Here is a 72,089-nt window from a genome sequence, read left to right as displayed (position 1 = left end):
ATTTAGGCCCTTTGTTGTTTTTTCATTAGAAGTTGAAACACATTTAGTTCTTAAGTTGTCCGAAGTAGGTAGGCCCCATTTAGGCCCCATTTAGGTTCATTCAACACATAAGTCCCTACATCACTAGATTTCACCAGTTATCACTAGAAGTTGAGGCACATTTAGTTTGAGGATGCTTTGGTTAGTTTCTGTTGTTGTCAGTTCACATCTTAGATATGTTTCAGCATTCAAGTCAAGGGTGCTTTGATTTGTTTTCAGTTGGTTGTTAGATTTGTATTCCCTACATTAAGTTTCAGGTAGAATTTCCTTAAGTTGTCATTCATTTTAGAGAGTTTTTTGGTTTTTGATTTGTTGTTAGATTGTGTTGATGTTTGTTTATATGGATGTTGTTGTTTATAGATGTTCGCAAAATAAAGTCTAAGGGTGGAATGTCTTGACAGGGTTTTTGGCTCTATTTAGCAGTGATATAGACTTTAATCTTGCTCACATCTAGGATATGTATTCTTAGCTTGTGTTGGCCCTTTTAAGCCCTTTCTTCCAGACCTAGAAGAGGCCATCTATTGCCTATTGGCTTTGGCCTGTTATTTTTGCTTATAGTAGAGGTTGGATCCTGTGGTCCTGACTTTATATTACACATTGGTATGGTTTATGTAGGTATTCTGACAGAGCTAAGGAGTATTTCATCCTTTTCAGGCCTACAGGCCTAGAACTAGAGGGACTCCATCTTGATGGAGCTGAGAGGCTTCAAGGGTAAATGTAAAGTTTATAGTTAAAGCTGTTGTTCACTTGGAGAGAACCGGTCTGGGCCAGCCCTTATCGGTAGGCTGTATTATTCTCTGTGTCGAAGACACCACAAAAGGCTGGCCAGCTTGGTGTGTGTCCTTGATACATAGTGGTGCAGAGATCTGGTGGGCGGCAGGCTGATGGCTGGAACTTTCCATGAGGAAACAGCATTCTATATTAGTGAAGTGCAGAGGCGGAGTCAGTCAGTCGAGTTGAGTTGGAGGAGCGGTGAAGAGTCGAGCTGGAGTGGTAGAAGAGTGAGGAGCTGTTGGAGTAGGAGAGAGAGAGGGTTCAAGCTAGAGAGAGCTGAGATGAATTGGAGGAGCAGAGAGTGTTGGTAGAGTTGGAGGAGTGGAATTGCAAGAGGAGAAGAGACAGAAAATGCTTGGAACAGAGAGAAGACAAACAGACAGTCAGTGAGCTGGAACTGAAGGAAGCAGTCAGAAGCAGTTACTTATCAGGAGGAGGTGTGAATAGCTGGAGTCTGAAGTAATGCCTTTTAGAAGAGACTGAAGTTATCGTGGATTAACCTGTGGGAGCAGCTGGAGTTAATTGGACATTGGCACAGAGATCGTATCCAGAAGGAACAAGCTAGTGGAATGAACGAGTATCAGAGCGGCAGAAACCATTAGACTGAAGCTGGAAGGTGGAGACAGTCCGTGGGGGAGAGAAATCCAGTGCAAAGTGATCAGCGCAGAGGTGTATCCAAGAGTGCAGAAGAGAGAGAGAGTCTGAGATGAGCTAAGGCACAGACGAGAGAGGAACCCAGATGACAGCTAGAACAAGACTTCACACTAATCAGGTGATATGGGTCCTGTCATATTAGTTTACTTTACACTTACATCTTAATCTTGTCATTATTCCCTAGGCTATTGTATTGCTAATCCTTTTCCTTGCAGCGGTGTGTTCTATCTATAGTCTTTGTCAGTCACATGTGGATGTGTCCATTATAATACAGATCTGTGTATGTGTCTATATTGTTGAAATAAAAATAACCCCAGTTCTTAGTGAACTGACATGTGCCTTGTATTCTTGTTCAATCATGGTAACTTTTTTCTTCTAGTTGAGCATTGTTTGCATGAACGGATGTGAAATCCCGATCAGGTAAGGAGTGACCAAACAAATAGGAAGCAAGGGGACCTTTGATGCCAGGAGCAGAAGGCACATATTATTAATTGGCTAACTCCTAATATTGTAGTAGCAAGCCCTTAGCGAATAGGGAGAGAGACTTCCCAACATATAGAGAGAAAACTGAAGGTGTCCATAGGAAAGTGGTCGTCGTTGATATGCGGTGTTAATGAGAGCGCTGGGGAGGATACCAGCGTGGAGGTCTGCCGGATTGCGGGCCGTGTGTAAGTGAGAGCGCTGGGGGGGATACCAGCGTGGAGGTCTGCCGGATTGTAGACCGTGTGTAAATGAGAGCACTGGGGCTGCAGACTAAGCATGGGCGGAAAATCCGTTATGCTCGCGGATTTTGCGGATTTTCGGGAAATCCGCAAACCGCGAGATTTGCGGATTTCCCGCAAAATCCGCAAATTCGCAAACAGCGGATTTTTTTGGCGGCGCGCGGCGTTGGTGATACAATTTTTGCGGCGCGCGGCGTTTATCATCGTTTGCCGAGTTGTTATTTTCGATAGTTTGCGAGTGCTGCGCCATTTTGGATCTTGCTGTGTGATCCCGCGGGAATTGGCGAGCGCGATTACGTCATCGCGGCTTGCCAGCGATAGTTTGTCAACGCGAGTACGGCGAGATCACGTCTCGCGGTACTTCGCAATTGCGAGATTTGAGATGCGGCGAGCGAAAATATAAATTTGCAATTCTGCACAAGAAATCCACCAGCAAGCAGCATAATCCTTCTAGAAATGATGATTTTTATGTGAATAACTCCTTAGTTTGACATTTGCCTGCACTTTTTTAGCGAGGAGTCCATTTTGGGGAGGGGGGCAGGGGGGTGGGAGGAAGGAAGTGCCCCACAGTCTTCAACTTCCTGTTCCTGTTCAGCAGGCTCCTCCCAGTGCTTTGTCCATCTCCTGGTCACTTTTCATTTGGATGTGGAGCTGGAAGGATTACTTTTTGTGGATGCTGCTGGATCTTTGGATTTGAGGCCTTTTTGACTTTCTTTGGATCACTGTTGGATTAGAAATTTTACAAGTAAGTTTGTTTGGGGCATTACAGTTGCTGCAACTAAAATTTTGGAATTTTCGATTTTTGGGCTGTTTTGGGGCCTTTTGCCCAGGGGTACTCAGTGGTGGGTGGACTGAGTCTTTCTGTGGGTTGTCTTGAACTTAAACATCATGGAGGCCATAGATGAATTGGGATTGTGCAGATTTTTCTGTGTTTTTCGATTTTTGACCTGTTGTTGGGGCCTTGACCAGGGGTAGTGAGTGGTGCATGGGCCTAGTCTTTCTGTGGGCTGTCTTGAACTTAAACATCATGGAGGGCATAGATGGAATGGGATTGTGCTGATTTTTCTGTGTTTTTCGATTTTTGACCTGTTGTTGGGGCCTTGACCAGGGGTAGTGAGTGGTGCATGGGCCTAGTCTTTCTGTGGGGTGTCTTGAATTTAAACATCATGGAGGGCATGGATGGAATGGGATTGTGCTGATTTTGCAGTGTTTTTCGATTTTTGGGGGTGTTCATGGGGAGGGACATGCCATGTGGCTGGTGGCCATTTTGAGTGCAGCTACAGGCCCTGGCCATGTGCTGGCAGGCAAGTGGCCATTTTGAATGCAGGCTTTCTTGTTAGGCCTCCAACCATTTTGCCTACTTTTCAACCTTTATTTATGCCCAGGGGTAGTGAGTCTTGCATGGGCCTAGTCTTTCTGTGGGTTGTCTTGAATTTAAACATCATGGAGGCCATGGATTGAATGGGATTGTGCTGATTTTGCAGTGTTTTTCGATTTTTGGGGGTGTTCATGGGGAGGGACATGCCATGTGGCTGGTGGCCATTTTGAGTGCAGCTACAGGCCCTGGCCATGTGCTGGCAGGCAAGTGGCCATTTTGAATGCAGGCTTTGTTGTTAGGCCTCCAACCATTTTGCCTACTTTTCAACCTTTATTTATGCCCAGGGGTAGTGAGTCTTGCATGGGCCTAGTCTTTCTGTGGGTTGTCTTGAATTTAAACATCATGGAGGCCATGGATGGAATGGGATTGTGCAGATTTTTCAGTGATTTTCGTTTTTTGGGCCTGTACTTGTGGCCTTTTCACCAGGGGTATTTGAGTCTAGCATGGGCCTAGTCTTTATGTGGGCTGTCTTGAATTTAAACATCATGGAGGCCATGGATGGAATGGGATTGTGCTGATTTTGCAGTGTTTTTCGATTTTTGGGGGTGTTCATGGGGAGGGACATGCCATGTGGCTGGTGGCCATTTTGAGTGCAGCTACAGGCACTGGCCATGTGCTGGCAGGCAAGTGGCCATTTTGAATGCAGGCTTTGTTGTTAGGCCTCCAACCATTTTGCCTACTTTTCAACCTTTATTTATGCCCAGGGGTAGTGAGTCTTGCATGGGCCTAGTCTTTCTGTGGGTTGTCTTGAATTTAAACATCATGGAGGCCATGGATTGAATGGGATTGTGCTGATTTTGCAGTGTTTTTCGATTTTTGGGGGTGTTCATGGGGAGGGACATGCCATGTGGCTGGTGGCCATTTTGAGTGCAGCTACAGGCCCTGGCCATGTGCTGGCAGGCAAGTGGCCATTTTGAATGCAGGCTTTGTTGTTAGGCCTCCAACCATTTTGCCTACTTTTCAACCTTTATTTATGCCCAGGGGTAGTGAGTCTTGCATGGGCCTAGTCTTTCTGTGGGTTGTCTTGAATTTAAACATCATGGAGGCCATGGATGGAATGGGACTGTGCAGATTTTTCTGTGATTTTCGTTTTTTGGGCCTGTACTTGTGGCCTTTTCACCAGGGGTATTTGAGTCTAGCATGGGCCTAGTCTTTCTGTGGGCTGTCTTGAATTTAAACATCAGGGAGGCCATGGATCGAATGGGATTGTGCTGATTTTGCAGTGTTTTTCGATTTTTGGGGGTGTTCATGGGGAGGGACATGCCATGTGGCTGGTGGCCATTTTGAGTGGAGCTACAGGCACTGGCCATGTGCTGGCAGGCAAGTGGCCATTTTGAATGCAGGCTTTGTTGTTAGGCCTCCAACCATTTTGCCTACTTTTCAACCTTTATTTATGCCCAGGGGTAGTGAGTCTTGCATGGGCCTAGTCTTTCTGTGGGTTGTCTTGAATTTAAACATCATAGAGGCCATGGATGGAATGGGATTGTGCTGATTTTGCAGTGTTTTTCGATTTTTGGGGGTGTTCATGGGGAGGGACATGCCATGTGGCTGGTGGCCATTTTGAGTGCAGCTACAGGCACTGGCCATGTGCTGGCAGGCAAGTGGCCATTTTAAATGCAGGCTTTGTTGTTAGGCCTCCAACCATTTTGCCTACTTTTCAACCTTTATTTATGCCCAGGGGTAGTGAGTCTTGCATGGGCCTAGTCTTTCTGTGGGTTGTCTTGAATTTAAACATTATGGAGGGCATGGATGGATTGGGATTGTGCTGATTTTGCAGTGTTTTTCGATTTTTTTGTGCTCTATAACTGAACTGATGTTCCTCTGTCTTCCATTTTTTTTAGGTGCACAAGACTCAAGAGAACCACCAGTGCCAGGAAGAAGTCCTGCAGCGGTGTGTGTGTGCAGCATTACGTCACGCGACGTCACGTCTGGCCTCAGACAACTCTACAATTCGTGCAACTGCGGCCTGCTGTCTGACCTGCTCTGAAGAAGATGGCCCCGCCCCCAAAGAAAGTTCTCCGTAGCTCCTCTAGCAAGAAAGTTGCTAGTAAGGAGCAGAAGAAGCAAGTTACCAAGGAGGCTGGTGTGCCACCCGCCACTTTTTTTGGGAGCAAAAAAAAAAGTACGCCTGCAGCAGCAGGATCTGCTGGGGACCAAGCTGGGAGCAGCACCCCTGCTCCATTGGGTTCAGTGCCTCCACCACCACGCCAACTTAAGTCAAAGCCCTTGAGTGCTTCAGAGGCAGTCAGTGTACTTCTCCAATCACCATCGACCAGTGATGTTGGCTCATCGCAAGAAAGTAGCAGCAATGTCCCTGAATCAACACAGGTTGTTGTAACTCATCTGACAAGTGTTGAACAACCACAGCCGCAACAACAACACCATGTGCAAGTACACGCCCAAGTACATGTGGAAGGAGAGGCAGCAAAAGGAGATGCGCAAGCATAGGTGCATGGAGGTTCACAAGTGCCCACAATAGTTGTTCCTCCCGAAGTAGGGGCACATTTGGAAATCGACAATGAAGCCGAGGTATCATTGGAAGCCACTCCTCCTGATGATCATTCATTGTCTTCCACATCCCTAGCAAGGAAAAGATCAAGGGGGGTGTCTACATCTTCTTCAAGCCCACCTCGTTCTGATGCAAGTGATCCGTCTTGGGAACCACAACTGCGGTCTGACAGTGAGGCACACCATGATCTGACACCGGTACCTAAGCGTAAAAGGAAGGTCGTCCAAAAACTCAAACCTATGGAGTGTGATGAGGCTCAACAAGAAGTGACAGATACTGCTGGTGATGAAGCCTCTCACGATGACGACGAGCCAGTCATCACAAAGGTCACTGCAGCCCCACCGGGCATGCAGCAAAGAGACATTTTGACCCTATCCCGAGAAGCTGCTGAGCGTGATGATGATGTCGGCGAGGAGGCAATGGAAATGGAATCATTAGATTTGGAGTTAAGTAGTACACCAAAACCTACCGCTTCCATATTTCTTCGCAAGAAGGTACCCACCTCGTCCTCGACCTCAATTCGTGGTGGTGAAAGTGCAAAACGTACTGAAGTTCGGCAATCCACATCCTCCACTTCATCTGACATTAGCAGCAGGACCACCACCACCAGTATCGCCGCCTCCTCCGGCCCCCGAAGACATTTCAAGTCTCCAGTTTGGGACTTCTTTAGTGTTTGCCCAAAAAAGGAAAACGTAGCCATTTGTAGCCTTTGTAAGCTTCGAGTTAGTCGTGGTAAGCTTGGTTCTAACTATGGTACCGGAGGCCAGAGAGGTCATCTTGAGAGAAGGCACGCTGTCCAATGGTTTCCGCACCTAGAGGCGGTCAAGAAAGCCGGAATTGCACGTAATGAAAACGTTGATTTTTCATCTGCTGATGACGAGGAGGTAGAAGAAGACGATTCAAACACTTCACTTACACCCAGTTCCCATGTCAGCAGCACACCCCATGGGAGCCACACTAAGAGTGTGGGAGAGAGTGAGACATCAATGCGGAAAAGTTCATCAGCGAGCGTAACTGGGTCGAAGAGATCATCATCATCCCGTAAATCATTGGTCCAGGGCAACATTAAAAAGATGTTGTTTACAGAAGCGCAATATGAACGCAACCACCCAATGACCCGCCTGTATAACACTAAGCTGGCTAAAATGCTAGCTCTGGACCTTCTCCCTTTTTCTTTTGTAGAAGGGGTTGGTTTTCTAGAATTAGTGACAGCGCTCTGCCCTAAATGGAAGGTTCCTAGCCGGTTCTATTTTGCCCGAGTTGCGGTTCCAGCACTACATGAAGATGTTCTGAAGGTGATTGGGGCAGCTTTGCAGAAGAGTGCTGTTCACACTATACATCTGACAACAGACATGTGGACCAGTGGCGCAGGCGCTGATTACATGTGCATCACTGCACACTGGGTCTCTTTTTCAGGGGCTAAAGCAAAGCTAAACTCAGGTGTTGACACTAACATTGTTTTTAAAGGTGCTCGGAAACATGCAACACTAGCCATGTTTGGTTTGGAGAAACGTCACACAGCAGAAAACATTTTGGATGTCTTTAACACAAAGGTCCTTAACTGTCTGTCCCCACTAAAACGCAAGGTTGGTTATGTTTCCACGGACAATGGCGCCAATATAGTTAAGGCCATGAGGGACGGTTACTATTTCAGAGTGCCGTGTTTGGCGCACTGTATAAACCTGGTTGTCCAAAAATTCTTGGGTAATAAACGCAGTGCAGCGTACAGTGTATTGGAGACCTGCCGAAAAATTTGCAAGCATTTCAGGCATTCTTTTAAGGCCCGGAAGCAGCTGAGGAGCATGCTATATCAATGTCAAATGCCAGTGAAAGCACTCATCCAGGAGGTGGTAACACGTTGGAACTCAACCTTCTACATGCTTGAGCGTCTGTATGAGCAGTATACGGAACTCGATCAATATTTCTTGAAAGAGGGTATAGAGGAGCTGAGGATGGGTGGGCCGCAATGGAACATAGTTGAAAGCCTAACACGCATGCTTCGTCCTTTTGAGGTCTTCACGCGTGCAGTCAGCAAGGAGGACTCTAATTTGGGAAAAGCTATCCCATTGTTGTACATGCTGGAGGACCAACTGAAGGAGGTGTGTTCTGTGTTTGGAAAAGATGACAAAAAGCAAGACTCTTTGCTTCTGGCTGAGCAATTATTAGAGCTCCTACAAGGTGATGAACGTCTTAAAAAGATCCACTCAGAACAGCATTACATTTGTGCTACTATTCTGGATCCACGCTACAAAAAGGCGCTGGCAGGCAGAGCATTCTTTCCTTTTGGTGATGAAGATGTTACAAAGTACAAACGTTGGCTAGCCTTGTCAGCCAAGAAGTTTGAAACAGAACGGCTGGAAATTGAAGGAAATGGCAGTACATCAGCAGGCCATCCCCAGTCAAAACAATCCACTTCTGCACCTGTGGCTGTGGCACAAGTGACCTCTCAGCCGTTAAAGACACCGGCAACCGGATCATCTGCACGAAAGACAACAGAAACATTGGAGGCTGAAGAGGATTGGCTAGCTCTGCGTGGGTTTGGTTCTCAAAAGGTCAGAGGCACAGCAAGAGCTAAGCAAAGTGGAGGAACCTTGGAGGAGGACCTTGAGTCGATGGTGAAGGACTATCTGAATGACTCCACAGAGGTCTATGTTAATTCTGACCCATTGGCGTATTGGCATGGGAAAAAAGAATTGTGGCCACAGCTCACCAACCTGGCTTTAAACTACTTGTCTTGCCCACTCGCAAGTGTGTCTTCTGAACGGGTTTTCAGTGCGGCTGGTGGGATTGTAACTCCCAAACGGAGCCGCCTCTCGCCCAAAAATGTGGAGAGGTTAACAATGATCAAGATGAATCAGCACCTCATACCACCAGATTTCAGAGTACGAGAGAGCGTGCCGGATGAAGAGGAGGTGGCCAGCAACATAGATGAGGGAATTTCTACTCTGTCAGGTGACACTGACCTCACCCTGGCTGAATTCGCAGAGTATGATGACGAAGCCTTATTCTTATTCCTGGACCGTGATACCGACTTCGAGCCCTGAAAATGAGACAACGAATCAATAACTTTCTTTTTCATCCTTATTCACTTTTATTCCTGTGTGTCTGTCTTTCTTTGTTGTGCACAGTTAATATAATTCAAACTTTAATCAGATAATCACAAAAACAAGCCCATCAGCAGAACTGTCTTCACTTGTTTGCTAATTTATTTGAAGGTGCCGCAGTCTGCATTCCTCAGGTTCAAAAGTTCAGAAGAACATGCTCCTCTATCCTCCTCCTCCAGACTCCTATTTCCATCAAAGCAGAGGGCTGGTTTACGCCCAATGAAGAAAGACTCAGCACTTGTGGGGGTGTTGTTCTACCTCTTTGCAGGTGAGTTGACGGGTCTGGGGCCATTGCTGGGAAGCACTAAAAGTGGTTTGGACCAAATCCGAGGCGGAAATTTTTTTGTGTTTTTGATGACTTGCTTGCCTTTGAGGTGCTCTTAGGGGGGGTTCCGTCTGTTTGTGGGTGAGTTTCGTGGTCTGGGAGCATTGCTGGGACACTCTAATCTTGATTGCATTTGCTTTTCAGGAAATCCGTCGTGCCAACCCCGACTTATGGCCTAGCTACGCAGCGCGTTTGGACCGAAGGCCCAGAAATATTGCAAGTATGAGATTTTGCTTTTGGCCTGTTTGGGGGTGTTATGCTTCTTGGCGGGTGGGTTGACGGGTCTTGGGGCATTCCTGGGAAGGTCTAATACCGGGTAGAAGTGGTTGGGACAAAATCCAGGCCGATTTTTTTTTGGGCTATTTCTGACATTTTGCTCTATGTAGCGTTTTCGGGGGCCTGTTTGGGGGGCTTCCTGGTGTTTGTGGGTGAGTTTCGTGGTCTGGGAGCACTGCTGGGACACTCTAATCTTGATTGCATTTGCTTTTCAGGAAATCCGTCGTGCCAACCCCGACTTATGGCCTAGCTACGCAGCGCGTTTGGACCGAAGGCCCAGAAATATTGCAAGTATGAGATTTTGCTTTTGGCCTGTTTGGGGGTGTTATGCTTCTTGGCGGGTGGGTTGCCGGGTCTTGGGGCATTCCTGGGAAGGTCTAATACCGGGTAGAAGTGGTTGGGACAAAATCCAGGCCGATTTTTTTTTTGGGCTATTTCTGACATTTTGCTCTATGTAGCGTTTTCGGGGGCCTGTTTGGGGGGCTTCCTGGTGTTTGTGGGTGAGTTTCGTGGTCTGGGAGCACTGCTGGCTATATATACTTTACTTTGCAAGAGGTTTGAAGCAAATCCATGGTGGCAGAGGGGACTTAGGGCCTAGCTGCAGAGCGCGCGCTGAATGATTTGGGAAATTTGTGAAAAATTGACTAAGTCCCCATTTTTGTACTTTTGCTCTTTGGCTGTTTGGGGGTCTTCTACTCGTTTTCTCCTGGGTTGACGGCTCTGGGGCCATTGCTGGGAAGCTCTAATACCGGATAAAAGTGTTTTGGACCAAATCCCAGGCGGAATATTTTTTGTGTTTTTGATGACTTGCTTGCCTTTGAGGTGCTCTTAGGGGGGGTTCCGTCTGTTTGTGGGTGAGTTTCGTGGTCTGGGAGCATTGCTGGGACACTCTAATCTTGATTGCATTTGCTTTTCAGGAAATCCGTCGTGCCAACCCCGACTTATGGCCTAGCTACGCAGCGCGTTTGGACCGAAGGCCCAGAAATATTGCAAGTATGAGATTTTGCTTTTGGCCTGTTTGGGGGTGTTATGCTTCTTGGCGGGTGGGTTGCCGGGTCTTGGGGCATTCCTGGGAAGGTCTAATACCGGGTAGAAGTGGTTGGGACAAAATCCAGGCCGATTTTTTTTTTGGGCTATTTCTGACATTTTGCTCTATGTAGCGTTTTCGGGGGCCTGTTTGGGGGGCTTCCTGGTGTTTGTGGGTGAGTTTCGTGGTCTGGGAGCACTGCTGGCTATATATACTTTACTTTGCAAGAGGTTTGAAGCAAATCCATGGTGGCAGAGGGGACTTAGGGCCTAGCTGCAGAGCGCGCGCTGAATGATTTGGGAAATTTGTGAAAAATTGACTAAGTCCCCATTTTTGTACTTTTGCTCTTTGGCTGTTTGGGGGTCTTCTACTCGTTTTCTCCTGGGTTGACGGCTCTGGGGCCATTGCTGGGAAGCTCTAATACCGGATAAAAGTGTTTTGGACCAAATCCCAGGCGGAATATTTTTTGTGTTTTTGATGACTTGCTTGCCTTTGAGGTGCTCTTAGGGGGGGTTCCGTCTGTTTGTGGGTGAGTTTCGTGGTCTGGGAGCATTGCTGGGACACTCTAATCTTGATTGCATTTGCTTTTCAGGAAATCCGTCGTGCCAACCCCGACTTATGGCCTAGCTACGCAGCGCGTTTGGACCGAAGGCCCAGAAATATTGCAAGTATGAGATTTTGCTTTTGGCCTGTTTGGGGGTGTTATGCTTCTTGGCGGGTGGGTTGACGGGTCTTGGGGCATTCCTGGGAAGGTCTAATACCGGGTAGAAGTGGTTGGGACAAAATCCAGGCCGATTTTTTTTTGGCTATTTCTGACATTTTGCTCTATGTAGCGTTTTCGGGGGCCTGTTTGGGGGGCTTCCTGGTGTTTGTGGGTGAGTTTCGTGGTCTGGGAGCACTGCTGGGACACTCTAATCTTGATTGCATTTGCTTTTCAGGAAATCCGTCGTGCCAACCCCGACTTATGGCCTAGCTACGCAGCGCGTTTGGACCGAAGGCCCAGAAATATTGCAAGTATGAGATTTTGCTTTTGGCCTGTTTGGGGGTGTTATGCTTCTTGGCGGGTGGGTTGCCGGGTCTTGGGGCATTCCTGGGAAGGTCTAATACCGGGTAGAAGTGGTTGGGACAAAATCCAGGCCGATTTTTTTTTTTTGGCTATTTCTGACATTTTGCTCTATGTAGCGTTTTCGGGGGCCTGTTTGGGGGGCTTCCTGGTGTTTGTGGGTGAGTTTCGTGGTCTGGGAGCACTGCTGGCTATATATACTTTACTTTGCAAGAGGTTTGAAGCAAATCCATGGTGGCAGAGGGGACTTAGGGCCTAGCTGCAGAGCGCGCGCTGAATGATTTGGGAAATTTGTGAAAAATTGACAAAGTCCCCATTTTTGTACTTTTGCTCTTTGGCTGTTTGGGGGTCTTCTACTCGTTTTCTCCTGGGTTGACGGCTCTGGGGCCATTGCTGGGAAGCTCTAATACCGGATAAAAGTGTTTTGGACCAAATCCCAGGCGGAATTTTTTTTGTGTTTTTGATGACTTGCTTGCCTTTGAGGTGCTCTTAGGGGGGGTTCCGTCTGTTTGTGGGTGAGTTTCGTGGTCTGGGAGCATTGCTGGGACACTCTAATCTTGATTGCATTTGCTTTTCAGGAAATCCGTCGTGCCAACCCCGACTTATGGCCTAGCTACGCAGCGCGTTTGGACCGAAGGCCCAGAAATATTGCAAGTATGAGATTTTGCTTTTGGCCTGTTTGGGGGTGTTATGCTTCTTGGCGGGTGGGTTGCCGGGTCTTGGGGCATTCCTGGGAAGGTCTAATACCGGGTAGAAGTGGTTGGGACAAAATCCAGGCCGATTTTTTTTTTTGGCTATTTCTGACATTTTGCTCTATGTAGCGTTTTCGGGGGCCTGTTTGGGGGGCTTCCTAGAGTTTGTGGGTGAGTTTCGTGGTCTGGGAGCACTGCTGGGATACTCTAATCTTGATTGCATTTGCTTTTCAGGAAATCCGTCGTGCCAACCCCGACTTATGGCCTAGCTACGCAGCGCGTTTGGACCGAAGGCCCAGAAATATTGCAAGTATGAGATTTTGCTTTTGGCCTGTTTGGGGGTGTTATGCTTCTTGGCGGGTGGGTTGCCGGGTCTTGGGGCATTCCTGGGAAGGTCTAATACCGGGTAGAAGTGGTTGGGACAAAATCCAGGCCGATTTTTTTTTTTTGGCTATTTCTGACATTTTGCTCTATGTAGCGTTTTCGGGGGCCTGTTTGGGGGGCTTCCTGGTGTTTGTGGGTGAGTTTCGTGGTCTGGGAGCACTGCTGGCTATATATACTTTACTTTGCAAGAGGTTTGAAGCAAATCCATGGTGGCAGAGGGGACTTAGGGCCTAGCTGCAGAGCGCGCGCTGAATGATTTGGGAAATTTGTGAAAAATTGACTAAGTCCCCATTTTTGTACTTTTGCTCTTTGGCTGTTTGGGGGTCTTCTACTCGTTTTCTCTTGGGTTGACGGCTCTGGGGCCATTGCTGGGAAGCTCTAATACCGGATAAAAGTGTTTTGGACCAAATCCCAGGCGGAATTTTTTTTGTGTTTTTGATGACTTGCTTGCCTTTGAGGTGCTCTTAGGGGGGGTTCCGTCTGTTTGTGGGTGAGTTTCGTGGTCTGGGAGCATTGCTGGGACACTCTAATCTTGATTGCATTTGCTTTTCAGGAAATCCGTCGTGCCAACCCCGACTTATGGCCTAGCTACGCAGCGCGTTTGGACCGAAGGCCCAGAAATATTGCAAGTATGAGATTTTGCTTTTGGCCTGTTTGGGGGTGTTATGCTTCTTGGCGGGTGGGTTGACGGGTCTTGGGGCATTCCTGGGAAGGTCTAATACCGGGTAGAAGTGGTTGGGACAAAATCCAGGCCGATTTTTTTTTTGGCTATTTCTGACATTTTGCTCTATGTAGCGTTTTCGGGGGCCTGTTTGGGGGGCTTCCTGGTGTTTGTGGGTGAGTTTCGTGGTCTGGGAGCACTGCTGGGACACTCTAATCTTGATTGCATTTGCTTTTCAGGAAATCCGTCGTGCCAACCCCGACTTATGGCCTAGCTACGCAGCGCGTTTGGACCGAAGGCCCAGAAATATTGCAAGTATGAGATTTTGCTTTTGGCCTGTTTGGGGGTGTTATGCTTCTTGGCGGGTGGGTTGCCGGGTCTTGGGGCATTCCTGGGAAGGTCTAATACCGGGTAGAAGTGGTTGGGACAAAATCCAGGCCGATTTTTTTTTTGTGGCTATTTCTGACATTTTGCTCTATGTAGCGTTTTCGGGGGCCTGTTTGGGGGGCTTCCTGGTGTTTGTGGGTGAGTTTCGTGGTCTGGGAGCACTGCTGGCTATATATACTTTACTTTGCAAGAGGTTTGAAGCAAATCCATGGTGGCAGAGGGGACTTAGGGCCTAGCTGCAGAGCGCGCGCTGAATGATTTGGGAAATTTGTGAAAAATTGACTAAGTCCCCATTTTTGTACTTTTGCTCTTTGGCTGTTTGGGGGTCTTCTACTCGTTTTCTCCTGGGTTGACGGCTCTGGGGCCATTGCTGGGAAGCTCTAATACCGGATAAAAGTGTTTTGGACCAAATCCCAGGCGGAATTTTTTTTGTGTTTTTGATGACTTGCTTGCCTTTGAGGTGCTCTTAGGGGGGGTTCCGTCTGTTTGTGGGTGAGTTTCGTGGTCTGGGAGCATTGCTGGGACACTCTAATCTTGATTGCATTTGCTTTTCAGGAAATCCGTCGTGCCAACCCCGACTTATGGCCTAGCTACGCAGCGCGTTTGGACCGAAGGCCCAGAAATATTGCAAGTATGAGATTTTGCTTTTGGCCTGTTTGGGGGTGTTATGCTTCTTGGCGGGTGGGTTGCCGGGTCTTGGGGCATTCCTGGGAAGGTCTAATACCGGGTAGAAGTGGTTGGGACAAAATCCAGGCCGATTATTTTTTTTGGCTATTTCTGACATTTTGCTCTATGTAGCGTTTTCGGGGGCCTGTTTGGGGGGCTTCCTGGTGTTTGTGGGTGAGTTTCGTGGTCTGGGAGCACTGCTGGGACACTCTAATCTTGATTGCATTTGCTTTTCAGGAAATCCGTCGTGCCAACCACGACTTATGGCCTAGCTACGCAGCGCGTTTGGACCGAAGGCCCAGAAATATTGCAAGTATGAGATTTTGCTTTTGGCCTGTTTGGGGGTGTTATGCTTCTTGGCGGGTGGGTTGTGACGGGTCTTTGGGCATTCCTGGGAAGGTCTAATACCGGGTAGAAGTGGTTGGGACAAAATCCGCGCGGAAAAGCCTTTAGTTTTGGCACTTTTTGTAACTTAGGGTTCGTTAGGGTTAGCCCTAGCAGCAGGATTGCATGTGTTTCGGGGTGTTCTAGATTTTTCCAACTGAGTTCTGGGGTCTTAGAGCACTCGTGAGAATGTGTAATTTTGGTTGCAAGTCATTTGAAGAAAATCCATGGTGGGAAAGGGGGGATTTGGCATAGTTAAAGAAAGCCTTTGCCACTATTCTTAACTTAGGGTTCGTTAGGGTTAGCAGTATTTCTATTGCATGTGTTTGAGTGGGGGGGATTTCGAGTCTTGGAGCGATGCTGGCTATGGCTACTTTTGCTTGGTTGCTTGCAAGTGGTTTGAATGCAATCCACGGTGGGTAATGGGTAATTAGGAAGGGGGTACTTCGGCCTACTTTTACTTTCAAAGTAAGTTTTGTCACCAGTTTTCTGCTAGGCCTCGTTTTTTGAGATTTGATTGGGGGTCTTCTACATTTTTGCGACTGGCTTTAGTAAGGGTCTGGGTGGGAGCACTGCTAGGAAGATCTAATTTTGTTCTAAAACACAGTTTACAGTACACCTAGCTTGAGGGGCAAGATCCGCTACATAAATTTGCCCATACTTATTTATCCTTCAAAAGGTGACTCAGAGTACGCACTTTCAAAAATATTGTACTGTCTACTAGGAAAATCAAATTGTGACTTTTTGCACTCCACAGCCTACATACCTTATATTTATTTATCAGTGGTGTTGTAATATTATATCACTTCCTGTTTTTCGTTGAATAATTACAGGCCGGGTTTCAGTCTCTGCAATGGGGAAAAAAGGATGGAGTCAGGCTTCACAGTAGCGAGCCACAATTCAGCATCAGGCAGGCAGTGGACAGGGTGTCTTCTGGTGACCAACATCGATGGACGAGGCGTCGGCTGCAATGGAGGAGTGCCGCTAATAGGAGGATTTTTTTTCTGCAGGCAACTTACTTACCACTTCCAACAGGACCACTACAACCACATAGATACAGTATCCCTTGCCTTTTTCTCTGACTGTGACTGCATTTCTTGGCTCTCTCTCGGCTTCTACATTGATCCCTTAACACATCACTTAGTCCACTCCACTATCACATCTGCACCACACATAGTCATTTGTAAGTGCTCCTACGTAATTCGCAAGTCGCAGCACGCCCCAGGCCGTAGAGGACTGGGATGGCCCCAATGATGAAGCATGTCACCAAGGGGCAACCCTGGTGAGTGAGGGGACACCTAGAAAAAAAGCAATTTCTCCTTTTCTATCTACTATACCTTCCAGACCAACCCCACTGAGTGTTGTTGTGAATGGATTTATAGTGACCAGCAAGGCTCTCGGGTATCTGGCTACAGAGACCTTATGTTGAATATCGTTATCAATAATTTACACATAGGCCCTTTACTGTTGCATTCTTTCTTCCACAGTTGTCGAATGTACTACTTACTTTTCACTGACATGCATGCAGTAGTGCATGCACTTTCAAAGATTGATGGATAGGTTTGTACCCAAAGAATTGTTTATGTTCAATTGTTTGTCTATGCTGTGCTTTTTTTTACAGGGTGTCTTCTGGTGACCAACATCGATGGACGAAGCGTCGGCTGCAATGGAGGAGTGCCGCTAATAGGAGGATTTTTTTTCTGCAGGCAACTTACTTACCACTTCCAACAGGACCACTACAACCACATAGATACAGTATCCCTTGCCTTTTTCTCTGACTGTGACTGCATTTCTTGGCTCTCTCTAGGCTTCTAAATTGATCCCTTAACACATCACTTAGTCCACTCCACTATCACATCTGCACCACACATAGTCATTTGTAAGTGCTCCTACGTAATTCGCAAGTCGCAGCACGCCCCAGGCCGTAGAGGACTGGGATGGCCCCAATGATGAAGCATGTCACCAAGGGGCAACCCTGGTGAGTGAGGGGACACCTAGAAAAAAAGCAATTTCTCCTTTTCTATCTACTATACCTTCTGTCAGGTTACGCAGCCCCTAAGCGCCTACCGTACTATGAAACTACATTTCCCATGAGTAGGCGGGAGACTTGCAGGAAGTTTATCTGGGGAACAGACGCGCTTCCTGTTGCGCGTTATTCTGGTTTCTGTTCTGCACCGGCATGAGAGCGGACGCTCTGCATGCTTTTCTATCGTGTCTCCTGTGGACTATCACCTTCCCCGGTTCCCCCCCCCCCTGAGGCTCAGTGGGGAGCGCTTCCGTGTTCTGTCCTTGGCGGTAGACGGACTTCACGCGTCTTCAGGTAAAGCCGCTCTAAACTCCTCGGCCGCCGGTGCGGTCAGCTGATTACTGCCTGAACGGATTGTTAAGGGAGGTTCTGTGACTGTTTTCTAACAGAATTCTACCTTTGATGAATTCCTGTTTGGTTGAATTGTGTGTGGCGGAGCACAGTGGCGGTCTATACCACGTGTTAGCGTTCACATCGGGGATCGTTTTTGTACTATTAAAACGGAGCGCGGTAGTAAGGACAACTACGCGTCTCCGTTGTATAACTGTGTATTTCAAAGGACCTCCATAACTGGGCATGTAGTGAGGTAACTATAGGCTACCCCAGTTCTCTTTGTGTAGTGCACCGTGGGGTGTGTTGTTGGCAGAATTCAGTGGTGGTCGCAACTACGTTTTTCTGTTTGACCTTCACCAAAGATTCTCTACTGGGTCATTACTTAGAGAGCGCAGTGTTGTAGTTCTTGCTTCCTACACACTACCGTTTCCCTCTTCCTTTTTGTTGGACCATACATCTTTGCTTTGACTATTTGGAACCCCCTTTGTACATTGAGTCCTCTACCAAGTTTGTGGTATGTTGTGAGTAGTGGGTTTGATGTCTTAGTATAACGCGAGTGTGTTTGGTGCGACAGGAGTGTGTTCGTTAACTATATGTTTATGTGTTTCTTAGGCCTTCCTCACAGATTGTGGCAGAAGGGCTATAGTATTTCCTATCCAAGGTCATGTTTTCTTGGTGCTCAGGTACTTGTCTACTTCCTTGGTTATTTAGTGAGACTATATGAGAGTACCCTTGTATGTTAGGACAGCACTTCACTGATGCCTGTCTTGTCTTCTGTTACAGGTATCCTTTCCCTGCTGACCCTACCTTTACCCATCCCACATTTTTTATTTTAGTTTGTTATTTTTCTCCCCCGCCTAATGGCTCGAACACCCTGTGTTTACACTTCTGGGTGTTGGTGACATTTGGAGGTGGAACCATATTTGCATCGACTGGATCACGGGGAGTAAACCTGACACCTTCCAGACCAACCCCATTGAGTGTTGTTGTGAATGGATTTATAGTGACCAGCAAGGCTCTCGGGTATCTGGCTACAGAGACCTTATGTTGAATATCGTTATCAATAATTCCACACAGGCCCTGTACTGTCGCATTCTTTCTTTCCACAGTTGTCGAATGTACTACTTACTTTTCACTGACATGCATGCAGTAGTGCATGCACTTTCAAAGATTGATGGATAGGTTTGTACCCAAAGATTTGTTTATGTTCACAATAGTTTGTCTATGCTGTGCTATTTTTTCTTGTCTCCCAAAACCTTTCCCAAAAACCCCCGTACCCATCCATTTTTCAAACCCTAACCCTCTTCCCCCGGGCTGTGTGGTTTTGATTGATGTGTGACTAAATTATTATTACAGCAATAAATCCACACACTTGCTGGGTGGGGAGGATAAGGTGATAGCAACAGGCTGGTGAAGAAATCCGAGGATATATTCTTACTCTGCTTGACAAAGAACCATTGCTAATGTGAAAGAACTTCAACCGAATTAGTAGTTATACTTTACCATTTGTTAGGCTACAATGTGGCACTGCTCTACTGTACTTCTGTCACCTGCTATATTCTCAGTTGTACCGTTGAATTGCTCAGGAGGACAAACCAGATTTCATTTTCTTTTTTTTCATAGGCATGCAACTGCCACTGTGTCACACCACTAGTACCACCGCTATGAGGAAATTTTATCCGACCAAGATTGCCAACGTTATTCGGTGTTTCCCGTGGAGCCAGCCCTGGGTCTAGCCCTACTTTCAAACACAAATTACAGGTAAGATAAGCGTTTGGTGGTTTGGGGGTATAATGGAGTATTAGTACGAGAGACGAGAGACTGAAGGTAGTACTACTAAAGTCCTAGGACTCTTGGATTCACTTCACTTAGTCTGTGAGAGGCACTTAGTGTTGAAAACATTTGGGCATTTACACTTAAAGGAAGAAAATGGAACTAAACTTTCAGGAAAACAGTCAACGTTAAACCCCCACCCACCAGGCAAGCAGTAAAAAACAGGTATGCTCAGATAAAGTTTGAAAAAGTATATTTATATCCCTAACAAAATAATCTCCCGCAAGACCCTCCCTAACCCCAACGATTGTCCTTCAAAAGTCCCCAAAAACCCAACTCCCAATTCCCACCCCCCAAAAGTCTCTAAAAAAGGGGCAAGGGACACTATGGGTGGATGCTGTTAACTTTTTGGGCCAGGGCATCATGCTCCTCGCGGAGCAAGGCGAGCTCCTGCTGAAGGCGGGACACCATCAGGGTAGTGCGGCGCAGGCGTGCCTTCACTGCCTTGCAGGTGCAATGCCTGTGAGAGGCAGCTGTTGGCCTTGCTGCTCGGCGGTGGCGTTTGCCTTTGGCAGCCCGGCTCAGTCTGGGTGGACCACTGTGCTGGGTGGCAGCCCGTGGGGCCACGGAGGCCGATGCAGACGACGTTGTTGTAGTTGTCGACTGCACACTTTCCACGTCCTCCAGGGCCACCAGCCGCCGATATTCCGCAACAGTGGCCTCGATCCTCCGTTGCCGGGCCGCTCTAGCCAGCTCCTTCCTCCTTGTTCGTTTGGAAGGAGAACCTATATGAAGAAAGAAAGACATAGTCTGTAACCAATGCTCTTTAAGATTAACTCAATCATTCAGCAGAAATTTGTGCTGCAGTACAACTAGCAACTTGCAAGCGCATTACATAACTATTGAGGCCAGTATCTATCTAACCCCACACTTCTTCATCCTTGCTCTAACATTAGTGGGAGTTTAAGGAACAAATTCTACGAGCACTGTGGACTTCCATTGGAGTCGACTATGAAAGTACACCAGTCTTATTCTTCTTCTTATCTCTTGTTTTGGAAAATTGGTACGTTATTTTCTGCAAGCCGGCATAATGCCAGCGCGGTAAACTTGCACCCGAGAAAAAGAGACGCACGCCATGAGGAGTGACCTAGACTTGCGTTGCCGTTGCGTTACTGTACCCGTCCAGTACATGCAGGTGGTGAAGCTCTTACTTTTCTATTACGGGTGGCACTGAGAATACTCTGTTACAACTCAAGGGCTACTGCTTAATTAATTTAACTTTCACCCTACAGTGGAAATGAGTACTAGAAATGGAAAATTGAAGAAGATAAATAATCTGATTATCTATCACTTCACATGGGATGTTTTTGCTTATATATGGGATGACTTTAGGTGCTTTGCTTTTTATTGAGTGACCAGTGATACATCCACACATGAATTACTGAGTACTACTAAACTTATTAAGAGAGGTAGGGAGTGGCCACCATAATAACCGGATCTATGCAGTGCTTGCAATACAAACTACTGCTACTATTTATGGTAGTATTTGGACAAAATTAAAAGTTCTTTTCCTTGCCTTTCCTACACTGGAACGGACGTGCGGGTGCAGTGTTACATGCTCTTCAAAGTTACACTTAGTTCATCCACTGACCGTCTACTCTCTCTAGATCATGGGTACTCACAAACTTTCTCTCAGGGGCTACATTTACAGTGTAGTTTGGGGCCGAGGGCCGCACTGGTGGGGGCGGAGTCAGAGGGGGCGGGGCTAAAGCAAAACGATAACTTGTGACCATGAGGTTGCACACAGGTCCCTGCAGCAGATGCCCTCATCCACTGAGCCACCAGACCCAGCATTTACATACATCTCTCTCCCTCCTGCTCTCCCTCCTGCCCTCCCTCCATCTCTCTCTCCCTCCTGCCCTCCCTCTCCCTCCCCCTCTGTCATCTCACTGTGTGTGTGTCTATCTGTGTCAGCCTTCAGCCCGGGTTGAGACCGCTTCCTCAACGCGCACACACAGACAACAACACCAAAGTACTTAACAGGTCTTTAAAAGACCATTAACATATTATTGAGGCTTTGTTTGTTTTAGCGCCCCTGCTTCTCCACCCTGACAATCACTGCTTGCCCGGCCCCACAGAGCAGAGGCTTTGTTCTATTTCACCTCTTTGTGGCCTTGCATCTCCACTCTGCTCTGTGGGGGCCGGGGGAGCAGTGATTGTCAGAGTGGAGATGCAGGGGCGCTAACAGGTGAAATACAAAAAAGCCTCTGCTCTGTGGGGGCCGGGGGAGCAGTGATTGTCTGCAAGGTCTGCGCACCGCCAAGGAAGGCTTGCCGGGCCACCACCGGCCCGCGGGCCGTACTAGGAGTACCCCTGCTCTAGATACACATATGCTATCTAAGAGTCAGATAGTAGCATGATCCAGGTATATGGACACATACAGTTTCTGTGTCACCCACCCAGGCTGTTGTCCTTCCACCCATCATTGCTTCATCATTCACCCAGCCATGCATCTCATATTCTTGCCTTCCCAGCTAGTCTTCAATCTCAATAAGTAAGGAATATATAAGAGCTTACCTCTGGCCGCCACCACCACCGTCTCAACTCTCACAGCTGCCGCCGCCGCCTCCTCCCCTGAAGAATCGCCCTCCGCCTCCGTGTCAAGCACCACCACCTCCACACTGGCCCCGCCACCAGATGTTCCACCTACAAAGTACATTTAAGAATGTTAGAATAAAGCACTCACTAGTCACTAGTATTTGGTCTAGGAATGAAGACATGTGAAAACAATGTAATTTGTGACTGTCTACGTTAAAGTTAAAAAAAATGTCCCTTTTTCCAGGGAAGGTTGTCTTGCTGCACTTTTTGGCACAACTGATGAAGGCTGTTTTTTTAACACGCACCATTTTTCTCCACACAGACAGAAGATGGACTTCTAACAACAAGATCAAGTTGAAACCAGGTGAGAGCTCGGCTCGACCACAAGAAATGTCTTCAATTAATCGTCAGCACTAACCACTTTTCCATTATCAGTTAAACGTTTAGTTTTATTATGACTTCATTTTAATAAATGTGTTTACTTTTAATAAAGCTTTTAAACTTAAATACAATCTGTGTTTTTTGGTCCAGACTAGAGTGACTGAGCGAAAGGTTTTGCAATTTTTGCAAGCATGAGTCCAGATAGAACACTTCAAAAGACATTATGGACAATCCCAGAGGACTGCACTAAGTTGATAGAGCTATTGCTGACTAGAATCATGGGAGTTTCGCCAACCGTGCAATCTTAGTTAGCTACACAGACAGACTAATAAGAATAATCTAGTAATACCACAGGGAGTCATAGTAGAGGCAGGATAAGAATTTAGATACAGTCTACAAGAAGAGCAAAGACAATTTTGAAAAAAGTCAAATGAGGAACGCTAGGAAAAATAGGTACTAGTCTAAAATGAAAACTTACTGGGGCCAGCAGAGGAGCCCTCGCCTGCCCGATCCTGGCCCTGTTGATGAACAGCATCCGCCGCCTGCTGCTCCTGTGTCCTCCTCTCGCCCCTGGGGGGAGCTGACGTACAACATGAAAGAAAGAACAGAAAACATGGATGATTGTTGCTTGTCAATGTCAACCAAATCAAACATTTCAAAAGAACAATAACAAAATATTTCTGCGAAATTATATTGATTATGGTTACTTTTCATTTATTTGCGGACCTGTGACTTCGAAAGTCACGTAACTCACTAAACAAAGTACTGAAACGTTCACCTAGGACTGGCAGGCAGCAGTCCGCAGGCAAGACGCAAAGTGACAGACAAACTCCATTGTGATTTCAGTCAGATCAGTGACAACACTAACAGTTGCCTGCTACATTACCAGTCATTTAAATAGTCAAACTATCAATCCACCGCCACTATTTTTCTTATTGTCAGGGTTACAAAGGAAGGGGCAGATTTAAGCCCTTGCGGCTCTTTTGCGCCGTTCTTGCGTGACTTTTGTGACGCAGCAGCTAAACAAAAAAGGGCGCCATGGTGCGGCGTATAATATTATAACAACGTGACGCATTTGGGAGATGCATCCCGTTATAAAGCCCTGCGCCATCAGGGGGCGTTCCGGCGCAAGGGAGGGCATTCCTGCGCTGGAACACATCCTAATAGTGGCTGAGGGAAATCTACAAAATATCAATCAGTCACCTTTAGGACAATGATGCGTCACACAAACCCTGCACCTGCTTGAAGCAGACGTACGGCTTGACCCAGCATTGGGGAGATAGGGTACCCCAGAGCATTGATGGAGCTGCGCCATCGTTGCGACGCAACTCCAGCAGTAAAGCTTCGGTGACGTTTTGGGCCCATGGTGCGCCGCATTGCAAATACGGCGCACCATGTTTGGTGGTGGTAGCGGGCTGCACAATTAATGGCGCATCCCTGCTACTTTGCAGGGATGCGACGGTAATTGCAATTCTGCCCCTTAGGGGCATACTTACTTACGCGTTCTGGCGCATCTCCAGAGATGCGCCAGATGAAATGCGTCACGCAAAACTACCCTTGCGACACGGCAGATGTGCCTCATTTACAATGCGGCGCGCCCTGGCGCAAGGGTAGGCACTTGCGTGAGGCATCTCGTCACGTAAGAGCGGCGCATCGCTGGAGTCACGTCGCCAACGCAATGCAACTCCAGTAATGCTCAGGGCCACCCAATACTTAACATGCTGTGTCAGTCCTTTCGCCTGCTTCGAGCAGACATAAGGAATTGAATTGACGTAGCAGCGTCGCAGAAGTGCCTGCGTTAAATCTTGTACATTTCACGCAGGCAATTTTGCGAGGTGCACAGCCGCTGGACCGCCCACCCTGCGTACTAGAAACGCACCCATTGTGGTGCAGGCCCATGGCTTTATAACGTGACGCATCTCCCTAGATGCGTCATGCTGTAAATGACTCGCAGGGATGCGGCACGTTTACGCCGCTGTTGCGTCACGCAATGCAACGTAAACGTGGCGCAAGGGGCTTGTAAATGTAATCTGCCCCCTAGTGTCTAGCATTACGCAGTTCTGTAAAGTACACTCATACATAATAGTTACTCAGGCCAATGAGACCACGAAATAGAAAACAAATAAGCATAGTAGCAACGCCACTGAGAAGGAGAGCAGTGCACCTGAAATGCACAGAAGATTTTGAAATATAATTTAACTACAATGTAATCGTCATCAGCGGCATTATTGGCTTGCTCCATGTAAAAAACAAATATTTGCAATACAACAACACAGAGCAGGAGAAAACATCATAGTAGTGAGTGATTAAATGGCTACTACTACTCACCAAGCCCGGGGATCTCCAAGCCGAGCTGGTCCAGCAGGTCGCGCTCGCGGTCCAGGAGGTCCGTCCAGCGATGGGTGACCTGGCTGTAGGTGCGCTGGACCCCGTAGAGGTGGGATATGGCCCAGCACACCTTCTCCCACCGCTTCCGGCGCTCCCGCATGTTGTAGCCGCCGGCCGCGATCCTGCCGCCTCCCGCGATGGTCCTGGGCAGGCGGCGCTGGACGAAGTAGACCAGCGCGCCCACTTCCTCCGGGCTGAAGATCTCCCGTCGCGTCACCTGCTCCCCCCTCAATCTCCCGCATGCTGTCCTGCCACTGGGTCCAGCACTACTCCCCGCCGCCGCTGCGGCCCTCAAGTGCCTGGGCAGCTTCACGGCGCCTGGCTTGACCATGGTCTGGGCAGGTAAGGTAGGAAGAAGTAGAAAATTAAGAAAGAATAGGATAGGGAAGAAGAAAAGAAAAGAGTTTAAAAAAGTAGTTTAAAAGTAAAGAAAAATAGCAGAAAAGACAAAAATATACAGCTAGGAAAAGAGAGGGATAGATAAGAAGCAAAATCGTAAAAAAAAACTGAAAACAAGCAAAGGATGGCAAAGATACCAAGAGGATTAAACACCATGCCCAGACACAGGAAATGAATGAAAAAAAAGATGGCCGGCGCCCGTTCACGAGCGCAAAAGTAAGTTCGCGCGAGATTTTCCTTGCGATCTCGTGCGAACCTCTAGATTTCCCGCGCGATCTCGTGCGAACCTCTACTCGCAATGCGCTTACTGCGCGAGATTATACATAGCGGGCGGAAACGGAAATACGTCACGCAAACAAAATGGCCGCGCCCGTACTCGACCTTGGGGTAAATTCGCGTGTTGCGCAGCAAGCGGCTCGCGAATACTGCAAAAAAACTCGCGAAACAACAAGCCGCAAAAAAATAAAATGCTCATTCGCACGAATTGGCGGCTTCCGCGGTCGGTTTCGCACGACGCCGCGCCCCGCGAATAGCGCGAAAAAAACCGAAAAACGATTTCAGCAAAAGCAAAAGCAATGAGCAGGTGCAAAAGGTCAACCTCATGATTTGTAACGATTCTTTGTAGTGCTTCCTGAGGGGGCCCTCCAGAATTCGGTTGCCTGCTTGCAACTATTGTGTGACCCTGCTCTGACCTTAACTGTATGCCACAAAGGTCCTGATTTACAGCTAAAGGAGCAGACAAGCGGGTGCCAGGCTGGAACTTTAAATTCTTTCAGTGACACATTAATTAGCCCCTAATTCATTATTGTCAGTTGGGGCAGGGCAGGTGTTGTTAATAAACTAACCCCAAATTAATTCATGTCAGTTCAAGCAGGGCAGGTGGGCTTGCTTTTCCCCCCATCTTCTACAGTGATGATGAACCAGAGGGTGGCATTGATGTAACAGAGGGTGGCATGGGTCAAAGAGAGGGTGCCAGTGGTAAAACAGAGGGTGCTGGGAGGCTGTGATGATGAACCAGACGTAGAAACAACATAGTCGCGACCGTTGCGAGCCGACAAGTAAGTTCGCAATTGCGAACTAGTACCAAATCCTCGCGAACTGGCAGAAACAATTGCGAACACAAAAAAAAAAAATCCGCAAATTCGCGGGAATTCGCGGATTTTGCGGATTGCGAATCCGCAAATCCGCAAAATTCGCGAACGCGAGATCCGCAAAATTCGCCCATGCTTACTGCAGACCCATGTGTGTAGACACGCCGGATTGTGTGTCATATCTGCCCTAGGGTAGATTAGTCTGGGTCTGGGTGGCCGCGAGACTAGCTGATGTGAATAGAATATGGTAGAAAACCTATGCATGTTTATTGCTATTTCCCCATCCTTAGGTACGAACTGTACGTATATGTATCCATACCCATTGTAAATACGTTCTAAGGAGGGAGGTGATTACGTTTTGGCTGGGTTAGAGGGGCCCCTAGGGGCTGATCCCATCTAAGCAGAAAATCCGGCCATTACAGTCGTTTCCACCACAGTGCACAATCATGAGGTCAGGGTGTTGGAGATGCAAACAGATTTTAACCAAAGGCAACAATTGGTGGCACTTCAATCCTCTCTGTACAAATCATTTAATGTTCACATTTTGTAAACCTAGGTCTAAGTCAATATGTCTCTGTTCTGCCTACCTCTTGCACCAAAAAACATAACTACGTCCTATGATCTACACTAGCATTTTGTAGGTATGGCTGGAAGGTAAGGAAAGATGTCTGTAGCTCATGCAGTTCCATCGTAGAATAAGAGATATGTTTAAAGACGGGGAACTAGTTTCTTTTCGCCTACAAAATGGTACCTGATTAGGAGATGAAAAACATTGTTTTTTAAAAGTAGTGTCCTTTTCTGGAAAAGTATGTTTGTGATTGGTTAAGAAAAAGCAGTTTGCACGTGGAGTACATATTATAGGATAAAATGTGCTCAACTCCACTGACCTTCAGTCCAAAACCCTCACACACTGGCTCACCACTGCGGCCGACTCTGTGGCACCTTTAAAACCTGTCAAGACAAGGCGCAGACATGATGCCCAAAAGTGGTTTACCGCTGAGCTCAGCGCACACAAACTCAGTCTCCGCCAGGCAGAGAGATGCTGGCGCCGGGACTACTCCCCCGAATCAAAAGAGATTTTTTCGTCTCGGTTGAAGGAGTACAAGAAAGCAATTACTGCGGCCAAATCATCTTACTTCTCAAGCAAAATCCTGAATTCCTCTAATAAATCCAAAGATATTTTTTCTATAGTGGATGAACTATCTAACCCGGAAAGAGTCGCCCTAGCCCCCCTTCCTTCCCAATCCCTGTGCGACTCCCTTAACCAATTTTTTGTGGAGAAAATCATCAAAATTAAAACCAGCATCTCCATTTCTTCACCTGCTCCTACATCTTCCTGTGTTCCCAGTTATTCTTACACTCACACTCTTACTCTCATCCCCCTTATTTCAAAGGATAACTTTTTATCACTCCTACACAAAGTCTCTTCTGGCTCTCCCAGCGATTGTTGCCCCCCCTCGGTCCTTCGAGAAGCTTTCACTTCCTGTCCAGACCCCCCCCTTGCTCTTTTGAACAACTCTTTGACCACAGGGGAGGTTCCTGGACCCTTCAAACAGGCAGAGGTGGTTGCCATTCTAAAAAACCCCTCGGCAGACCCTTCCATCATGAGCAACTATCGCCCAATTTCCCTTCTTCCTTTTCTTAGCAAAGTTTTAGAGTCACACGTCACTCATACTCTCAGTTCTTTTGTGGAAGACTCTAGTGTACTGGACCCCCAGCAGGCTGGATTTAGACCCGCGCACTCAACAGAAGCTGTCATTCTTTCTGTCATGGAGGAATTGCGCAGGGGAGCGGACGCTAACATCTGCCAGGCCCTGGTCCTCCTGGACCTGTCGGCCGCCTTTGACACGGTCGACCATGATATTTTGGTCGACCGTGTCAGGGAGGCCGGCATCCAGGGTACCGCCCTGGCCTGGGTCCGCTCCTTCCTGACCCAACGCCATCAAGCTGTCAGACTATCCCAGTTTTCTGCTTCCCAGGTCAAACTTACCTGTGGTGTCCCACAAGGTTCTTCCCTATCCCCCCTCCTTTTTAATTTGTATCTTTCCCCACTTATCCGTGCCCTCCGACAGTTCAATGTCACAGCGTTCAACTACGCTGATGACATACAACTAATTTTCAACATTGATTCCTCTGCTGATTCTATTGCCACCTTCCAAAACACCCTATGCTTTATTAGCAATTGGATGAGCTCAAACCACCTGAAGCTCAACCCCGACAAGACCGAGCTGGTTCTTGTCGGGGGTTCTTCCAACCCTTGGGACTCTTCCTTCTGGCCTGTCAGCCTCGGCAGTCCACCCCGTCCTGCCAACTGTGCCAAAAGTCTGGGAGTCGTCATCAGCAGCGACCTCTCCATGACGCCCCAGATTAGCGCGGTAGTCTCCTCTAGCCATTTTCAATTAAGGAAAATCAGGAAAATCTCCCGGCTACTCACTTCCGAGGCCCTTACCCTGGCCCTGCTTGCGCTAGTAATATCGAGGCTCGACTACGCCAACGCGCTCTATGTAGGCATCCCAGCCTACCAACTTAGGCGGCTTCAGCTGATCCAGAATCAGGCTGCCCGCCTGATCCATTTTCTCCCAAGAGATCAACACGTCCGCCCCCTTCTAAAAAGCCTCCACTGGCTCCCGATAGCCGCCCGCTGCAAGTTCAAGCTGGGCTGTATCATTTCCAAATCCCTTGCCGGTCAGGGCCCCCTCTTTATTTCCTCCCTCCTTCAACCCTACGTCCCTCCTCGCACTCTCCGGTCTTCCCAACTGGCCTTGTTATCCATTCCCAGATACAAGAGGAAGAAACATGGCGGGCTCAAGTTCTCCTTCCTGGCCCCCACTTTTTGGAATTCCCCCCCCTGCCTCTCAGACTGTCCACTTCGTACCCTAAATTCAGATCTTCCCTTAAAACTTTTCTTTTTACTGAATCCTACAAATAAACGGCCTCTTTGCTCCTTCATCTGCTCTCCTCATTATGGCGCCAAGAAACCTAATGGTGTTAGTTGCGCCTTATAAATTTGTTTAACATAACATAACAAAACATAACATAACATAACATAACTCAACCACACCTGCTACTTGCATTTGGAAGGCACTGTTCGAACTTAAAACAATTGTGACCTTTTAACCTGCACATGCCGGTAAATGTTTGAGAAAATGTTGCAAAAAAATATCGTTAGGTTAAAATAATTGATGAACTTTTAACCTACACGTGTTGTAGATTGTTCTAGTAAGTGTGTTGATAGAATATGTTGCCTTTTTCACTTCGATGTGTACTTGAATATTTTAAAAAACTATTTATATGGAAAAGTAGAAAGATAGTAATAGAGAGAATTTTTGAAAGCTAAAAGAATGTAGGAACTATTGTAATTTGTTCTTGATTACCTACTGGTGGTTGCCAGTAGGTATTTGTCACTGTTAACGGTCTGAAAGCGCTGTGTTGCTCAGAGTGGCATGGTGGTGATATGATATGGTGCTACACTCAGGTATGAAACCGAGGGTCTAAACCGTGAGGTCATTGCTGTAAAGGGATGTGGTCTGGTGTTTGTAGCATGCGTGTGCAAGTAGTGTTAGTAGGCGTTTATACCATACAGGGAGTGGGAAGCAAACTACTGACCGCTAATATGTGTTGATAGTATACCGGAAGTGGGAAGCGAAGTAGTTACCCCGACCAGTGTGAAGATTTGGGGATGAAACCAAGCTGATTGCTGAAAAGTGATGGGCTCTGGGTGCTGTAGAATACTAACCACTGTAGTATAAGTGTGTAAGTAGTGTTAGTATGCGTTTATAGTATACTGGGAGTGGGAAGCGAACTACTCATCCCTACTGGTGTGAAGACTCGGGGATTAAACCGTGAGCCTAAATTGTGAGCTCATTGCTGTAAAGTGATGTGCTCTTGGTGCTGTAGCATACTTGTGGAAGAAGTGTTAGTTTGCATTTATACAATATAGAGAGTGGGAAGCGAAAGTCTTACCCCTACCAGTCTCAAGGCTCGTGGATGAAACCATGAGCTCATTGCTGTAAAGTCATGTGCTCTGTGTAGTATTCCATTGTAAGTCATAGTAGAATGTTAGTATGTAATTCTGCTAGAATTTAAGGGGCATAATAGCAAGTTCAAGTTCAATTAATCTTTATTCGATAATTTCAATCGTAAAAGACACAAACACAGACATAAAAGTGTTATAAAATATCATACCTTTAAAACTATACAAAAGTTAATATCATCTTTTATCGAACAAATTTGCCCAATAATTAATCAATATCTAAACAGTAAAAAAGATAATGATTTAAAACTCCATATATAAACAAATTCCCTAAAAATTCTGTCATAAAAAGTGCACTGCCTAACCAAATGTACCAGCTAAATATTGGGAAAAGTTCCAGTTGGAGACTCCAAACTAGTTCTTCTAATTGTCCACGTCCAACTAAGGAATTTCGCCATAGCTATGACTATGTCTTCACGTGCATCTGTTTTCAAGACACATAGGGCTATCTTACATGATCGAGTGCCAAGATTGGAGCAAATCGGCTTTAGCCACTTGTGTCGGGGACCCTTATATGCTGGGCACACAAACAGTACGTGAGCTATCGACTCTTCCATAGTTAGGCACGAGAGACAACTAACATCTAATTCGTTGTCCCACTTTGCCGTAAAGGATTTTAATGGGAGAGCGCCCACTTTGAATTGGTGAAATAGTTTCCTATCACCGGGTCTTGTGATGATATCCCAATAGGCTTCTGATCTTATTTCAAAGTTGTGCTCTAGAAAGATACCTGTCAAGGAACTACTACTCACCAAAGACATAGTCTTCTTACTGATCATGTCCCAGTAAAGTGGCTTATACTAATTTTTGCTAGGGAAAGGCTTCCCTATCGGGTCTTCCCACAAGTGGCTAAGCCCCATTTCAAACAATGTGCCCTTAATCTTTTGTATCCACTTAATATTTGAGGACAAGTTGGCTTTCCTAATGTACATTGCTGCATTGGCGTAGGTTGCTAACTCTGGTGTCGTCCACAACCTTCTCCAGTAGGCTAGGGGTCTAAAACTTGCAGCCTCCTCCAGCGAAGTACAGCCTAAATCTAACAATAATGGCTTGACAGGAGTTTATTGGGGCAGGCCAGTTAACAATCTCCAAAACTTATTTTGTGCAAGAACTATGGGGGAAAGATTTTCGAATCCCCAGAGCTCTGCACTGTAAATTATCGATGCTCTGATTTTCCCTTTATAGATTGTTAGTGCTGGCTCTACAGGTTTAGTAAATGAAAGTCGATGTTCTCTAAGTAGGGCTCCTGCTAGTTGATTATGCTTTAGAACTAACACATCTATCTGGGGTTTCCAGTTCATCCTCCTACCTACAGTTTCTCCCAGTTATGTAAAGTTATCAGTTTATTCTAAACATGCATTATTAATTTCTACTCTGCCTTTTATTGCTTTGTGTTTGTGCATCACCATGAACTTGGTCTTATCAACATTATTTGCTAGTTCATGGTCGTGGCAAAAAACAATGACTCTATCGAGGGCACGTTGCAGACCCATTTGTGTTTTATACAAAATTAAGGTGTCTTCTGCAAACAATAAAAGTGGAACCCTCGTAGCTGCAAGAGATGGAGCATCAGTTGGAAATCTGGTATAATATGAGATGACCTTATTTATGAACAGGGAGAATAAGGTAGGGGCGAGGACACACCCCTGCCTCACTCCCCTGTTAACTGGGAAGTGATCTGTTAACTCGCCCTGTTGTCCCCACCTTACCTGAGCATAGTTTGACTCATGCATTTTGATAATGAGAGATAAAAGCTCTGGTGGCATCCCAGCCTCCTTTGAGGTATCCCATAGCTTATATCTGGGGAATAGGTCAAATGCTGATTTTAAATCAACAAATGCAGCATATAAGGTCCCCCCTGCTATGATCACAGTGCTCCAATAAATCATCATGAATCTAAAGACTTGGTCGATGGTGCTGACGAGTGGTCGGAAACCGGCTTGGAAGGTAGATAGAATGTCCCGATCTACTACCCATTCATTGACTCTACCTAACACAAGTCTAGCCACAATCTTTTATAAGGTGTCGATTAGGCTTGTTGGCCTATAATTACCTGGGCTAGCACAATCCCCTTTTTTATATATGGGAATAATTTCAGCCCCACACCAGTTTACGGGTATTGGAGCACCTCCGGCCAAGGCATTAGAGATGATGTGGATATATTTAATCCAGTTCTTACTATCTTGTTTAAATATATCAGCCGGGATACAGTCCGGACCGGGGGCCCTTCCTGCTGGTACGCCATCCAGGACTCTTTCTATCTCCCCTTTGTCAAACGTTAAAAGAACTTCGGAAATAATCGCAGGGTAATCTATTAGGCTATCTGTTGGAGAAGCAAATTGGGCCTGATAATGCGAGACCCAGAGTTCAGGTGGCATGTTATTAGCTGGTACTGGTCCCATTTCTACACTGCCCCATTTGACTATTTGCCAGAATTCCCTCCAGTTCTTCCCATTACTTGCACGGATGAGTTCCTTCCATCTACTTTCATCAAAATTCTTCTAAGCCCTTGGTTGGACTTTTTGGTATTCAAACCTTGCATGCTTGACATCCTGTGGGACTCCCAGATTAATTACTTGTGAAAGATGTCTGAATGCAGTCCCACATGCCTCATCATACCATTTGGCAGATTTTTTAATTACGTGCCTAGCTGCGCTTTTGTTTTTAATTAAAAAAAAAGGACTTCAACTTTACAAAAAGGTCCTCATGTATCTTCATAAGGGCTGGGAAAGAATCAACCTGAATATCTATAGTTAGCTTTATCAAATTTAGGATGCTCTCATCTTCTGCTACCACTGCCCATTTTAACCTCCGACAATCTTGGGACATAATTACATTCCCTGTAGCTATTTCCGAGCGAGCCCCTTGGAGATCCGTACCATTCCTTGCTAGGGTTAATAGTAACGGATCATGATCACTCTCTGGTCTATGTTGGACCACCATGTCCATGTCCATGAGTCCCTGCCATAGCTCTAAGTTAATGAGAATCTAATCAATCCTACTGCTTCTTATCGCATTATTGAAGGTGTTAGAGCCTACAAGGTCCGAGGGTGACCTCCCGTTGACTGCCCGAAAGCCCCTCACCAGGGATAAGCTTTTTGATTGTACTGCCACCTCGGTCCAGGTGTCAATTGGGTGCAACAATAAAGATGGTATACCCCAATTTAAGTCCTCGTCCATGCTAAGAGTGTGGTCGTCATGTCCGAGGGGTTCGAATGTACAATTTAGATCGCCTGCTATCACCAATCGGCTAAGATCTTGGAGATCATAAATGAGCGTATCCAAAAGAGCAATAGTTGGTGATGCTTTCTCACCAACTAACCCTCTCGCATACACATTGAACAGTATGAGATCTGGCTCATATTCTGATCGAGCATTAATGGCGAGAATGTCCGTACTATCAATTGGTATCTCTTCTATTTGATAGTATGTCTGTTGCTTGACCCAAGTAATCAAGCCCCCACTTGGTATCCCTTTGTGTCTTACAGTTGCTGCTTTGCCAAAAGTCCGGTAGCCTGGTCAATGAATCATATTTACTGACCATGTTTCCTGTAAGGCAATAAAATCAAACCCCTCAATATAGTCTGACCAATCAGTTGACGTAACCTTAGAGGTCCAACCAGCAATATTCCAGGATAGTAAGGAGGTTGAGGTAGGGGATAATCTCCTGCCCATCTCCGAGGGTGTTGAAATCTCCATAATATCCAGACGCTTAGCCTGTGTTACCTGCAATCCTGCTGTGCTGTGATGGCCTGGAGGGGGATTGGTGGGCTATCTATATTCTCTACCAAATTCGGTAGTTGCAGTCAATCACATAGGTCAAGATCAGATAATGGGGCAAATCTGTTAGTAAGTGGAACCTCTAATGATCTAGGTACCGGTCTTATAGACGCCCATGTCTGCCCAACTACTCTGGGACAGCTCAAACCAGTTAGAGAATGGAAGTCGGGTTTATAGAAATACCCTAGCGGCAGAATAGATATTTTATCCGGGTATCTTCATACATTGCTACCCAAATTGTATACTAAAAATCTAGTTACATTCTCGTTATTAAAGTTTACAACTACAAAGTCACCCCTCCCTTCCTTCCTCGAAGAGCCAATCCATGGTGTAGGTCTCTAGCCATAATCATATGATTAGTGCTATCCCCATCCCAAATCCCAGCGTCCTTCAATTGCATATTCAACCAGTGCAAGACTTTGAGTAACAGTTGTTCAGTATTTTCAGTCTGACCTTCCCGTAAGGCTGGTACATTTCTCAGGACCACCACTAAAGGAGCAGCCACCGAGGGAAGGTGTAAGGACAAGGTGTCATTTATATTTGTGTTATGTTCCAAGCCTCCTCGTCCATGTGACCCTTGTACCGGGCTTTCCTGTCTTACTGGGACACAGCTATCAAAAGTATTTGCCTTGGACGCTTTATTATTAATTACTGTAGCTGCTATTGCACTTTTATCGCCATGGGGACTCAGAACAGTGTGGGCGAATTCACTAGACATATTTCCTGTTCCAGTAGGATTCCCGTATCGTTGAAGTCGTTGATGTGTGCAAATTGGTGGCTACATCGATGATCTTCCTAGGAGGGGTCAATTTCTTTGCTTGTAGCCTGCATGATTTAGGATTTGGTATAGCTATGACTGTGGCGGTGTTACTTGGGTTACAGGGTATAGGCGCTGCAATAAGCTTAGGTTGAGACAATAAGCCTTCAAGAACTACAAAATCAGATTTTGCCTGTATTTCAAAGTTATTTAAGCGATCCTCAATCTGAGTCACTCAATGGGTAATCAGAGTTAGTGCTATGGCCTGTAGATTTTCAAGTCTCTTCAACATTGCCTCATTATCTTTAGGACATTGGCTGCCTAAGATATCAAAGTTTAGATCTACACAGGTGGAGGGAGCGTTATCTGCAACATTAGGAGAGTCCAAAGTAACACCCCCTCCAATTTTATTTGTCCTTGGGGCTTTGGCAGTTTTTAATCTCTGTGGGCCTCCCCCCTTTTTTCTCTCTACTGCAGGATCGGGGATTGTCTTATTGGTTTTATTATTTGCTTGAGGCGCAGTCCTCATGGCGGTACTTTGAGGCATACTAGATGCAAGCTCTTTAGGGGTCTCTGCAGTTCGCGATATTATGGATACATCTGGTGACGCAGTTGGGTAATATGAGGATCCACTCGCCATGTCGGTGATAGTAGTTGTAATTATAGTTGCATGATGATCATGGCCAGGGGTACAAACTATTGCCAAAGCTCCCAAGGAGGATCTTTTAGTCACTAGCGGTTCAAGTGATAAACGTCGCTCAGTGATTGCGATCTCTTTCTCCAAAACAGAAGTCGCTCTCATTATAAATTTGTCCAATGTCCCCACCACACTAGAACCCTGTAGCATACTTGTCCCCTTTCCTTCTTGTTTGCTCATCTTGGCACAAGAGTTAGTACCTAAACGATTACTTAATAAGCAGACGGTTAGTCGAAAATACAGTTCAGTATATTGGCGGCACTAACCTTTAAATTGAGGATGGATTCAGAGGGGTAGCCCAGCCTGGCCTCCTTTGGGCTCTGAGGGGGCAGATGGGCCCGCTCTTGGCCCGGGCTTTGCCCGGGTGCGCCTGCACGCGTCCCGCGCAGCAGGAGCTCTTGCCCCTTTTGAAGAGCCTCCTGGCTCCACAAATGCGGTGCGCAGTGTGCACGCTGCAAGGAATGCTGTGAAATGAAGTTCCAGGTAGAAGGGTTGTGCCGGTGTGGATGTGGCCTTTCGCCGGACTGATGGCACTTTTCAGTGCCCCCAGAAACAACAGCAGCAGGTAGGGCAATATCAGCAGATTTAAGGCAGCAAAAAAGATGACGGGCTCCCACACAGCGGGAGCTCTGCCCCCTTTTGAAGCGCCTCCTGGCACCACAAACGCGGTGCGCGGCGTGCGCGCCGCGGGGAATGCTGGGAAATGAAGTTCCAGGGAGAAGTGGTGGGCCGGTATGGATGTGGCCTTTCGCCGGACCGATGGCGCTTTTCTGTGTCCCCAGGAACAACAGCAGCAGGTAGGGCAATATCAGCAGATTTAAGGCAGCAAAAAAGATGACGAGCTCCCGCACAGAGGGAGCTCTGGCCCCTTTTGAAGCGCCTCTTAGCGCCACAAACTCGGTGCACGGCGTGTGCGCCGCGAGGAATGCTGGGAAATTAAGTTCCAGGCAGAAGTGGTGGGCCTTTATGGATGTGGCCTTTCGCCGGACAGATGGCGCTTTTCTGTGCCCTAGAAAAAACAGCAGCAGGTAGATTTAAGGCAGCAAAAAAGATGACGGGCAAGGAACGGAATTAAAATTATCGCAGTTTTAGCAGCAGTTTCCTGCCGATAAAACTGCGATTATGGGCTTGATAATATGCCGTAGAGAATTCCAATTGAAGCCCATGTTTACACCAGAACCTAGGCTTCTATTGGAATTCTCTACGGCCTATTATCAAGCCTTTTATCGCCATCTTAGCGCCAGTTTCCTGCCACTAAAGCGGCGATAATTTTAACGCCGTTCCTTGATAATATGGCCCTCAGTAAGTAATGTTAGAATGTGGGGCTGTCATGAGGGGAACCTTGCGGAGTTTGTACACTGTGCTGGATTAGACGGTTGCTTTGCTGTCTGCTCCTGTTGGTGGTTGTTTCAGGTGACTTGTTTTCTTGTGATAAAACCATTTATTGGATCCACTGCTGCCTGCCTCTTCACTACAATAAATTTGGCGATGTGCGGGAGAAGCAAAAAGAAGGCACCACTCACCAATATTTCAAAATTGCTTGCGTTGTGCTGAAGACCCATTTTGTTTGTGTTTCTGCTCATGCCAGGGTCGTCGGCTCATACTTCTGGTAGGATTTATATTTTTAGATTTTGTGCTTCCTCTGCTGCTTTACTACATTTTGGTTGCTGTACTACACGTGTGTAAGTAGTGTTGGTATGCGTTTATACTACCAAATGCATCATGGTCCTGGGGTGTGCATTCGCTGGACATTTGTGTTTGCTATTAGAGGGTGGTGTATGGCTTCCACCCTGTGATAGCAAATACTTGTTAGACTACTTGAAGCGAGAGGAGGAAAACCTCGTATCCCTGTAATAGAGGGGATGCGGATGGTAAGAATGGAGAGAAAAGAACAACAACAAAAAAAGCGGGGTCTCAACCGTTCGTTTAAATGAAGCTCCTGGTGGGTGGGTAATGTTCGGTGGCCAATCCAATTATTATATTGCGGGGTCTCTGTAGGACTGGGGATCTTGATGTCACATGTAAATTAGGCGCGTTAAGGCACAGAGACGTTTTGCAGTCATGGGGAGGGACACCTTCCCGGGTATTGTTTACTAATTGTTTGGGGATTCGAGGCCAACTGAAGTCCGGGGATCACCACACTCTGTGTCTTTATTTAAATATGCAGGGCGGGCCACAGCAGTCCCTGAAGCCTCGGTGGTCCTAGGCAGTGCCTTATTGGTTCTGTAATCACACGGCAGTACTTATGGTGTTAAAGAGTGACACACTCATAGAACTCTTGCAGTTGTATAATTACCAAGGCTTCATTTGTCTAATAGTCAGTTACATTATGTTTGGTAGGTGCACTCTAATATTAAATAATATTGTCCTTAAAATCTCCTATAAACAGATGATTTTCACAATAAATAATAGACAAATGTTGTCAGGAAAAGAAGACCTATACACTCAAGTTATTTATTTGAAAAAAGTAACCTTTATTGAAACAGAAATAAATAGAAAAGTAACTTTAATAGAACAGTATAATAAATAAAACGTGGGTTGGACTCCAGTGGAAGCAGTGTAGGAAACCTGCAAGACAAAAATGAACCTTAAGTATGTGTGCTATGTGGAAAAGGTAATAAAATGGGAGTACACATGAAAGGACCATAGTGAGAATGGAAGGGAGGGGGAGTGGGTGGAAGGGAGGGAGAAGGGGAGGGAGAGTCAAAAGAAGAGAGGGAGGAGGAGACAGAGCGTCAGTCTATTGCACCCAGCCCTTAGTGTTTACCCTCCATCGCCCATTTGTCTAGGACGCTGGGGTCTGCGAGAAAGAGTGTGGTTCAGCAAGTCCCTAAAATTAAATACATGAGGCCAGAGATTATGGGCCATATTATGAAGGAAGGGCGATAACATGATCGCCGCTTTAGCGGCAGGAAACTGCTGCTAAAGCGACGATAAGGGGTTGATAATATGCCCTTGTGAATTCCCATAGAAACCCAGGTTCTGGTGTGAACCTGAGGTTCTATGGGAATTCACAAGGGCATATTATCAACCCCTTATCTTCGCTTTAGCTGCAGTTTCCTGTCGCTAAAGTGGAGATAATGTTATCGCCGTTCTTTGATAATATAGTCCTACATTATTAGCCACGGGAAAATCGTTTGCATGCACCTGTTCACCCAGGGTGCTGTACCCTAACCCCTTTCCCCGCACTGTGCTCAATTGTAGGTCTTGCACACCGAGGCTTCACTGCTCATCTGCCACCACGAGTGTGTCCCACTACATGTTGGTGCAAGCTCCTAGTCCGGGGTACGTTTGAACGGTAGACCAGGTCTCCGGTCAGGGACGGGGTCTTGATACCACGATGGAAGGTGTCAGAATGCCAGGGCATCATTGCGGGGTCAGCTCCCGCTCCGCCCTTCTTTGGCAACCAATGGAATGTCTGAAAAGGGAAAAATAATGTAATGGTGGAAAAGTCTGGAGGTAAATGAAGGTTTATTTCAAGCTTGATAGAAAATAGGAGTTGAGTGCATCCTTCGTTTTTGAAGTACGATCTACCAACTGTTAGTGGTAATCATGGTTCAAAGAGGAGTTGGAGTGCAGGAGAATACACAAGGTTGAATAATAATATGTTATGCCAACGGTAACATAGAAAGGAACAGAGCGCATGCTAGAAGCATAATGTGCGCCGGTAATGCAGTGGCGGGAGCCTGTGTGCATGTACACTTAGTAAGGAGCTCACTACAGTGTCCTAAAAGCCAACGCCACGTGTCTGTAGGGCAGCACTGACCGCTGGCTCAGGCCTAGAGTACGGTCCAGCAGGTCCTTAAAATTAGACCGATGTGACTGAATGAGGTCAGAGATCACATTATTACGCATGGCAACATCGCTTTTTCGCAAGTGTGCACTCAGGGTGATGAACCCCACCCCTTCTGCAGAACCGCCCTCAACAGGTGTCTGTAAGGCAGCGCTGCCCGTAGGCTCAGGCCTACCTTATGGTACAGCATGTCTTTAAAATGAGACAATATCGCTTATTCACACGTGCGCAGTCTGGCTGATGTATCCCACCCCTCCCGCAAAACCGCGCTGAAGAGGTGTCTGTAGAGCAGCGCTGCCCGCTGGCTCAGGCCTTCAGTACGGTCCAGCAGGTCTTTAAAATGAGACAGAGATGAGACTGAATGAGGTCAGAGACCACATCATTACACACAACAATGTTCGCACCTGCAGAGCCAGGTTGAAGCACCCCACCCCTCTCGCCGCACCACGCTCAATTGGAGGCCCTGTGCACCGAGGCCACTCTGCTTACCTGCTGTCATTATTGTGTGAGCAAACATTACGGCAGCAGTGCTCACAATTTAGATGGAGTGTTGATTGCAGGAGAGGTCCCCAGCCAGTTTAAGAACGCAGAGGTAGTTCCCATTCTAAAGAAACTCACTGCGACCCTACGGTTATGGGCAACTTCCGCCCCATCTCCCTTCTTCCCTACCTAAGCAAAGTACTCGAGACGTATGTAACTAGTATCCTCAGCTCTTTTATCGAGGAATCCAACTTCTTGGACCCCCAGCAGGCCGGGTTCAGACCCGCCCATTCGACAGAGGCGGTCATCCTCTCTGTAATGGAGGAACTTCGTAGAGGCGCCGATTCTAACACCCACCAAGCCCTGATTCTTCTGGATCTGTCGGCGGCCTTTGACACGGTCGACCATACCATCTTGGTCGACCGTGTCAAAGAGGCTGGTATCGGAGGGACGGCCCTTGATTGGGTCCGTTCATTCCTGACGAACCGCCACCAATCTGTCCGACTCTCCCATTTTTCAGCTGACAGGATGAAACTCACCTGCGGTGTGCCACAGGGTTCGTCTTTGTCCCCACTTCTTTTTAATTTGTACCTTACCCCTCTGATCCGCTCCCTCCGGGGAAGGAATGTCACTGCATTTAACTATGCAGATGACATTCAGCTCATCTTCAATCTTGACTCCTCGCAGGATGCGGCTCAGGATTTTCAGTCTACCCTCTGTCACATCAGCAATTGGATGGGCACTCACCATCTCAAACTCAATCCCGACAAGACGGAGCTTGTTCTTGTCGGAGGCCCATCCAACCCCTGGAACTCCACCTTCTGGCCCCCTGCCCTTGGTCCCTCCCCCTGCCCTGCTGACAAGGTAAAAAGCTTGGGGGTCTACATCTCTCATGATCTTTCTATGCAACATCAGGTCAGTGCTACAGTGTCTTCCTGCTTCCACCAGCTCAGAAAGATTCGTAAAATCGCCCATTTTCTGACCACCGAAGCCCTCACCCTGACGTTGCTGGCATTAGTCATCTCTCGGGTTGACTATGCCAACGCCCTATACGCAGGTATCCCGCAATATCAAATCAAAAGACTTCAGCTGATACAGAATCAGGCAGCACGCCTCATCTACCACCAACCTAAACATCACCACGTCCGTCCTCTCCTTAAAGCCCTTCACTGGCTTCCGGTATCAGAGCGTTGTCAATTCAAACTAGGCTGCTTGATCCACAAATCCCTGGCCGGCATCGGCCCCTCCTTCATCTCGTCGCTTTTGCACCCGTACGTCCCTTCCAGACCCCTCTGATCTTCTCACCATGCTCTCCTTCAGACGCCCAGGTTTAGGCGCAAAAAGCACGGAGGCCTCAGATTCTCTTTTCTGGCCCCTTCACTCTGGAACTCTCTCCCTCCGGAACTTAGACTTTCCTCCTCCTACTTTCACTTCAGGTCTCTCCTAAAAACTCACCTCTTCCGCTGTGCTTACACATAAGCTCCCTTGCCCTCCCTTCTCTGTCTCTTCCTGATTTTGTGAACAGCGCCAAGAAACCGTCCGGTGTATGTTGCGCTCTATAAATCCTTTTTACATTACATTTACATTACATTACATTACATTACAGGAGAGTGTACACCTCATGGATCCCTTTCGTAGATGACGGGCAGTAGGGCTCACAATTTAGAGCCTTTGTTGATTGCTAGGACGGTGTACACCTCATGGATCCATTTCTTTTTTTGTATTGCGCATTGTGATATGTGTGGTGGTTGCAGCATATCATTTGAGGTAGTGTGGAAGAAGAGTGACCTGTGGCATTGTGGATATCCTATTTATACGTAGCACAGTGGGCTGGGTTTGCGTACGCCAGGCCAGCGTAGGGGTGTGAATATTTATTCCGGGGACTTGGGCGTTGTTCAGTTCCTGTCTGGCCAGAAAGTGTACTTATGTGTGTTTCTTTTGTAGTTTTGACCTCGCAGAGTGTGCAATTTAGATTAGTGTAGCATGTGTCGGAGAGCGGAAACTATTGTTAAGGAGCTGGCATGTGATCTAGGATGTGCAGTCTGCCCATGGCTGATGAGTCTCCTTAGAGCCACCAATACCCAGGCCAAAAGGCAGCACAATAATGTGCACACACACACACCAGGGGCATCGTGTAACACATATTTATTTTTTGATGGAACATTTGAGATGCATGGCAATCACACGTGGAAGGCTAATGTACAGAGCATGAATACTGATGAAGATTATCGTTGCATGTTATGTGTATTATAAGATATGTGTATACAGGAAAACACTTTTCAAAAAAGCTTTCTAAGCAGACGAGGTGTCTCTCATTAAACGCTGTAGAGAGAATGAGTAACACGGGTGGGGGCGTACAGCTGTTACAATGGGAAATGTTATGAACCAATCAAATGCTTTTTTTTAAGGTCACATGGCAATCGCGCACCGAGCACGCAAGGAGGCCGCACCTGACATGATTTTGACAAAAAATATATTTATCAAATTTAATACGTTTATTACAGTTAGAAATATATAAATGTTTGAAATAATTTAGGTTTTCGCGTGCTCTTATATACTGTTTAAAGTTATTTAGATATACTTTTGAGACCCCCCAAAAAATGGGAATGGCGTACCCGGCGCAATACTATACGTCTGTGACATAAAACAGGGCCTGGCAGCATGTACTCGTCGAATACGCAACGCGCAGCAGGTGCGACCCCATAAGTACACGACGTAACACGTGGCTTGGTACTGCATACCCCGTCGGATACCAAAGTAGTACTTGGAGTGACTTCATGCGTGTATGATGTTACAAGGGACGCGGTGCCACAACTCATCGGATATGAAATGCGCATCATTTACGAGTTTAGCAATATGGAGGATAGAATTTGTGTGGTGATGGAGCTTGGTACATATTATAATCCTCTTTTGATGAGTAACTACATGTATGAGTGACTGGATGTGTGTGTAGACCTAGAAAATAGTGAGTGCTATGTAGTATATGCATTCTTCTGTGTATGGTTTCAAAAATGGTAGTCAGCATTTTAGAATGGGTGCATCAAAGTTTATATTAGAGCCTCAGTATGTGCATCAGATTGTCACGTGGATGATGTCATGAGTGATGTCATCAGTGATGTCACTGACCATGTCATGAGTAATATGTGACATCATCAGCAGTGCATTGCGGGCGCGTGAGTTATAGTTAGCTCAACTAACTATAACAGGCAAATTTCTCTGGTTTTATATGAGTCAAATGTTCAACTAACTATAACGTCCCTTAAACCTATTTTTTTGTGTGAATTTCTAAGGTTTTTTAAATGCTAATTCCTAACTATAACGTCTGTAAAACCTATGTTTTTTCAGTGAAAAAGAAAATATATATATATATATATAAGTCAAAAAAGAGTTGACCCTACGTAAAAAGCCGCACAGGTAGGTATATTTTCTCGTTTAATGAGGGTGCACACCGCCTATGTTCTGCTCACAGACAAGTAAAAGTAATGTTACCTTACGCGTTTCGGGCAAACCACGCCCTTGTTCACAGGCATTACAATGTCAAACAAAATGAATACACAAATACTCCATTTTAAGTGAATGGCAGTCCCGCCCACAATTGGGCCTCAAAGCCTTCTGGTATTTGGAGTCTTTGGAAGTGTTACCCATGTGGATTTCCGTTTTGCTCAGGATAATTGTTCGAATGTTGTCCCCAGTGGGTAGGCAGACGAACGATCCACAAGCAGTCTGCCCATACCATCGCCCTCATAGAAAACCAGCCGGTCCATTAGCTGACACGTGTATCGTTGTCATCAGGATCTGCACAAATGCAGCGGGCAATTTCCACGTCCAGGCGAGCCGTAATCCATAAGTCAAAAAAGAGTTGCCCCTACGGACAAAGCCACACCGGTAGGTATATTTTCTGCCCATACCATCGCCCTCATAGAAAACCAGCCGGTCCATTACCTGACTAGAGATATATATAGATATATATAGATATAAAAAGAGTTGTCCTGTAAGAGGTGCACTCCAAACAGGTTTCTTCCTCTTTTATTTCACCTACAGCAAAACCCAAACATCCAACAATTCTAGGAATGTGCATTGGATTAGCCCACTGTTATGTTAGCTGATCATGTGTTTTGTTTTGTTATTGCTGCTTCGCTCGACTTATGGCTTGTGAACAAGAACTGTTAAGTTCGAAACTCATTAAGCCTGATGACTTAATTTGATTACCTTTTCCGGTTTTGTTTTAGCTGAAATAAAAGAGAAAGAAACCTGTTTGGAGTGCACCTCATTGAGGACAACTCTTTTTCTGCAAATAAAACGGCCTGTATAGCCTTGAGGATGCATCACCACGTCAAGCAGCAGGTTCCCAGTGACTTTTACCCTTAGTCACTACTGGAACCGCAGGCTCTTTACAAATATCCAACAATTCCAGGAATGTGCATTGGATTAGCCCACTGTTGAGTATACATTCTTTTTCTGTTATTTTCTGCTGAGCAGCAGTGGACCCACTGGGGTGCTGGGACTTGTAGCAAAACTACAAACACCATCATCCACAAGTTGAACTCACCGAGAGGCCTACTGGGGACGGAACTATTTAAGCTGAGCAAGTGCTTGTTTTGCTATTGCTACTTAATTTGATGACCTTTTCTGGTTTTGTCATATCTGAAATAAAAGAGGAAGAAACCTGTTTTTGAGTGCACCTCGTTGAGGTCAACTCTTTTTTTGTATATATATATATATATATATATATATATATATATATATATATATATATATATATATATATATACATATATATATATATATATATATATTCCTACAGCTAGCGGGTGCCGATGGGCACCTAATCACTGATCACTGGGGATACTCAGTGAGGCACTGCCGCTTCAGCGCGTATTATTCCAGAAAAATTGAATATACTCTAGCGAAATCATGAAGAGAGGCCCATAACCTCTTACTCAAAAGGTTATAAAGGATTATTTGACTAAAATGCTACCATTTCCAAAATAATGTACCAACCCGTCTTGTACTAAATGTAATAACTAATGTATTTTTAAATCACATTGATACAACACGTAAGGGATGCACAGTATAATTCTGTTTGCGCAATAATCATTCTGTCAGGAGGGTTGAAGTGTTGTTTTTTTTTAAATTGAACTACAACTCCCAGAAGTTCATGGGAAATGTAATGCACAGGAAATGGTATGAATACAGAGATAAGAGTAGTGCTCTCCACCGTGATAAGGGCCAAGTTGGCCGAAACGCGTCGGTGTGACAGACTGGCTCTGTATCAGCAATAAAGATCACGTTGCACGATTCCAGAGGGCTGCGTCTTTTGTGATTTTGGAATTGAAATGCCCAACGCCTGCACCCCGCTGCTGCGCGCTCCAACAGGAACCACATTGAGGCAAAATATATCTATCTATACTAATATAATAAAGAGAGAGCCCAAACCTTTGAGGTGGGTAATCTCAGGAACCACAGCACCAATCACAACAGCCAATACAGCGTTGGAAAGGGCAGTTGCAGCAGAAGGACATAGGCTATGCAGACGCCCACCATATACATTTAAAAGGTAAAATAACCGTGCCTGCAAAGTAGTCCCTTGTGGGCATGTCTGCGTTGTGCTGTGGGCGTGACAAACACTGGGGGCGTGTGGTACGTTCCGCCCTTCATGCCATGTCTCATATCGTGTGCTAATCCCACCCTGCTCCCTTTAAATACCCCTGCACCCCATAATCATAACTCACCCTTACTCCTTAAAATACCCCAACACCCTAAAACACTAACCCATCTTAACCCTATAAATATACCCTGTACCCCAAAACCCAAACCTATCCCTAAACCCTAAAAATACCCCTGTACCCCAAAGCCAAACCTAGCCCTGAACCCTATAAATACCACTGTACCTCAAAACCCAAACCTACCCCTGAACCCTAAAAATACCCCTGTACCACAAAACCCAAACCTAGCCCTGAACCCTAAAAATATCACTGTACCCCAAAACCCAAACCTACCCCTGAACCCTAAAAATACCCCTGTACCCCAAAACCCAAACCTAGCCCTGAACCCTAAAAATAACCCTGTACCCCAAAACCCAAACTACCCCTGAACCCTAAAATACCCCTGTACCCCAAAACCCAAACCTAGCCCTGAACCCTAAGAATGCCCCTTACACAAACATTTAAAAAAGCATGCTTTTACCATTCATGCATTTACAACGAATTTCGTTGTAAATGTATGCGTGGTAAAAGCATATGAAATGTAATGCCATGCATTATAATGGCATTGCGGAGTCATGGTACTTTTGTAATGAAAGTATGCGGAGTGATGGTATGCGGAAAGAAAGTTGCGGAATAATGGGTGTTTACCCTCCACCGGTAAGTACATTGGTGGCATGGCAGCCCACATCTCCAGCAACATACTCATATTTTTTCACCACCTATTTGAAAATTGCACAGGTCTCTCTCATTGATGGCCAGCACCAACATACACTTTTAGACACACCTCCCGCCACAAGTTCTAGAATTGCGAACTTTAGAGCTGGGGAGCTACAATTGAATCTCGGCATCAGCTCAACATCCTGTGATTCCAGGCAAATCGATTTGTCTCCCCGTGCTTACCACAAATGAATGTGTTCTTCTGTAATGTAAATTGTGCTCATGCCATGTTGTCGAGTTCGCGCTATATAATATTGCAAGGAAAAATAAAGTAGAGAAACTAGAGTTCACACACTACTGAACGCGCACTCTTAAGTGCATCAGCAGTGCACTGTGAATCAGAGCGTTTCACAGGCCTGTCACAGATAAGAAATGCTATCAAAACAAAATCCTACAAAACAATATACTACTGTGCGGCAGCAATTCATACCCGGACAACGTCGGGACGGGATGCTAGTATATATATATATATATATATATATATATATATATATATATATATTACCTACTGGCGGTCGCCAGTAGGTATATATAGTTAGGATTTTTTTGAATAGGGATTTCTGAAAATTCTATGTTGAATAACTTTGGCGTTGATGAACGGAATTGGCTGAAATTTGCAGGAAAATGGCACATTTTGTTTCTGAGCGTCCCCTGAAAGTTTGGGGGGGTTCGTCAAGCGGGGGCCGAGAAAAAAGGGGGGTCCCAAAACGTGTTTTTAACATTGAGTTTTCCATAGGGCGGTTGGACTCACTTTTAGCTCGAACGGCCGAATGGATTTCTATGAAACTTGGCAAAATTGTAGAGACTGTTTGCCCGATGTGCCTTTGCTAGGTCTCAAGATATGTGCTCCAGTGGATTTTGAGAAATTAACATTCAAAAAAATATATATCTGTGACAGCGTCCCGGTAGCGGATTGGCTCTCCGGTGACTCTCAACATTCTAAACAGTCCGGAGCGGCCGCCATCTTGAGAGACAAGAGGTGGAAATAAACGAAGGGGGAAATGAATGAAAGGGGGCAAGGTAGACCCCTCCTGACCCCCTAGGATTGATGTAGGGGCTATTAAAGGGCCCCGCAGGGCAAAAAAATAAAATAATTTTTTTTCCGATTTTTCGCGGTGGAAGCGCTACCCGGTACGCGAACCGGGTAGCTCACCGGTAGCGTAACGGGAGTCCGCCATCTTGTGTTTCGGAAGAATTTAGTCACAAGATGGAGGATAAACAATGTTGGGAATGGGTATAAGGGGGCAAAGGAGACATATCCTGACCCCCTAGGTTTTCTGAGGGTGACTACATATATGTAAAAAAAACCCCTTTTTTTTTCAAATTTTCGCACGGTTAGCGCCCGGTCCGCGCACCGGGTAGCGTTCCGGAAAGCGTAACAAGGGGAAAACCAAGGGAAATAGTAAAATAATATTTTAGAGTGCTTTGAGGTAGGGTAGCTCTGAATAGAGCTGTTGTGTTGTGTGGGTGATGTAAGTACCAACATGTAGGTACCAATGAAGAGTCTAAAATTCAATGTACACCATCTCCTCTGTAGATATTTTGTATGTTCTAATATGGGTTATTTAAATGTAAATGTGTGGAAAAGCACTTCATGCTTTAAAGCAATTGTATTTTTGAACTGATTGTTCTTTCCTCTTAGTCCGCCTCTTTGGTTTTTTTTCCCCACACTCTTCTTCAGCATGATAGTTGATAAATTCTTTCCCTAAAAAATTATATTAAATACATATAAAAGATATTTTTCCTTTAAATGAAGAATACATTTTACAGCTTTTGATATTTGCTATTAAAAAAAACATTGAAATTCACTGAAAAAAACCATAGGTTATAGACCATATATAGTTAGGAATTAGCATTTACAAAACCTTGAAAATTCACTGAAAAAACCATAGGTTATAGACCATATATAGTTAGGAATTAGCATTTACAAAACCTTATTTTACTCACACAAAACCATTGAAATTCGCATATATAGTTAGTTGCACTAACTATATATCGCGCACCCGCGATGTTGTCATCAGTGATGTCATCAGTGATGTCATTTGATATGTCATCAGTGATGTCACTGACCATGTCATGAATGATGTAATATGTGACATGATCAGCAGTGGATTGCGGGTGCGCGATATATAGTTAGTGCAACTAACTATATATGCGAATTTCAATGGTTTTGTGTGAGTAAAATAAGGTTTTGTAAATGCTAATTCCTAACTATATATGGTCTATAACCTATGGTTTTTTCAGTGAATATATATATATATATATATATATATATATATATATATATATATATATATATATATATATATATATATATATATATATATATATATATATATATATATATATATATATATATATATATATATATATATATATATATATATATATATATATATACAAACACAATCCCTCACACCGGAGAGATATAAATGGGATGAACTCTCGTGTCTGTTTCTTTTTGCACTTTTTATTCCTTCAACATGCGGCTGATAGGCAAAGTATGATCATACTATGCCTATCAGCCGCATGTTGAAGGAATAAAAAGTGCAAAAAGAAAGAGACACGGGGCGTGGCTAAGGCAGCTAACATGGCGGACGTGGCTTACCTGAGCTCCGTCCCGCCGCTTCAGTAATCCGTCAAAATACCCTTCCTCCCCCGCACCCGAGAGCAGCCCAATATTGCGTGGTGCAGCGGAGGGGTATCGATAGACTCAGAGTGAGTCTGAGTCCAATTGCGGGCTCGGAGGGTGCCATATCGTCTCCGCGAGGGGAGCGGCCTACCGCAGAGAGAGACGCCGGGACCTCGAGTTTGGAGGTGCCCGGAAAGGAGCGGGAGCGGCGGCGGCCTCATTGGTGCGGCCCCTGCGGCACCGCTGGGTGGCTCGAGGTCGCGGCAGTGGATTCAGGTGAGAGTCGCGCTGCCGAGACTGACGATCGACTGGCGGACTGGTTAGAGGTGAAGGCGACGATCTAGGGGGAAGACTGAGGCCCAGAAGCGCCCTAGACACAGCAGCCGTTCCCCCCAGGCTTCGGAGACTACTGGCAGCGGTGACCGGAGCGGGGGGCAAGAACAGATACCCCGGCGGTCGCGCTGGACCTAGGCCAACAAGTGAGCCTCTCCTTGCGGTGGGGCGCGGCGGGGGCGCCCTGGGCCGAGCCCCCTGAACTGACTCATTGCCTGCATTTGGAGTGTTGTTGGGGCCCCATCGGCGCTTTCTGCTCCGAGCGTCATTCTGTGCTCTGGTGATGAACTCCACGACGTTGCCTCATCGGCTCTAGGGGTTCAACGTTGGGCCTGGATATATAGGAGCTGAAGCCCCCTGGCAGACAGCGCAAAGACAAGAACATTGGTAATCCAACCAGGAAGATACCAGGGGCAGGCATTAGGAGTCGGGGCTGTGGCTGAGGCCTGGATTGTGGGCCACCTGATAATCTACGCCCAGTGATCGTGCAGTGCAGCTGGCAGACCCCGGAGGACAATATCTGAAGGGAAAAGGCCCCAGGCGGCGAGGGGTCGCAGCCGCGAGAGACACAGGAAGAATCCCGCCGACAACCAAACATGACCAGAGGCGGTAGCGGTGCCTCGAAACAAGGGACCATTGACAAATTCACTGGTCCGAGTGGGAATTCTGGGGCCTCTGGAAGCCAACTGGCCCAGGGTCGGACAATGCGGCTCTCCTGGCTGCGATCATCCAATCCAGGGACACACTGGATGCCAAAATAGGGGCCGTTGGTGCGGATGTTACACTGCTGCGACAGGACCTGCGGAATGCGGTGGCCCGTATAACAGACGCAGAAGCCCGGATCACTGGAGTGGAAGACGATATGGTGACCTTGAAGAAAAAAGTGGCCAATATTGAGGGCATTCAGAGGGGCCTGGCACTCCGAGCCGAGGATGCCGAAGGACGAGCTCGGCGCAATAACCTACGATTTGTTGGCTTTCCGGAAGACTGCGAAAAGGGCAACATGGAGGCATTTCTCACAGAATGGTTGCAGGGCTGGCTCTCACCGGAGTCCCTCTCCCGCTGCTTTATCATCGAACGGGCCCATAGAGCGCTAACTCAGAAACCGCCGGTTGGCGAACGCCCGCGGACGGTGATAGCCAGACTTCTTAATTATCATGATCGAGACACGATACTGAAACAAGCCCGATTGAAGGAGCCCCTAATGTACGACAATCAGCGGATCATGATATTCCCAGATTATACAAAACTGGTGCAGCAGCAGCGGCAGTCTTTTGCAGCAGCCAAAGCCCGTCTGAGAAACCTTAAAATTCAATATGCTCTACTTTACCCAGCTCGCCTGCGGGTGGTCTTTCAGTCACGTACTCAATTCTTTAATTCTCCCGAAGAAGTGTTTGCCTGGACTGACGAAACAGTACGAGTTAGACCGCATACCCCGCCGGCCAGAGACTCAGACTCATCCTCCTCGACGGTGCCGCCGCGGACCCCCAGACGTTCACGAAGCAGAAGCAACTGGAGGTCTCGCTCTTCGAAACGCTCTCCAGCTAAAGGCGGGAACACAGGAGAGGCTGCAGCATCGGACGCTCCGAAGGTGGATCCATGAGGGGGAAAGGAATCCAGATTAACCCCTCAGTGCTGCGTCCTACAGCAAAGCTTTGGCAAATGACAGACATTGATGGCCTGGCTGGAGATGAGGTATGCCTTCAGGGGCACCACTACGGTGTGACAAACTATAGACTCATTGACACGGGATGCTGGTTGGGTGGGGAGGGATGGACTAGGAGGCGGACACGTGCCTCAGGTTAGGGGAGGCTTGATCTCTTAGGGGATCAATTGGGGTGTTCTTGGGGCTGTTGGTGGGGCTCCGTTTGGATAGACGATCTCGGGTCTCCCGTTGGGGGCTGGAGACGTTCTATTCCGCGACAGGTACTTCAATGTTGCTGAGGTATGGGGTGGGGGGAGGCCGGGGAATTGAGGACAAGTTGGGGAAATGTTTGTTGAGTGTGGAGGATTTGGGGCAAGGGAGGGGGGTCAAGGGGGGGGCTGAAGACTGGAGGAAGGGGGAGGGGTGAGTTGTTGTGCACATGGTTGTCTCGAATGATGCTGTGGATGCGTCCTGGCCCGGAATGCCCGTTGCTGCATGCACTGCTGCGTTTACACCTCGATGGCGGTTGAAAACATTGAGCAGAGGCCCACTGGGGCCTTAATGAAAGTGATGAGCTGGAATGTGAGGGGCATGTTTGATAAGATTAAGAGGGGTGCAGTGTTAAGGCTGGGGAAGAGAGAGAAGGTGGATGTACTTCTACTCCAAGAAACACACTTGCTAGGTAACAAAGCGCTGGGCCTGCAGAGATATGGCTATGATCAGGTCTATCATGCGGGATTTGTAAGGGGCTCTCGGGGAGTAGCGATCTTGATGCACCGTAGAATGTTCTACACTCATGCGAAGCAGTGGATCGACCCACAGGGTAGATATGTGTTTATACAAGGAACGATAGGCACTGAGACGCTGATCATTGGAAGCGTCTATGCTCCGCCTCCGCTCCAATGAGCACTGATAGAGAAATTGTTTGCAGTGTGGGCTGAAATTCCAGAGGAACTGGCAGTAATCGGAGGGGACTGGAATGATGTCATGCACTGCCGACTGGATAGGTTTAGGCCTGGGGGTGATCCCATTGCAGATACTCCCACTAAACTGAGTGATATGGTGCGGGCATGGGCTGGGTGGACACATGGCGATACCTTCACGCACACGAACGAGAATACTCCTATGTTTCTGCGGTCCATCACTTGTTTTCGAGACTGGACTACGTCTTTGTCCCTGCTGCAGTGGCGGGGGGAGTTGCCTCGGCGTTCAACCTGCCGCGGGGTCTCTCGAACCACTCTCCGGTCGTGATAGACGTTATTTTAGACAAGAAGAGACAGCCATTTCGGTGGCGCCTCTCTGCCTAGAACTTGCAGCGGGAGGCCTACCAGCAGCAAATGGGGGCGGCTATTGCTCACTACTGGGAAGAAAACTTGGGCACAGTAGCGGACGCGAGAATGGCTTGGGAGGCCCTGAAACCCACGCTGCGTGGAGTTGACATAGCCTGGTGTGCGGCAGCGCGCCGAAAGCGGAAAGAGGAGATAGTGAAGGCAGCAGCGACAGTTAAACAATTGGAGACTCAGTGCGGGGCTGCGAGTCGTAGGGAGGGGGTGGGGCAGCTGCTTTTGGCACAGTAATCGTACGCATCCCTACTACTAGATGAGGCTCGACAGATCTGGTTGGCTACCAGAAGTAGAATATACCAATGGGGCGACAAATCCAGTACAATGCTCCACCGGCTCTGCCAGAACACGCTTCAAGCGTGTGAGCTGCCAGGCCTTAAGGATGACACCGGGGCCTCAATTTCAGATCCAAAGGAGTTGGCGGATAGCTTTGCTCACTACCTCGCAGCCCAATACGCTCCGCAGGACTCCATCCCGGCACTGGACATAGACAAATTTGTGGCTGATATTCCGCCTCGTGCACTCCCAGACGATGTGCGGGAACGGCTTGAGACCCCATTATCGGCGGAGGAACTAGGTACAGCCCTAGGAGAGCTTAACACCGGCAAAGCCCTCGGCCAAATGGGTTCCCAAGTGAGTTTTTCAAACAATATCATCTCCAGCTGGTGCCTCACTATAGGGCTGCCTTAGAAGCGGCGAGGGAGGACGGCCTCCTGCCAGCAGACTGGAGACATGCTGAAATTGTAGTGTTCTGCAAACCTGGACGGCCCCCGAACCGCCACGAGTCCTATCGTCCGATTTCTCTTTTAAATATTGAGGCCAAAATCTTGGCCAAGGCCCTTGCAAATCGACTGCTTCCGTATATCACGGACCGGTCCACCTGGACCAGGCCGGCTTTATGCCCCAAAGAGCGACGAGGCATAACATTAGACGCGCACACGTGGCAATAGAGGCAATGGTTAAAACAGGAGATCAAGCGGCGCTACTACTAGCAGATATCGATAAGGCCTTTGACTCCCTGAGCTGGACCGACCTATTCGCGCTTCTTTCGCGGTTAAACCTAGGGTCGCAATTTCTGTCGTATATTCGGCTGCTGCACACCGACCTGACAGCCACAGTGAGAGTGGCGGGGGAGACATTGACGGCCTTCCCAATAGGACTGGGCACCAGACAGGGGTGCCCCCTCTCGCCGTACCTGTTTGCCCTGGCTATGGAGCCGTTAGCTGCATGGGTCCGCATAGATGCGCAGATGCGGGGCTTCGAATGGGAAATGGGACCATCGGATAGGATCGCATTATATGCGGACGATGTTCTGTTTTTCCTTACGGATGTGAACCGATCCGGGCCACGAGTCCTTGAGATTATGACAATCTTTGGGGAAGTATCGGGCTGTGCCTGAATTTACGGAAGTCCATGCTCTGGAAGCTGGGTGATCGCTCCGGGATTGGTGCATGGGCGGCGGTGCTGCAGCTGGCGACTGGGGGTCTCAGATACCTTGGGGTGTTTTTGACAGTCTCACCGGCTATTGCTTGGGAACGTAATATTGTTCCAGTATGGGACAAGGTACGACAGGAGATGAAATGCTGGTCCCGAATGCCCCTCAATATTTACGGCAGGTCAGCTATATTTAAGATGGTTGCCCTCCCTCGCATGTTATACCAGCTGCAGAACCACCCGTACCCGATCCAATCGCTATGGTTCAAACAGGTTAACTCCGCTTTAAGTCAATTTTTATGGGCCAGGGGAGCGTCGAGAGTGGCCTTGCGTACTTGTTTTTTGTCTACTTATTGTGGGGGACTAGCGACATCGGATATGTTGTCCTACTATCAGGCGGCACACCTTGTGGTCTTAAATGACTGGTGGTATGGTGACAGGGGGGACCCGGCCTACGCCCTTGAGCGGTATCTGATGGACCCAAACACACTGCACACTATCTTGTACTTGGCACGGTTGAAAAAGGGGCTGCCAAGCGCCACGCAGGAGGTTTTTCAAATCTGGCGACAAGCATTGCGTCGCATGGGATGGTGGGGGAAGCTGACGAGGGAACCCCCACTCTGGCACAATGGGCAGCTGCCGGCGTTGGGGTCGTTGCAAGGTTTCAGAGGCTGGGACTCGATAGGAATTTCTGCACTGGGACATGTCATGAAAGGCACAAGGCTGAAGTCTTTTCAGGAACTTAGCGATGAATTCAGTATGCCCCGCACACAGTTCTTTAGATATCTACAGTTCAGGCATGCCCTCACACCCACGCTAGAAGGACTAGATACCTTGCCAGAATTCAGCCCAATAGAAGCAAAGGTGTTCATGGAAGACCTGGGTGAGAAGAAAATATCCTGTATATACCAGACACTAGTTACACATTGCTCTTCTGATCTGCAGCCCCGACGGGATTGATGGGTGAATGATGTGGGGGAACTGGAGGAGGAGGACTGGCGTGAAGCCCTTGAATCCCCCATGGGGGCGGCCATCGTCGTGCGCTTACGCCTGATACCGTTTAAGTACTTACACCGCACCTACTATACCAGAGAGAGATTGTGGAAGGCTGGCCTGATTGAGTCCCCAGCATGCTTGAGATGCAGTGGTGAGACAGGTGACCTCATACATACAGTATGGGGCTGTAGTGGCCTAGTGAGGTTTTGGGCTGGAGTTTGGAATTGTCTGTCGGAGGTGCTGGGATGGGACCTCCCCCGTACTCCAAAGTTGGGGCTGCTGCACATCCTGGAAGGGGTGGGAGGTAACATTTACAAAAGACACTTGCTCCTGCTGGGCCTCACAGTGGCGAAAAGGGATATTGCTCAGGCCTGGAAAGACCCCAGGGCTCTCACAGTGGTTGGATGGAAAAAAGGACTTGACTTTTGCATGGGATTGGAACGACCAGTGTTCGAGGCTAGAGGCTGTCCCCGGAAACACTACAAAATATGGAAAAGGTGGGCAGAACACAGGGGCCTGTGGCTTGAGCCCCCAGCACCAGCGGGGGTCGTGGAGGAGTGGTTGTGATGGGCATATGGAGGCCATGATGTATACACTGTTTTGTATATAACTATTCTATATGGTATCAGAGAGACATTGTGCATAGGGGGAGGGGGAACCTGGAGTGGTTGGGGAAAGGGGTGGGCGTTGGAGGGAAGTTTATTTTCTTGACAAATGCATCGCTGATTTTGATGTAATGTACTTGCTACAGCCTCTCCGGGGTTCGGAGTGCTGTGTCTTACATGCGATTCCTAAAAAAAAAGAGGTTTTTTAAAAAAAAAAAGAAAGAGACACGAGAGTTTGTCCCGTTTATATCTCTCCGGTGGGAGGGATTGTGTTTGCATATTGAGCGGCTTGGTTCCGCCGCAGGGAAACAAACCCATAAAGAGCGCTGCATGACCCGGTAAAAGAGAACCAAGGGAAAGGATATATATATATATATATATATATATATTTCACCTCCCAGGCAGAAAAGACTACCAATGACGAGACTTGTGCAGACCAAAAAGTGATTTTATTTTTTTGTCGCCCTCGGACGCGTTTCGCCTGACCAGCAGGCTTGTTCACTGATACTTCAATAAATAACAGGCGCCATTTAAAGAAACTCGTGCAACCAAAAAATCACGTGATTAAAACTACAGATCAACTGCTAGTGAAAACAGACTCGTAGTTTTACATTCAAGCATGATGGCTTAATACATATTCAATAGTTTTCGAACCTTTTGCTTACTCATTGCAAAGTAACTTCACTGACATAATCATTTAAGCATTGTACTTAATTAAAATTAGAAAACCAGTCACACACTGCGTGTGAATTACTAAGCATCGCATAAAGGTTTAACATTAAGCCCAAAGTGGGCTAAACTGCTTGCCTCATGATAGTGGCTTTTCGTCATTGTTTTCAGGAATCTTGCCCCAGTGGGCATTTGTGTCGCTGTTGTCTGTAATACGGGCAAAGAAAGTGAAAGAAAAGGGAAGGAAAGGGTGAAAGGGAAGAGAAAGTAAAGAAAGTGAAGGTGCCCTTTTTAAAACCAATTCATTTTGTGCATTTTTTACATTTTTTACATTTTACTATACAGTATGGAACGTATAGCTGAGGTCACCACTACCTCCATTCAATGACTCAACCTGCATTGTTGCAGCTTAGATTTCTTACTGCAGGACAGCTGACATTTCTAGCCTGTCTAATGGGGCTGTACAACATGTCACAGGTGTGTGCTCAGATCTTCTTCAAGGTTCAACCCCCCCGGGGCCTTAGAATTGAGTTCGAGTATGTACCTTGATTCGAGGCGCCTTAATTTTCTCAACCTGTCTCCGCCTCTTACACTTGTTGGAACTTGGTCAATGACAAAGTAGCTCAGCCCTGTTACGTCTTTATTGTGTTGGTCCTCAAAGTGGCGTGCCACTGGGTAAGCCGGGTCTGTGTTTTGGATGGCTCGCATATGTTGTAGTATGCGAATGTGAACAGGATGGATGGTGCTGCCTACGTACCTTAGGCCACAAGGGCACTGAAGCACGTATACTGCATAATCGGTCTTGCAGTCAAAAAAGCCCCTGATTTGTTTCAGCCTCTTGGACAGACCTCCCTGGTATTTGTTGGTGTTGACTCCCAGTTTACAGGCTTTGCACTTTGTGCACTTAATAAAGCCTGGTTTCCTTTTTAACCAGTCTGAACCTGATCCTTTTCCTTTAGGTTTAGGAGGCAGCATGTTAGACACCAGCATTTGTTTTAGGGATCTGGCCTTCCTAAATGTAATTGCCGTTTTTTTAGGGACTAGGTCTTGCAAAAGGGGGTCATTTGCTACGAGGTGCCAATGCCGGTTCAGAATTTTTCTTACCTCAGAGTGCTTTTTACTGTAGGTGGTTATCATTCTGGCCTGGTTACCTTCGTTCAGGTTGGTAGTTTTTTGTGTATGTTGGCTAAACAAAATTTCTTCCCTGCTGCGCTTTTTTGCTTTTTTAATGCAACCTTTGATGTTCTCTTGTGAATACCCTCGCTCTGCAAACCGGGTGTTAAGAGTTAGTAATTCTTTCTCCAGGCATTCTGGGTCGCTACAGTTTCTAATGGCCCTCAAGCTTTCCCCGTACGGAATGCTTCTGACCAAGTTACTTGGGTGGAAGCTTGTTGCGTGAAGCAACGTGTTCCCTGCTGTGGGCTTCCTGTATAGGGTCGACTGCAGCTTCCCATTTTTAACAAAAATAGTGAGGTCTAGGAAAGTCAGAGATGTGGCACTGATATTACTTGTAAACTTTAAATTGAGGTTGTTGATCTGCAGTTTATCAATAAAGTTTTGTGCACTAAGTTCCGAACCTTTCCATATGACGAACAGGTCGTCAATATACCTACTCCAGTGGAGGATGTTCTCTCCCCACTCTTTGTGGAACTCCGCTTGGACCACCTGCTCCTCCTACCAGCCCATATGCAAATTGGCATAGCTGGGGGCGAAGCAGGTGCCCATCGCGGTCCCACACACCTGTTTGTACAGAGTGGATTCAAACAGGAAATTGTTGCAGTTCAGACAGGTCATAATCATGGTCAGGATCATTTGTGTATGGAGCCATAGTTTAATGGGTCTTGCCTTCAAAAAATGTTTTACTGCGCGAAGGCCGTCTTCGTGCCTTATACTAGTATAAAGCGTGGAGACGTCAATCGTCACTAGTAAAAGGTCTGGTTCCCAGGGAATGTCATAGATTTTTCTTAGAAAGTCGCTGGAGTCTTGGGTAAAAGAGGGAAGTAGTTTAACTAAGGGGAACAAAAAGGAATCAACAAATTTCGACGTGCTTTCCAAACCTCCACCTATTGCCGAAATAATGGGGCGGCCTGGTGGATTGGCCACATCTTTGTGCACCTTAGGTATAAGGTAAAACACTGGGGTAGTTGGGTTACTGATTTTCAGAAACTTGAGTTCCTCTGAGGATAGAAGGCCTTGTTGGTACCAATCTTGTAGTTGGTGATTGTAGAGCTCGAATTGTTTCTGCATGGCGAGCTCTGTTGTTTTAATGTAATTCGAGCGGTTGTTAAGCTGTTTGTGTGCCTCCGCTAGATATTGACCCCTATCCCAGAGAACAACATTCCCACCTTTGTCGGCATTTCTCACTACACAATTGTGGTCAGATTTGAGTTTAGTGATTAAAGCCGAAACCTCTTTTTGTTGTTTACTGAAATTTTTATGTTTTACACTTGTGCATTTTTCGAGATTTTTTAATCATTAACGACCAGTTCATGAAAAATGTCCACAGTATCCCGGATACTCAAAGGGGTGAATTTAGAACTGGGTCGAAAGTTAGTAGGCACTGGTTTGTTGATACACAGATCTTGTTCCTCCGCAATCATAACTGCTTGACTACTCGTAGCTTCACGAAATTCCTCCTGGTCAGGTGTTATAGTTTGTGTTTGTGTGTCCATTTCAAGATCGACTACCATCTCGTTTCCTCTGAGGTTGAGTAACAAGTCCATATCGCCTACAGAGAGATTATCTTCAGTGGCGGTGGATTGGGGTTCGATTGAGGCTTTTTTGGGGTGTTTGTTTTGGGCAAAGAATTTTTTCAGTTTCAAGTTTCTAACGAATTTAAATGTGTCAACTCGAGTTTCCACATAGTTGAACTCTGCCGGTGGGCAGAAAGAAAGACCTAGTTGCAGGTCCTTCTCTTCGTTTTGTGTCAACACAGTTTTCGTTAGATTCAGGATCGTCTTGTTATGCCCTACCCCTTGAGCTTCTACTTCTTGGTTTTGTTGGACGCTGCGTTGCATTTGTTTGCTCCTTTTGCGTCGCCTGCTCCTTTGCCTCTTCCTTTTTGATTGTAATTTACTCTCCGTCTTGGTCTGAGATTGAATCTCCTCTCCTCCTCTAAAAAAGCAAATTCATCAAAGACTGTGGGGATCGGCTGCTTGCTAGACCTACTTGACCCTTCATCCAAATCAGTCTCGACATCCGAACTTAGAAGGGTACTGTCGTCGGACTGCGGATCATTGCGTTTCTGGTTGGGGTTCAGGCGTTGTTTGCGTATTGAATCGAACTTTTTGGCAAATGTATATATCTGGCCTCTTTCATAGTCCCTTTTATCTCTAAGGAATTTTTCAGCTTTTTGTTCTGTTATACTTGACTCTAGCTTCTTCAGGCGCTCCACCATATCCTTTTTGAATTTGCCAATAAACTCCTGGTCGGGCTCTTTATCCAGCATTTGCACAATTTGTTCGATTTCTGTTAGCATCTTTTCCCTATCAGATTCCGCGTATTTTATCAAAATGGCCGACATCTTGCTAGAGGAATCGAGGTTGTTGTCAGCCCACTCACGTAACATGTTTGGATCTGGTTCCTCGTAAGTAGGCGCCACCATTATCCTCAGGCCACGAGGGATCCGTTTGACTTCTAGGTAGCGTTGCAGCGATTTTTGTTCCCACCACTTAGAAAGTTCTCTGCGTTTCAGTTTTTCTAGGCGTTTCAACCTGGTCATTACATCCGATGTTTTTGCCGGTGTTTCCCTTGCTGTAGGTTTGGCGCCAACCGACTTGGTATCGTAAAAAATGGAGAGCGCGGTTTCCTCACGTTCCTGAAGTTCTTGGGCAGACATTATAATAGATGGCCAAATCTTGGAACTTGCGTCCCTGGTCTGCAACCGCTAGGTCTTCCACGAAAATGTCGTGGAAAAAATTGCAGTTTATGCCCTAGCTTTCCCGCTTCCCGAAGCTTTTCAAGGTTCCTACCTGCCGTCCGTAGCTCGCAGCGTGGACCCTCCGGTTCTCATTGTTAGCCGCGACGAGCAGGTAAACCGTTGTAGCGTGTATCACGGAGAATCGTTCCTCCTGTGTGAAGCTTCGGGGGGGTGGCAGGTCAAACAGCTTCTACTCTTCTTTCACCAGAAGAAAACTGCCACCTTTCAGAACAGCGGGCGTCTCGTCTCACACGGGACCTCTGGAGCCAATCCCGACAACACTTCACCTCCCAGGCAGAAAAGACTACCAATGACGAGACTTGTGCAGACCAAAAAGTGATTTTATTTCTCTGTCGCCCTCGGACGCGTTTCGCCTGACCAGCAGGCTTGTTCACCGATACTTCAATAAATAACAGGCGCCATTTAAAGAAACTCGTGCAACCAAAAAATCACGTGATTAAAACTACAGATCAACTGCTAGTGAAAACAGACTAGTAGTTTTACATTCAAGCATGATGGCTTAATACATATTCAATAGTTTTCGAACCTTTTGCTTACTCATTGCAAAGTAACTTCACTGACATAATCATTTAAGCATTGTACTTAATTAAAATTAGAAAACCGGTCACACACTGCGTGTGAATTACTAAGCATCGCATAAAGGTTTAACATTAAGCCCAAAGTGGGCTAAACTGCTTGCCTCATGATAGTGGCTTTTCGTCATTGTTTTCAGGAATCTTGCCCCAGTGGGCATTTGTGTCGCTGTTGTCTGTAATACGGGCAAAGAAAGTGAAAGAAAAGGGAAGGAAAGGGTGAAAGGGAAGAGAAAGTAAAGAAAGTGAAGGTGCCCTTTTTAAAACCAATTCATTTTGTGCATTTTTTACATTTTTTACATTTTACTATACAGTATGGAACGTATAGCTGAGGTCACCACTACTCTCCATTCAATGACTCAACCTGCATTGTTGCAGCTTAGATTTCTTACTGCAGGACAGCTGACATTTCTAGCCTGTCTAATGGGGCTGTACAACATGTCACAGGTGTGTGCTCAGATCTTCTTCAAGGTTCAACCCCCCCGGGGCCTTAGAATTGAGTTCGAGTATATACCTTGATCCGAGGCGCCTTAATTTTTTCAACCTGTCTCCGCCTCTTACACTTGTTGGAACTTGGTCAATGACAAAGTAGCTCAGCCCTGTTATGTCTTTATTGTGTTGGTCCTCAAAGTGGCGTGCCACTGGGTAAGCCGGGTCTGTGTTTCGGATGGCTCGCATATGTTGTAGTATGCGAATGTGAACAGGATGGATGGTGCTGCCTACGTACCTTAGGCCACAAGGGCACTGAAGCACGTATACTGCATAATCGGTCTTGCAGTCAAAAAAGCCCCTGATTTGTTTCAGCCTCTTGGACAGACCTCCCTGGTATGTGTTGGTGTTGACTCCCAGTTTACAGGCTTTGCACTTCGTGCACTTAATAAAGCCTGGTTTCCTTTTTAACCAGTCTGAACCTGATCCTTTTCCTTTAGGTTTAGGAGGCAGCATGTTAGACACCAGCATTTGTTTTAGGGATCTGGCCTTCCTAAATGTAATTGTCGTTTTTTTAGGGACTAGGTCTTGCAAAAGGGGGTCATTTGCTACGAGGTGCCAATGCCGGTTCAGAATTTTTCTTACCTCAGAGTGCTTTTTACTGTAGGTGGTTATCATTCTGGCCTGGTTACCTTCGTTCAGGTTGGTAGTTTTTTGTGTATGTTGGCTAAACAAAATTTCTTCCCTGCTGCGCTTTTTTGCCTTTTTAATGCAACCTTTGATGTTCTCTTGTGAATACCCTCGCTCTGCAAACAGGGTGTTAAGAGTTAGTAATTCTTTCTCCAGGCATTCTGGGTCGCTACAGTTTCTAATGGCCCTCAAGCTTTCCCCGTACGGAATGCTTCTGACCAAGTTACTTGGGTGGAAGCTTGTTGCGTGAAGCAACGTGTTCCCTGCTGTGGGCTTCCTGTATAGGGTCGACTGCAACTTCCCATTTTTAACAAAAATAGTGAGGTCTAGGAAAGTCAGAGATGTGGCACTGATATTACTTGTAAATTTTAAATTGAGGTTGTTGATCTGCAGTTTATCAATAAAGTTTTGTGCACTAAGTTCCGAACCTTTCCATATGACGAACAGGTCGTCAATATACCTACTCCAGTGGAGGATGTTCTCTCCCCACTCTTTGTGGAACTCCGCTTGGACCACCTGCTCCTCCCACCAGCCCATATGCAAATTAGCATAGCTGGGGGCGAAGCAGGTGCCCATCGCGGTCCCACACACCTGTTTGTACAGAGTGGATTCAAACAGGAAATAGTTGCAGTTCAGACAGGTCATAATCATGGTCAGGATCATTTGTGTATGGAGCCATAGTTTAATGGGTCTTGCCTTCAAAAAATGTTTTACTGCGCGAAGGCCGTCTTCGTGTCTCATACTAGTATAAAGTGTGGAGACGTCAATCGTCACTAGTAAAAGGTCTGGTTCCCAGGGAATGTCATAGATTTTTCTTAGAAAGTCGCTGGAGTCTTGGGTAAAAGAGGGAAGTAGTTTAACTAAGGGGAACAAAAAGGAATCAACAAATTTCGACGTGCTTTCCAAACCTCCACCTATTGCCGAAATAATGGGGCGGCCTGGTGGATTGGCCACATCTTTGTGCTCCTTAGGTATAAGGTAAAACACTGGGGTGGTTGGGTTACTGATTTTCAGAAACTTGAGTTCCTCTGAGGATAGAAGGCCTTGTTGGTACCAATCTTGTAGTTGGTGATTGTAGAGCTCGAATTGTTTCTGCATGGCGAGCTCTGTTGTTTTAATGTAATTCGAGCGGTTGTTAAGCTGTTTGTGTGCCTCCGCTAGATATTGACCCCTATCCCAGAGAACAACATTCCCACCTTTGTCGGCATTTCTCACTACACAATTGTGGTCAGATTTGAGTTTAGTGATTAAAGCCGAAACCTCTTTTTGTTGTTTACTGAAATTTTTATGTTTTACACTTGTGCATTTTTCGAGATTTTTTAGGTCATTAACAACCAGTTCATGAAAAATGTCCACAGTATCCCGGATACTCAAAGGGGTGAATTTAGAACTGGGTCGAAAGTTAGTAGTCACTGGTTTGTTGATACACAGATCTTGTTTCTCCGCAATCATAACTGCTTGACTACTCGTAGCTTCACGAAATTCCTCCTGGTCAGGTGTTATAGTTTGTGTTTGTGTGTCCATTTCAAGATCGACTACCATCTTGTTTCCTCTGAGGTTGAGTAACAAGTCCATATCGCCTACAGAGAGATTATCTTCAGTGGCGGTGGATTGGGGTTCGATTGAGGCTTTTTTGGGGTGTTTGCTTTGAGCAAAGAATTTTTTCAGTTTCAAGTTTCTAACTAATTTAAATGTGTCAACTCGAGTTTCCACATAGTTGAACTCTGCCGGTGGGCAGAAAGAAAGACCTAGTTGCAGGACCTTCTCTTCGTTTTGTGTCAACACAGTTTTCGTTAGATTCAGGATCGTCTTGTTATGCCCTACCCCTTGAGCTTCTACTTCTTGGTTTTGTTGGACGCTGCGTTGGATTTGTTTGCTCCTTTTGCGTCGCCTGCTCCTTTGCCTCTTCCTTTTTGATTGTAATTTACTCTCCGTCTTGGTCTGAGATTGAATCTCCTCTCCTCCTCTAAAAAAGCAAATTCATCAAAGACTGTGGGGATCGGCTGCTTGCTAGACCTACTTGGCCCTTCATCCAAATCAGTCTCGACATCCGAACTTAGAAGGGTACTGTCGTCGGACTGCGGATCATTGCGTTTCTGAAAACAATGACGAAAAGCCACTATCATGAGGCAAGCAGTTTAGCCCACTTTGGGCTTAATGTTAAACCTTTATGCGATGCTTAGTAATTCACACGCAGTGTGTGACTGGTTTTCTAATTTTAATTAAGTACAATGCTTTAATAATTATGTCAGTGAAGTTACTTTGCAATGAGTAAGCAAAAGGTTCGAAAACTATTGAATATGTATTAAGCCATCATGCTTGAATGTAAAACTACTAGTCTGTTTTCACTAGCAGTTGATCTGTAGTTTTAATCACGTGATTTTTTCGTTGCACGAGTTTCTTTAAATGGTGCCTGTTATTTATTGAAGTATCGGTGAACAAGCCTGCTGGTCAGGCGAAACGCGTCCGAGGGCGACAGAGAAATAAAATCACTTTTTGGTCTGCACAAGTCTCGTCATTGGTAGTCTTTTCTGCCTGGGAGGTGAAGTGTTGTCGGGATTGGCTCCAGAGGTCTTGTGTGAGACGAGACGCCCGCTGTTCTGGAAGGTGGCAGTTTTCTTCTGGTGAAAGAGGAGTAGAATATATATATATATATATATATATATATATATATATATATATATATATATATATATATATATATATATATTCGTACAGCTAGCAGGTGCCGATGGGCGCCTGATCACTGATCACTGGGGGTACTTGGTTGTGCCGCTTCAGCGCGTATTATTTCAGCTTCACCTCACTTTTTTAGAATAAAGATCAGGTACTCAAAAGATCAATCAGAACTATAGAAAAAGGTCCAGAGATCCTGGTCCTGGATGGGAATGCCTACTTTATAGGTAAGAGACGGAGGAACTTCGCTCGAGGCCCTGTACCTTTCCAGCCTCGTATTCGTGACTATATAGTAGGGGTTAGAGCATTTGCTCCTCCTTCAAAGATGTGAGCGATTTCAATCATAAGGATAACTCCTTTACATAAAGAGAGATAATTGTTGTGTGATGTTTTTAGATGAAGTTACTTTATTGGCATCAACATCTTTGTAATCCCAAAGATCATGTTTTTGCTCCTCTGGGAGCACAAAAGCCGACACGTGTTTCGCCCTTCGTGGTCAATTAGACCAGAGTTTTCTCAAGGCTAGTAGAATAATTCACAAATCATTAGTAAGATGCTTAAAAATAAAATCCATTGGTCTTAAAATACAATGTATAAACAGCTGAAATTATTTGCAGCAGCAGGTCGTCCTGAATGACTCCCTCTTATGAGACATAGCGGCGAAATAGAAGATCGTTGCTCATGCCTTTTTTATTTTATTCTATTTCAAGAATGGCATACGGAGTTAGTAGCATCCAGCTTCTATGAGCTTTGCCGTTCAAGCCTTGTTCACAATACTAAAAGAAAAATTGATGGACAGAATGCAGAATAATGTCATACATTCACCCCAGTGCAGAGATCTGAGCCTAAATCCTTCGTTTTTTTGCTCACCATGGAATTCCAGTTTGGACCGAGCCATATGCAAATCAGTCTTGACCCTGCACCCAATGTGAACAGTCCAGACCGAACTGGACTGGAAACAAACATCCTAGGACCAGTTTCGGGCTTTCAGCCTTCATCAGCCAGGATAGCTTGACTCCAGTGGCATGGAGTGCACGGGACCCACGTCTGGGCATACCCGTCCCACTCAGAGAGACAAATGCAAAAAGAACAATTGATGGACAGAATGCAGAAAAATGTCATACATTCACCCCAGTACAGAGATCTGGGCCTAAAGCCATCGTTTTTTTTGCTCACCATGCCATTCCAGTTTGGACCCAGCCATATGCAAATCAGTCTTGACCCTGCGCCCAATGGGAACAGTCCAGCCCGAACTGTCAGGCCAGTTCCTCCCTGGACTGGAAACAAGCATCCTAGGACCAGTTTCAGGCTTTCAGCCCTCAGCAGCCAGGATAGCTTGACTCCAGTGGCATGGAGAGCATGAGGCCCATGTCTGGGCATACCCGTCCCACTCAGGGTGACAAATGCAAAAAGAACAATTGATGGACAGAATGCAGAACAATGTCATACATTCACCCCAGTACAGAGATCTGGGCCAAAATCCATCATTTTTTTGCTCACCATGCCATACCAGTTTGGACCCAGCCATATGCAAATCAATCTTGACCCTGCGCCCAATGGGAACAATCCAGCCCGAACGGCCAGACCGGCTCCCATCTCCTCCCTGTACTGGAAACAAGCATCCTGGGACCAGTTTCGGGCTTTCAGCCCTCATCAGACAGATTTGTGACTGGGGTTGAGTGTCCTAAAAGTTTCAGCACTCCGTCCATCATCTCCTTGTTTTTGCTTTGTTTGCCCTAAGTTGGCAGGGTATGCCCAGACGTGGGTCCCTTGCTCACTTTGCCACTGGATTCAAGCTAGCCTGGCTGATGAGGGCTGTTAGCCCGAAACCGATCCCAGGATGCTTGTTTCTGGTCCAGGAATACATGGCTTGGCAGTTCGGGCTGGACTGTTCCAATGAGGCACAGGGTCAAGACTGAGTTGCATATAGCTGTGTCTGAACTGGGGTGGAAAAGTGAGCTAAAGAACGATGATGGATTCAACCCGGATCTGTGACTGGGGGTGAGTGTCTGATATGTTTCAGTGCTCCGTCCATCATCTCCTTGTTTTTGCTTTGTTTGCCCTAAGTTGGCAGGGTATGCCCAGACCTGGGTGCCTTGCTCACTTTGCCACTGGATTCAAGCTATCCTGGCTGATGAGGTGTTACGGCTACCGATGGTGCTGCAGGGGGTGCCGAGAATAACGCTTCCATATGCGTGACTTGGGCTACCCTCCGTTCTTACTTGCATCACGGCGAGAGGCTCTGGGGTTTGTGGTGCCTTTCTCAGGGATGAGGACTTCTACAGTGAACTGCTGCGTTCCAACGGAGGGAACGTGCATGAAGACGTCAACCCCGAAACACTCAAAAGAGGCTTCCGGCTTGAGATCGAAGCAGATTATTCTGCTTCAGGATCATTAGAGACACGCTGTGAAGGAACATCATCTTCTGGTGCGGTAAGGTGCCGGTATTTAAATGCTAATGGGATTACTTGATTCAGTCGGCAAAGTTACCTTGGGCAGAACTTCAATTCTGAGTGCCAGAACTTGATTTGGGCATTTATTTTATGGAAGTTCTTATGCTTCCTCTACCCACAATAATTCACGGAGTGCCTTTTAAACAAACAATATTGTTTCATTGTTGGTGTTTGGCTTTGGAGAAAAAGTCTATTCATTGCTACTAACTGGGATTGTTTGACCGGATAAGAAGTATTATTGGTCATTACACACATGGAGCGCAATCTACAGATTCATATACAATCGCAGCTCCTGGTTTATAATTGTTGATTGCTGTTTCCTAACAGGGGGTCATTATTAGGATTCATCCCCTGTGACACTTGGTATCATTGTTATGTTGGTGGGTATTGTGTGTGTGTGTGTGTCCTTGATGGTATTACAAGCTGAGGTGCATGTGTCTATATCAAACGCACACATGTATTCACTGGCTAGTTCTTTATTGCAGCAACCTTTTCACCACCATGGCTAGACAGGGATAGAACAATTCCTTGTTTGCTCTTTGTACAGGACTGTGATGTTTTCTGGTACAGGTAATCAGAGAAAGAGTAGTTCTGTATACTTTATGTAGGTGATTATTATCCAGTGCTCAAGGTGTTGTTTCTCGTTTCAGGTCTCCCTCCCTGTTGTCCCCATCCTTTCCTTCCCTCATTGATCACCTTAATCTTCTGAGCTATTATAGCATTCAGAATTGAGGCTATAAAGGGGTGGACCCATGTGAGCCACAAATCGATGCCGAGGATTCGACAGGAGAAATCCGATAGATGACATGAGGGCAGTTAGTCCGAAACCGGTCCCAGGATGCTTGTTTCCGGTCCATGGAAGACATGCCTTGGCAGTTCGGGCTGGACTGTTCCCATGAGGCACAGGGTCAAGACTGATTTGCATATAGCTGTGTCTGAACTGGGGTGGCAAAGTGAGATAAAGAACGATGATGGATTCACCCAGATCTGTGACTGGGGGTGAGTGTCTGAAAAGTTTCAGCGCTCGGTCCACCATCTCCTTGTGTTTGCTTTGCTCAGAATACTGGCTGCCATCTTGGCCATCGTTTTTAAAGCAATCATAAACATAAAAGATGCACTGCACATTGCGTCTCTCTCTGCACCATAGTGTGAGTGCTATGTTTCATTAATAAACTATAATATTACTTTACAGTCAATGGTTTGATGATTCTGATTTCTTTTCATATTGTGATTATCAATATGCTTCAATGTCAAAATACTAAAAAGTAGGAGGGAAAAGCATAATTTGTTAACATCACATATTCTATAAAATCAATTCGTTGACCTCTCTCCTCATCAATATCATGCTCAATCAAGCCCTAATGGGCTACAGTCTTACTCGTTTTAGAATCTCACCAGACCCTCTGCTATATTACATTTTCTTAGTCCATAACACTATTTATTACACATTTCATCTTTCCTCCCCTTAGCAGTACTACAACTAATACTACCACAAAAGAAAACAGCTGTTTCATTTCTCACATTAAAAGTAGAAAAGGCTGCTTAAAAGTGTACAAACTTCTCTTCATCCACATTCAGGCCCTGGGGTGCCTTTGAATCCACTCTCAAAATAGAACCTGAATCAAGCCTGCGTAAGTCTCTTTCTCTATAACCACCCCTCATTATTTTGGGCACCCTGTCTCTCACATCACACCGGATAACTATTATTATTTCTTATTGCCATTATTTGCTGGAGAATTCTTTTGTGCACCGACGGGATGGTACTTCCCATGTAAACCTTCGGGCATGGACATGTTAATAAGTATACTGCATTTTCTGTCTGACAACTCAAAGCCCTCTGTATCTTGATGTTCTTACTGAAAGGGGTACTCAGATTTTTTTCAGATTTACACCCTATTTACAAGCTTTACACTTGCTGCACTTTTTTTAAAAAGTTTTATTGTTCACAGGGAGATAAGCGGTATAACATACATTGTATCACCTACAACCCCTGTCGGGCCACTTACATGTCCAAGAATGAAAATCCAAGCGGGCAGTACAAGTGATACACAGCATGCTACCTACAACTGCTTTGGGCCGGCCGCGTTAACATGGCAAATGCAGCGTCAAAAACATCAAGCCATAGGATATCAGTAAATATGATACAACCAAAGCTCCCTCACTCTGTAGCCCCCAATAGTAGATCCCAGGGGTTATGTCTCTGTTTGAAACCTGACCATGAGGGTTTGGCTAGTGTTGTGAAAATAGTAGCTGTACAGCCTCTTATGTTGTGGCATCAGAGGACTTCTTGAGGGGAGAACTAAGGGAAACCATCCAACAAAATAAAATAACTTCCTATAGGTCAGAGCAAGTATTGTCTGTGCAATAGTGGCGAGGTGCGGTGTCTCGCCGCAAGCCTTGATGGGAGTGAGGCTCTGGTGCCTTCCACCCACGGGCACTCTCTAGGCAGCCGCTAGAGGCCGTCGGTCACTCGGGCCCGAAAAGCTGAATCGCTCTGAGCTTAGGGGGGTTAAAACACTTGAATTCTATGCATGTGAGATAATGTATGAGGGGCTGCCTTATGCTCTGGAACTTCTTATAGGTGTTCGCCATGGCTGTATGACAGCCGATCCATCGCCAGGAGATGCCACATCCTAACGAGCCACTGTGCCACGGAGGGAGGCGACTTCTGCCTCCAATCATGTGATGAGCTGCTGTGCAGCTAGAAGCAGGTGGTTTGCTAAGGCGTGGGTCATAGCATCAATCCCGGGCGGTCATACACCCAAGACCTAAACAGAGGGCAGGCCAGTGAGCAGAAAATCCAACATACCCTTAATATGGCACAAGACCTCCTTCCAAAAGGTTGAAATTACCTTGCAGGAAATATGGCAGAGAGTTCTACCCCCCTGTCCGCAGTGCCAACACACATCAGGGAGGGTGTGGTAGATACTTCCTAGACGAGCAGGTGTACAATACCATTGGAACATTAATTTGTATGCAGTTTCATGCGCCACAATACTCCAATATGTTTTAGTCATGTCTTGCCATAGTGTTTCCCATTGTTTAGTGGTGATTTCCCCAGAGACATTGACTTGCCACACAGCCTCGTAATTATGTGTATCGGGCAGAGTTGAGTGTTGGAGCCCCTGATAGGTTCTGGAGATCATCCCCTTTAAACCTTCAAAGTTACACACTGGCTTCTCGAAAAGGGTGAAAGGACGTGTTGCTGCTGCAGGTGTCCTGGCCTGCCTTTCCCAGCGTTTCAGTTGAAGGTACTGACGGTAGGTCACGGCAGGAAGAGCGAACTCAGCCCTACATGTCTCACAGGGCTTGCTGGCCTCTCCTTTGAACAGGTCATTAATTGTCAAACAATCCCCCTCCGTCCAGTGGCACAAAGGGAGCGGCGGCCGGCCCGGGGGGAAGGCTGGTTAATTCGCTGTGGATGTGTTGGGAGAGGGAAAGAAGTGAGACCCCTCTTCACAGTAATTCTGTCTCAGATCTCCAACACCATTCTGATCGGGGCTGCAACATAAGCACTAGGCGGGTGTGCTCATTTGGGCAACCAGTCGAGGCCCCACAGGGGCCGGCACGCATCAGCCCGGTCCATGTGGAACAAACTTTTCTTGCTTTCACGCACCACCCACTCAGAACTATCCCTCAGATACGCCGCACAGTAATTCTCTGACTGTTTTGGACACACCACTCCACCCCTGTCCAAAGGCTGCATCAATAAGGAGTGAGTGATACGTGGGTCTTCCCGTTCGATATGAAAGCGTGCAAGTCTTTCTGGAGGCGTTGGAGGTACTCCTGCAGGATTGATGTGAGCAGCGTCCCGGCGAAGTATATTCATTTTAATAGCGTTAGCACGCCCCAAACAGGAGATATAAAGGGGTTTCCACCACTGCAAGTCCGCCAGAATCACACGACGAAGGGGGGACCAGTCAACACGAGACCACATGGTGGCATTAGGGGTATTATAAAGACCCAGGTATTTAATAGAGTCAGTTGACCATTGGAAGGGGGTGGTGTCCTGCAATGCATTAGCCTCTGCGGCCGGTAGGGTAAGATTGAGCAAATTAATTAGCCATATTGACCTTAAAGCCAGATTTAGCTGCAAAGTACTGTAGGTTGTCAATTTGCTGCACTTTTAAAACCCCAATGAGGAGAGTATATCTTAAAAAATATCCTTGCATGTTGAAGACCCAGTCCCAATGTTCCCGATCAAAGTTAATTGTGAAACCGCTATCTGAGGTTCACTCACTCAGTATCCAACGAAACCCTGTTTTTTTTAGACCTAAACATCTACCACAAAGAAAGCAACTTGGAAACAACGACCCATTTCAAGCCCACGACAAGGAACTGCTTACTCAGATATGACAGCTTCCATCCCCGTCATCTACGGACAAACTTACCATACAAACAATTCTACGCTTGAGAAGAAACTGCATTGACGTAGCCTGCTATAAATCCCAAGCATTAGATCTAAAAATTAAACTACAGAAAAGACAGTATCCAGACAAAATCATCAATGCTGCCATGAAGAGGGCTAGGAATAACAATAGGGAGGCCCTACTAGAAAACAGGGTACAACCCAGCGAAAAACAAACAAGACCCATCTGTGTGACAACGTATAGCACACATTCCAATGAAGTGCCAAGAATCGTAAACAAACATTGGCGCATTCTGACATGTGGAACACTAGACATTGAGAAACCAATGTTTGCTCACAGACGAGGGAAAAACCTCAAGGACATATTAGTCCATACTCGCCCAAAACCTGAACAACAACCACCACTCGCCCAACATGGAATCCAGGGCCACTACCCCTGTGGCAATTGTGGTAGCTGCCATCTAACTTAAAAAATTAAACAATTGAAATTCAGTAATGGCACGAAGTGGGACCAACGAACACTAACAAACTGCATTAGTAAAAATGTAGTGTACATGGTTACCTGCCCTTGCGGCCTAGAGTACATAGGCATGACCACCAGACCAGTAAAAGTGCGACTTAATGAACACAAAAGCAACATCCGGTGTAAGAAAAGCACCACAAAAATGGCTACGCACTTTCTTGAAACACAACACTGCGTCAATGACATTGCGTGGACAGTAATTGAGCAACTGCCCTCAGAGCTAGGACTATTTGAAAAAGAGCAACGCTGGGTGTTCCGCCTGGGAACCCATATCACAGGCCTTAATGACGATATTCGGTGGGGACAACTCAGCTAAATGAACCCAACCCTCCGGGTAAACCCTTAAAACTACTACCATTAGCTGTTTTCGGATGCCCCTTAAATTCACAGTCATTAGCTGTCCCGGCCCTAACCTGTAACGAACCACCCCTGCAGAAAATAACAAGCAACATGATCAACTGAAAAGAGAGGATATCATGATTATCTACATGACCCTCGTCTTTTTGACAAATATATACTATATACGTCCCATGCCCAACAAACACGTAGATAACCGCTTCAACAAGGAGTGATGAGCAAGTGGGCACTTATTTATTAGCTTTTGGTTTTAAACCCTCCCGGGTTCCTAGGCAAGATACACAATGTTTTATCATACGATAAGATCAGCCATCCCATAGACACGCAGGCGCGGTTGAAGCTAAGTAACGCCCATGTGCGAGGACACTTCTAGGACGCATTCGCTGTTTCCGCTCACCACACCTGAGACACTAAACAGCGAGGAAAC

General features: G+C 46.4%; 1 protein-coding gene across 1 annotated transcript; it reads right to left on the bottom strand.

Annotated features, from left to right (window-relative positions):
* Positions 1-19,028: 19,028 nt before the first annotated feature.
* On the bottom strand, positions 19,029-57,900 carry LOC147711981 (uncharacterized). Its single transcript, XM_086919572.1, has 4 exons — positions 57,711-57,900; positions 22,635-22,736; positions 21,755-21,883; positions 19,029-19,962 (listed from the first exon to the last, which is right to left on the bottom strand). Exons 1-4 carry the CDS (start codon positions 57,898-57,900, stop codon positions 19,562-19,564), a joined length of 822 nt encoding a protein of 273 aa, XP_086775698.1. The 3' UTR covers positions 19,029-19,561.
* Positions 57,901-72,089: the final 14,189 nt, after the last annotated feature.

This window comes from Lissotriton vulgaris, chromosome 5 (genome assembly GCF_964263255.1).
Source record: "Lissotriton vulgaris chromosome 5, aLisVul1.2, whole genome shotgun sequence".
Taxonomy (NCBI): Eukaryota; Metazoa; Chordata; class Amphibia; order Caudata; family Salamandridae; genus Lissotriton; species Lissotriton vulgaris.
The sequence above is the reverse complement of the archived record's forward strand: the minus strand, read 5'-3'. Positions and strand labels throughout refer to the sequence as shown.

What these genes read in the sequence shown, in the direction of transcription:
- LOC147711981 (XM_086919572.1), bottom strand. Translation starts at nt 57,900, where the DNA reads ATGCAGAAACAATTCGAGCTCTACAATCACCAACTACAAGATTGGTAC. An exon ending in GGGCTCCTCTGCTGGCCCCA is followed by an intron (nt 21,884 to 22,634) that starts GTAAGTTTTCAT and finishes TGTACTTTGTAG; the next exon opens with GTGGAACATCTGGTGGCGGG. An exon ending in GGTGGTGGTGGCGGCCAGAG is followed by an intron (nt 19,963 to 21,754) that starts GTAAGCTCTTAT and finishes TTCTTCATATAG; the next exon opens with GTTCTCCTTCCAAACGAACA.